At 46.6% G+C, this 72089-nt stretch overlaps 1 protein-coding gene across 3 annotated transcripts; it reads left to right on the forward strand.

Moving 5' to 3' along the window:
* Nucleotides 1–22944: 22944 nt before the first annotated feature.
* Nucleotides 22945–54819, forward strand: FAM219B (family with sequence similarity 219 member B). Of its 3 annotated transcripts, none has more exons than XM_075345596.1 (6): nucleotides 22945–23077; nucleotides 25346–25433; nucleotides 39236–39320; nucleotides 39402–39479; nucleotides 50526–50574; nucleotides 53805–54819. In XM_075345596.1, exons 1-6 carry the CDS (start codon nucleotides 23015–23017, stop codon nucleotides 53958–53960), a joined length of 519 nt encoding a protein of 172 aa, XP_075201711.1. In that variant the 5' UTR covers nucleotides 22945–23014; the 3' UTR covers nucleotides 53961–54819. The 3 variants fall into 3 exon arrangements, with proteins under 3 accessions (XP_075201711.1, XP_075201710.1, XP_075201713.1); XM_075345595.1 differs by having other exon boundaries at nucleotides 22946–23077; nucleotides 53802–54819; XM_075345598.1 differs by having other exon boundaries at nucleotides 22970–23077; nucleotides 39240–39320; nucleotides 53802–54819.
* The last annotated feature ends 17270 nt before the right edge of the window (nucleotides 54820–72089 follow it).

Below are 72089 nucleotides of genomic sequence, written 5' to 3' on the forward strand. Positions count from 1 at the left end.
TCTGGGAATCGGTCACGCCGGCCGCTGGGACTGCGGCGCGGCTGGCACTTGTGGTGCGCCGGGGACTTCAGCGCGGCCCGCGCTTTTACGGCGGCCGCGCTGATAACTCGAGTCCCCGGCTTTTGCGGCCTGCTTCCGTTCGTTCCCGCCCCCAGACCTGCCAGTCAGGAGAGGGGCGGGACGCTGGCCAGTGCATCAGCGCCGAGGGCTGGAGTCGTTTTTACATACTCCAGCCCTCACAATCGGCACAGAGGGGACACTGTTTCCCGCACTTTTGTTTGGGAACTCCCACGGACCGCCCCTCTCCACAGACGCCGGCAGCCATTCCTGCTGACACGCTGAGCTGCAGAGGGGAGCCGGGGAGACCCAGACAAGGGAGGTCTCAGTCACGCCCAAAAAGGACAGCCGGAGGAACCGTTGCCAAGGTGGCGTCCTCCTGACTTGCGGTCTCCGATTCCCACATCCGCGGTCGGTGGGAGGCTTTCCCACTTTGGCGACATCTGGCTGTCACACGTCAAAGACCGTTGGGTGAGGGATATTCTGTCTCAAGGGTACAGGATAGAGTTCAGTTCTCGTCCGCCAACTCGTTTCTTCAGAACTTCTCCACCACCAGACCGAGCCGATGCTCTGTTGCAGGCGGTGGCCGCTCTAAAGGCGGAAGGAGTGGTGACCTCCGTCCCTCTTCAGGAACAAGGTCACGGTTTTTACTCCAATCTGTTTGTGGTCCCAAAAAAGGACGGATCGTATCGGCCCGTCCTGGATCTAAAGTTGCTCAACAGACACGTAAAAGTCAGGAGGTTCCGGATGGAATCCCTACGCTCCGTCATAGCCTCAATGTCTCAAGGAGATTTTCTAGCATCAATAGATATCAAAGATGCGTATCTCCACGTGCCGATCGCACCAGAGCATCAGCGTTTCCTACGCTTCGTCATACACGACGAACACCTGCAGTTCGTAGCGTTACCTTTCGGTCTGGCAACAGCCCCCCGGGTCTTCACCAAAGTCATGGCAGCAGTAGTAGCTGTTCTGCACTCGCAGGGTCACTCGGTCATCCCGTATCTAGACGACCTGCTTATAAAGGCACCCTCTCAAGAGGCATGCCAACACAGTCTGAAGGTGGCACTAGACACTCTCCAGAGTTTCGGGTGGATTATCAACTTTCCAAAGTCTCATCTAACCCCGACCCAATCTCTGACTTATCTTGGCATGGAGTTTCATACTCTCTCAGCGATAGTGAAGCTTCCACTGGACAAGCAGTGCTCGCTACGGACTGGAGTGCAATCTCTCCTTCAGAGCCAGTCGCACTCACTGAGGCGCCTCATGCATTTCCTAGGAAAGATGGTAGCAGCAATGGAGGCAGTCCCGTTCGCGCAGTTTCATCTGCGCCCTCTACAATGGGACATTCTACGCCAATGGGACGGGAAATCGACGTCCCTCGACAGGACTGTCTCCCTCTCTCAGACTGCCAAGGACTCTCTGAGTTGGTGGCTTCTCCCCACCTCATTGTCACAGGGAAAGTCGTTCCTTCCCCCGTCCTGGGCAGTGGTCACGACGGATGCGAGCCTATCAGGGTGGGGAGCGGTGTATCTCCACCACAGGGCTCAGGGGATGTGGACTCTGGAAGAGTCCACCTTGCAGATCAATGTTCTGGAAATCAGAGCAATCTATCTTGCCCTGCGAGCCTTCCAACAATGGCTGGAAGGCAAGCAGATTCGGATTCAGTCGGACAATTCCACGGCGGTGGCGTACATCAACCACCAAGGGGGAACACGCAGTCGCCAAGCTTTTCAAGAAGTCCAACGGATTTTGACGTGGGTGGAAAGCAGAGCGTCCACCATATCCGCAGTTCACATCCCAGGCGTGGAAAACTGGGAAGCAGACTTTCTCAGTCGCCAGGGCATGGACGCAGGAGAATGGTCCCTTCACCCGGACGTGTTTCAGCAGATCTGTTGCCGCTGGGGGACGCCGGACGTCGATCTGATGGCGTCACGGCACAACAACAAGGTCCCAGTTTTCATGGCACGGTCTCACGATCACCGAGCACTGGCGGCAGACGCCTTGGTTCAGGATTGGTCGCAATTCCGACTCCCCTATGTGTTCCCACCTTTAGCATTGTTACCCAGAGTTCTCCGGAAAATCAGGTCCGACTGCCATCGAGCCATACTCGTCGCTCCAGATTGGCCAAGAAGGTCGTGGTACCCGGATCTGTGGCATCTCACGGTAGGCCAACCGTGGACACTACCAGACCGTCCAGATTTGCTGTCTCAAGGGCCGTTTTTCCATCTGAATTCTGCGGCCCTGAACCTGACTGTGTGGCCATTGAGTCCTGGGTCCTAGCGGCCTCAGGTTTATCTCATGAAGTTGTTGCCACAATGAGACAGGCTAGAAAACCATCCTCAGCTAAGATCTATCACAGAACGTGGAAGATATTCTTAGCGTGGTGCTTGGCTCAAGGGTTTTCTCCCTGGCCATTTGCTTTGCCAATTTTTCTTTCCTTCCTGCAGTCTGGGTTGGAAAAAGGTTTGTCGCTTAGCTCTCTTAAGGGTCAAGTCTCCGCGCTATCCGTATTCTTTCAGAAGCGCTTGGCACGGCTTTCTAAAGTACGCACGTTTCTCCAAGGAGTTTGTCATATCGTTCCTCCTTACAGACGGCCATTGGAACCCTGGGATCTGAACAAGGTTCTCATTGCTCTCCAGAAGCCGCCTTTCGAGCCTTTGAAAGAGGTTCCCCTTTCTCGGCTTTCACAAAAGGTAGTTTTTCTTGTGGCGGTCACGTCTCTTCGAAGAGTGTCCGAGCTAGCGGCGTTATCTTGCAAATCTCCCTTCCTGGTGTTTCACCAAGACAAGGTAGTACTGCGTCCAATTCCAGAGTTTTCTCCCAAGGTGGTTTCTTCCTTTCATCTCAATCAGGATATCACTTTGCCATCTTTGTGTCCGCATCCAGTTCACCAATTTGAAAAGGGTTTACATCTGTTGGACCTGGTGAGAGCACTCAGGATTTACATTTCTCGCACGGCGGCTCTACGCTGTTCTGATGCGCTCTTTGTCCTAGTCGCTGGTCAGCATAAGGGATCGCAAGCTTCCAAATCCACCCTGGCGCGGTGGATCAAGGAACCAATTCTTCACACATACCGTTCTGCTGGGCTTCCGATTCCATCTGGACTGAAGGCCCATTCTACCAGAGCCGTGGGTGCGTCCTGGGCATTGCGGCATCAGGCTACGGCTCAGCAAGTGTGCCAGGCGGCTACCTGGTCGAGTCTGCACACGTTTACCAAACACTATCAAGTGCATACCTACGCTTCGGCAGATGCCAGCCTAGGTAGACAGGTCCTTCAGGCGGCGGTGGCCCACCTGTAGGAAGAGGCTGTCTGACAGCCCGTTCATGTGGTATCTTTTTACCCACCCAGGGACTGCTTTTGGACGTCCCACTGTCTGGGTCTCCCAATTAGGAGCGAAAAAGAAGAAGGGAATTTTGTTTACTTACCGTAAATTCCTTTTCTTCTAGCTCCAATTGGGAGACCCAGCACCCGCCCTATTTGTTCTTAGGGTTTCGTTTTTCGGGTGCACATGTTGTTCATGTTGTTTCTTAAGTTCTCCGATCTTGTTATCGGATTGAATTTGTTTTTGAAACTGTTATTGGCTTTCCTCCTTCTTGCTTTGGTACTAAAACTGAGGAATCTGTACTCCTACGGGAGGGTGTATAGCCAGAAGGGGAGGGGCCTTACACTTTTAAGTGTAGTTCTTTGTGCGGCCTCCAGAGGCAGTAGCTATACACCCACTGTCTGGGTCTCCCAATTGGAGCTAGAAGAAAAGGAATTTACGGTAAGTAAACAAAATTCCCTTCTTTATCGGTGGATTTTCCTGAGGAAGAAGAGGGGATATCTCTTCAAAATGCGTAGAATAAACCATCACCATTGCTTTTATTTGGAGTCATTCTTTGTACAGCAGCTCGGAGTACACCACAATTATCCTGGTTTTTGTACAGCAATGAATTAGACCTGAATTGGACCAGAAGGTAACTGCATACATAGTCAATGAAAACAATATTTGTTTCTCTTCACTTTCACCCCATAATACATCCTTTTTTTTTACTGCCCCCTCTAATCCAGAAACCCAGTAAAGAACTGTTAATCTCTCTTTACATCCTCCCCACCCATCTCATTTTCTCCTTGGCTCTATTTTCTCCATTGTCACCTCATGGCCTCTCCTGTTCCCACCTACTAACACTTCTCTACTTCTCCTTACTGCTGAAGACATCTCTCCAAATCCTGCACCCCCACACATCCCTGCAGTCATTTCTAAACCCCATCCATGATCTACCACAATCTTTCGCAAATTTTCTAACCTTACATAGTGTGTCCACCCATATCCTGTCCACCGCCATTAACTTGAGAACGGCGGCAGCTATAGGCATAAAAGTGGTGTCTAGGTATAGAAAAGTAGCCAAGTGCTACGCCATGAAACCACCACGTTCAGTTTTCGAGATAAAAATGCTAACTCCGTTGTTTTCCACCAGGTGGTGCTATAGGTGGTTTCATTTGCGTAGCGCATGGATACTTTACTATACCTAGACACCACTTCTATGCCTATAGCTGCCACCGTTCTCAAGTTAATGGCAGTGGACACTGTATATTCACCCGGCTCCCCCAGTCCCTCTAACAGAGCCCTATTGAACGCCTGCTCGGTCTGCAGCAAACTTTCATACATCCATGACCTCTTCATCACCAACAAACTCTCCTTCCTCACCATCACTGAAACCTGGCTCACCCCCCACCCCCCCCCCCCGACACAGCCTCTCCTGCTGCACTTATGGTGGCTTCAATCTGTCTCACACCTGTCCCAGTAACAAGTACGGTGGAGGAGTTGGTTTGCTCCTGTCTGACAAATGCTCCTTTACCTTGATTCCACTGCCACCCTCCGTTACTCGCCCCTCTTTTGAGGTGCACTCCGTCAACATCTACCCCCCTCCAATTGGCTGTCATTTACCGCCCTCCAGGGCCAGCCACCACCTTTTTTTTGACCATTTCACCACCTGGCTACTAAATTTCCTTTCCACAAACATCCCCACTATCATCATGGGCGATTTTAACATCTCCATTGACACTTCCCACTCGTCTTTCTTTAAATTTTTAACACTCACTTCCTCTTTTGGCCTGACTTAATGGTCCTCTGCAGCTACTCTCAAAGATGGCCACACACTGGACCTCATCTTCACCCACCTCTGCTCCTATTTCTAACCTCTCAAACACACTTCTCCCACTGTCTGACCACAATCTATTCACATTCTCTTCCCTTTCTCCTCCAAGTACACAACCCCCCCCTCCACATACTTTCACACCCTCGCAGAAATCTCAAACACCTTGACTTACTTTCACTGAGTCCCTTTTTCCCCCTCACACAGACATTGCTTCCTTATACAATACAGATGCTACTGCCACTTTATATAACGCCACAATTTATGCAGCTCTTGAATCGGCCGCCCCCCCTCACGCATACCAAAACTCGCACAATCAACAGGCACACGAGCCAGACTAAAAAACTGAGATGAGCTTCTAGAATTGCTAAGCGGAGAAAAAAGAGGTCTCACTCTACTGAACACTTCATTGCATACAAACAATCCCTCACCAATTTCGAGTCCACACTCACTGCTGGAAAACAAAACTACATCTCATCTCTCCTATCCTCCCTGTCTAACAACCCTAAACAGTTATTCAACACTTTCAACTCTCTCCTCCGTCCCGCAGCGCCACCTCCCTCTCCTCTCATCTCAGCTGAAGACTTTGCCTCTTTCTTCAAGCAGAAAATTGATCACATCAAAGCAAGCTTTGGCCCACAATCCCCACAGCCCCTCCTCATAACTACCCAGCCTTCTAACTCCAAATCCGGCTTCTCCACCATGACAGAAGATCATCTCTCTTCTCTACTCTCAAGATCACATCTCACAACCTGCCTGCTTGATCCACACCCATCCCACCTCATTCCCAATCTCACCAGAGTCTTCATCCCAACCTATCACTAACAACTGATGTATTCCCTTCATGCTTTAAATATGCCTCTACATCACAACCATCCTCAAAAAGCCCTCCCTTGACCCAGCTTCTGTGTCTAGCTATTACTCATATCACTTCTGCCCTATGCCTCAAAACTACTGGAACAGCATGTCCATCTTGAACTGTCCTTCCACCTCTCCTCCTGCTCACTCTTTGACCTGTTACAATTTGGCTTTCGACCGCATCAATCCACTGAAACTGCCCTAACTAAAGTCAACAATGACCTACTAACCGCCAAAGCCAAGCGACACTAGTCTGTCCTCCTCCTCCTGGACCTGTCCTCTGCCTTTGACATAGTGAACCGTTCCCTCCTACTACAGATTCTCTCATCTCTGGGCATCACAGTCTTGGCCCTATCTTGGATCTCTTTATACCTAACAGACAAGACAGTCAGCATTTCCCACTCTCACACCACTTACTCATCTCATCCCCTATCTGTTGGTGTTCCTCGAGGTTCTGTTCTTGGACCCCTCATCTTTTCCATCTACACCTTCAACCTGGGACAGCTCATAGTCCCATGGCTTTCAGTATCACCTCTACGCTGATGATACGCAGATCTACCACTCTGGACCTGACAACTCCTCCCTACTAACAAAAATCCAACAATGTCTCTTTGCTATTTCATCCTTCTTCTCTCCGCAATTTCTAAAGCTTCACATTGACAAAACTCAAATTGTCTCTTCAGGGAGGAAGGAGACGAACTCTAGTGCCACCTATTGGAAGTAGTGATCCTAAAAGTCAAAAATGGCTGTTTAACAAGCCTTTTCATATGACCTAGGATTTATGCCAGATCAGAACCTCAATTTGCAGGCACGGTGTTTTGGGATGATTGTACCTCGTCAGTACAAAGTATGAGGTCTGATCTGGCTTTGAGAAGCTATAGTGGGGTCTAAGGGGAGACCTTTTCTCCTTGCAGAGACTGCCCAACCAATCTGACCCCAATATAGCTTCTCATAAAGCCAGATCAGACCTCATACTTTGCACTGATGAGGGATAATCATCTCGAAATACTGTGTTTGCAAATTGAGGTTCTGATCTGGCATAAATCCTAGGTCATATGAAAAGGCTTGTCAAAGAGCCACTTTTGACTTTTAGGATTGCTACTTCCAATAGATGGCACTAGAGTTGGTCTCCTTCCTCCCTGAAGAGACCATTTGAATATGTCCCAGAGGAACATTGCAGCTATAAGACTCCTTACCATTGACAGCCACATGGACAAAACTGAATTCATTGTCTTTCCTCCTCCTCACTCAACCCCTCCAAGAAGTTTATCCATCAAATTTGATGGCTGCTCACTCCCCAATCTTGCAAGCTCATTGCCTCGGAGTAATCCTTGACTCTGCACTATCCTTCAAGCCTTGCTATGGTAAGCAAAACAATGGAGGAAGCAGAGGACGTTCTTACAAAAGATCTTAGTGTAATGGGAAAGTACTTCCGACAATGGAGAATAAAACCTAACCCATCAAAAACGGAAGTTTGTTGCTTTCATTTACACAATGCAAGTGCCAAGACTGAACTTAAAGTACAATTTGAAGGCCAATCTGTTAAACACAATTTCAATCCTAAGTACTTAGGTGTAACCCTTGATAGAAGTCTAACTTTTAAATCCCCTCTGGATAAATTGGCACAGAAACTGAAAGCACGTAATAATATTATTCAGAAACTTTGTGGATCCTCATGGGGCTCGGCAACATCTGTTTTGAGAACATCTACTCTTGCCCTGGTGTACTCTGCTGCAGAATACTGTGCTCCAGCATGGTTAAATAGCTGTCATGTAAACTTAATTGACACTCAGCTGAACAACTCTTTGCGTATAATATCTGGTGCTATTAGACCTACACCTTTTCACTGGTTACCTGTGCTGGGTCATATCGCACCTGCAAATCTAAGAAGACAAAAGCTCCTACTTAAAGAGTACACTAAAGTAGTGAATAATGAAAAACTTCCAATACACCAAAATATCAGAGATGTTACAATACAACGATTGAAATCAAGACATCCACCCATCCGAACTGCCATCACCTTGCATGAACAAAACTTCGATTTAGAGGAGAAATGGCGAGAACTTTGGATCAATGTAGTAGAAGGTGATCCCCAAATGTTCCCTAATTTACAAAACCCTCCACCAGGCTTCAATCTACCAAGGAAAACATGGGTTACTCTAAATCGTATCAGAACAAACTTTGGCATCTGTGCAGATTTTATGTATAAGTGGGGAAAATATGACTCTCCGACCTGTGACTGTGGAGCAGATCGTCAAACTATCCAGCACATTGTTGAGGAGTGCCCCCTGAGATCCTACCATGGTGACAAGAAGGATTTCTATATTGTAAATGATAACGCAATTGCATATATAGAAAATCTTGATATTCAAATTTGATTTTTATCCTTTTGATATTTTTCAATCACTGTCTATTGTCTGGTGTTTATTTTTATATGATGGTAAGATATACGTTCATACGATTAAATAAATATCCTTCAAGCCACACATCCATGCTCTCTTTACTTCCTGCCGACTACAACTCAAAAATATCTCAGATTCATGCATTCCTTAACCAAGAATTAGCAAAAACACTAGTGCATGCCCTCATTATCTCCCGTCTTGACTACTGCAACCTCCTGCTCTCTGGCCTCCCTTCTAACACTCTTGCACCTTTCCAATCTATCCTAAACTCTGCAGCCCGACTAATCCACCTCTCTCTCCTCGCTATTCCCCGGCCTCGCCACTCTGTCAATCCCTTCACTGGCTTCCCATCTCCCAAAGACTCCAGTTCAAAACACTAACCATGACATACAAAGCCATCCGCAACCTGTCTCCTCCATACATCTGTGACCTAGTCTCTCGGTACCTACTCACACGCAACCTCAGATCTTCACAAGATCTCCTTATCCATTCCTCTCTTATCTCCTCTTCCCACAATTGCATACAAGATTTCTCCCATGCCTCCCCCATACTCTGAAACGCTCTACCCCAGCATATCTGACTCTTAGCTACCATTGAAAGCTTCAAAAGGAACATGAAGACCCACCTCTTCCGACAAGCCTACAATAACCCTCTGACCAGCACACCACTGCGCAACCAGCTCCACCTTCACCTACTGTATCCTCACCCATTCCCTGTAGACTGTGAGCCCTCGCGGGCAGGGTCCTCTCTCCTCCTGTACCCGTCTGTGACTTGTATTGTTCATGATTATTGTACTTGATTTTATGTATTCCCTTTTCACTTGTAAAGCGCCATGGAATAAATGGAGCTATAATAATTAGGCCTAAGACACACGGCGAGAAAAACGGTGCGAGTGGAGTGCGATAAAAGATCGCATTCCACTCCGACCAATATTAGCCTGTGTGTCGCACATGAGCAATTATTTTCTCAGCCCTAATCGGACCGAGAAAACAATTGCAGCATGCTGCGACTGTAATGCGATCATTGTTTTTTCTCTCGCAGCCATGCAAGTCTATGGGGTGAAAGAAAAATTGTACTGCACTCGTGGTACACCGGTGTACCGCGAGTGCAGGGTGAGAATGGCAATAGCCGGCTACGGAGGAGAGAGGGTGATAAATCCCTCCCTCCCCTCCGCAGAGCCGGCCCGCCCCCCGCAGCTGAGGTCCGCTCACATGAACGGACCTCAGTTGTAGGGACACTAGCATGACACTCGGCTCTGCTGTACTGCCAGCGTGAGCCGAGTGTCATGCGAGGGGATCGCAGTAATCCCTGTGTGACGCCAGCCTTATGGGGTGGATGGGATACTGCTAGTTCGCTGCTGTGACCTATTGGACGAATAGCTGACTTTAGCTTTGGGCAAGTTAGTGTTCTATTGTTTCATCTATTGAAACCTTTATTGTCGACCGAGCAAAAATGGTAATTACTGTGGTCATGTTGTTCATACCACATCATAGGAATAGCAAAGCAAAAAGATGGCTTCTTGCCTTTATAACACAAGTGGTGAACTTCTTTGCATCTTGCATGCCTTATGTGAAGCCCAGGCCTTGTCTTGATCCCCAAGCTGCAATTTTAAGTATGTAAAAAAACTTTGTTTCTTTGTTGCGTTTAAACAGTGCATTAATCACAAATAAAACAAAAACAGTTTGGAGAAATAACACAGCCTAATTGCAGCATTTTGCAAGAGTAAAGTTTTAACCCTTTGTACTGTACTGTCACGCGCAAGTGCACATCTACCGTAGTTATGGAGTTACTGTTTGGGACACATCAGGGCTTGTTCAGTTTGGTTGTCTCCCGCACTCCCACCACAACTTCGCCCACACCACAACGTCAAATTTGTGACTGTGTTTAGTGAGCGGTGGCTGTAACTGCTCCCGGCCCTGACTGACACACCGCTCCAGAATGGCCGCCATAAAAAGACATCAGCAGTCGTTAAAGGGTTTGCTGGCCTGGACCACATGTCTCGTGTGGCCAATATGTGGACTTTTTGCCTGCCCTGCTACCCTAGATTTGACAGTTCTCTCCCTATACATACAGACGTGTCAGTCCAGGGGAGTGGAGGTGGGGAGCCTCAGGGGACTTCTCGGCCTAGTCATCTAAGATGTAGTTGTAAACTTGGACATAGTCTCTGGGTGGCTTTTCAATGTACATTTTCTCCGAAACACCACTGGAATGATGGTGCAAATCATTTTGCAAGAGTTGGTCCATCAGCCATTTGTCTGCTGTCCATGACTTTTTTTTTTTTTTAATGTGTGTCACACTACAAGGATGACATTGTACGAGATTGTCTATTCAAAAGAGCCGCAGATGCCACCAGAAGACTGTTCTCAAGACTACTGTCCTGCAGCCAAAGATTACTGAAGTTGCAAACGGACCGGGTGCTGCAAATCTATTCACACTAAAGCGGGCTTTACACGCTACGATATATCTAACGAGATGTCGGCGGGGTCACGTCGTAAGTGACGCAGATCTGGCATCGTTAGTGATATCGTAGCGTGTGACAGCTACGTGCGACGGTGAACGAGCAGAAATACTCACCTTCTCGTTCATCGTTGACACGTCGCTCATTTTCTAAAAATCGAACGTCCGGTTGTTCATTGTTCCCGAGGCAGCACACATCGCTCCGTGTGACACCCCGGGAACGATGAACTGCAGCTTACCTTCGTGCCGCCAGCAATGCTGAAGGAAGGAGGTGGGCGGGATGTTTACGTCCCGCTCATCTCCGCTCCTCCACTTCTATTGGCTGGCCGCTGTGTGACGTTGCTGTGACGCCGAACGTCCCTCCCACTCCAGGAAGTGGATGTTCGCCGCCCACAGTGAGGTCGTTTGGATGGTAAGTACATGTGATGTGGGGGGTCACAGCAACAAATTGCCTGTGCCGCACAAACGATGGGGGCGGGTGCGATCGCAAATGCGATCGCACGAGAAATCGACACATGTAAAGCAGCCTTTAGACTAGGTTCACATTTCCGTTGTTTTGCATCAGTCACATGCGTTGCTTGACTCTTGTGACTGATGCGTTGTACAACGGATGACAAGAATAAGAATTCATCATCGGACTCCATTGTAAAACGTAGGAGAGATAACGATCAGCTGATTGTTCACAATAGCCGGCCGCCGGCTTTTGAGAGCGAACAGATGATCTCCCGGCGGCCGGCTAATGAGAGCGATCAGCTGATCGCTCTCATTAGCCGGCCTCCGGGTGATCAGCTGATCGCTCACAGCAGCCGGCCGCCGGGTGATCAGCTGATTGCTCACAGAAGGCAGCTGCCGGACGATCAGCTGATCGGCCGCCAAGAGAGAGCATGTGCAGCGAAATCCTAAGGATTCCGCAGCTCAAAAAACGTTACACTCTGCGTTCTTGCCACCTGACGGTCAGTCGTTCTACGACTGATCAGTCGGGCGGAGGATGCAACGCAAGAGCATCAGCCGCTCATATGTCTATGGGAAACAACGGAATCCGCCAAACGGATTGCGTTGTTTATCAGAGCGGCGGATTGTGACTGATGCAAAACAATGGAAATGTGAACCTAGCCTTACTCTTAAGCTGGTGTCACACTAAACGACAGCGACAACGACGTCGCTGTTACGTCACCATTTTCGGTGACGTAACAGCGACCTTGTAAGTCGCTGTTATGATCGCTGCTTAGCTGTCAAACACAGCAGAAGCAGCGATCATAAGGTCGCTGTGCTACATGTTCAGAGAGCAGGGAGCCGCGCTTAGCGCTGGCTCCTTGCTCTCCTGCAGCACACATCGGGTTAATTAACCCGATGTGTGCTGCAGCTACATGTCACAGTTCAGAGAGCAGGGAGCCGCGCTTAGCGCTGGCTCCTTGCTCTCCTGCAGCACACATCGGGTTAATTAACCCGATGTGTGCTGCAGCTACATGTCACAGTGCAGAGAGCAGGGAGCCGCGCGCACTGCTTAGCGCTGGCTCCTTGCTCTCCTTGCTACAGTATACATCGGGTTAATTACCCGATGCATACTGCAGCCACATGTCACAGTGCAGGAGCCGGCGCTGGCAGCAAGAGCGGAGGCTGGTAACCAGCGTAAACATCGGGTAACCAGGGAAAGGTCTTCCCTTGGTTACCCGATGTTTACGCTGGTTACAGCTTACCGCAGCTGCCAGTGCCGGCTCCTGATCGCTTCATTTCGTCGCTCTCTCGCTGTCACACACAGCGATGTGTGTGTCACAGCGGGAGAGTGACGACCAAAAAATGAAGCTGGACATTCAGCAACGACCGGCGACCTCACAGCAGGGGCCAGGTCGTTGCTGGATGTCACACACAGCGACAGCGACGGGACGTCGCTGCAACGTCACAGAAAATGGTGACGTAGCAGCGACGTCGTTGTCGTCGTCGTTATGTGTGACACCAGCTTAATAGCTATAACTGGCCATTCAATTAACAGTCTGAAAAGTCTGACAACCACATCATTTCAGGAGAAAGCATGAGTTCAATGTCACATTATCTCGGTCTTAAAATAACTGGTTATGACTGCAAATAATAATTGCTTGGAAGCAATAATAGGATGACAAAGTTAATCTCAGCCAGTCGTGGTCAAACTAACCTTTCCGCTGGAAAATCCCACGGGTCTGTATGAAATGAGCATTCAAACTTAGCACATACACAAATGTCCACTGATTAGATAAGCCATGTTAGCTTGTAATGGAGAATACAAAGATATTTCCCGCAACAAGACCTGAAAGATTTACACTTCAGAGGGAATGAATCACCTAGGTTGGATTTTGATCATTAAAACCAGAAACGTTTTTGGTTTTTTTTGTTTGTTTTTTTTTAACCCAAGGTTATGTTCACGCAGGGCTTTTTTTGGTAATTTTTATTTTCCTCACGAAAACCTGATCTTGTGGCAGGAAATCTCCTTTGAGTCATCTGCATTTTTGGTGCGTTTTTCATGCATTTTTTCTGCAAATTTGGTGCGGATTTGCTGCTTTTCTTTCTACAAAATGGGTTGTATCAATGAAAAAACGCAGCAAAGAATTGACATGCTCATTCTTTAAAAACCTGACCACAAACGCAGGTATTTGACAAAACAGTCAGAAAAAAAACCGTGTGTGTGTGTGTGATTTCAGAAATATCATAGACTTTGCAGGGACTGTAAGGCTATGTGCCCACGCTGCGGATTTGCCGTGGATTTTGCCGCGGATTTGCCGCGGATTTGCCGCGGATTTCCCGAAAATCTGCAGCAGCGGCACTTCCAAGCCATTTCAATGGCATTTTGGAAATGCTGTGTCCATGCTGCGGATTTTTCTGCTGCGGATTTGCCGCGGATTTTGATGCGGAAAAATCTGCAGCATGTCAATTGTTTGTTGCGGATTTTGGTGCGGATTTGGGTATAGAATGGGGGAAAAAAAAAAAAAAAATCTGCATCAAAATCCGCGGCAAATCCGCGGGTGCGGATTTGCCGCGAAAGTCGCGGATTTTCATGCAGAAAAATCCGCAGGTACATTCTACCGTGGACACATAGCCTAAAAAGCAGCTTTTTATTAGCATGGATTTGCATAAATCCATGGCAAAATCTGCAGCTAAAAACACGCAGCAAAAACTTACCAAAAATGCCCTGTGTGAACATACCCTTACATGTTTATATTTTCCAATGTAGATTTTTTTTTTGTATATGACTACGGGGATAGAACTTTAAACATACGCTTTACAGGAACCACATGGACCACAGACAATAGTCTGGAGATACTGACTTGGGAGGATTTTTTAGCCATTTTCTGTGAGATCCATATAGAGCTCACTAGGCAGGAAGAAGAGGAGGTGAGCTGTGACATTATCTATTGTGAATGCTGGAGCCTGTGTTATTTATTGGTGTTATTTCATAATCCTGCCTTATCACATAACCTCTGAAATATAATCTCTGCAGAGGGAAGTATCTGCTTAATCATAGACTTATTAGCCAACATGAAGATTGCAGGATTATTTTTTTTTGTATCTGTAAAATAAGTTTAAAAAAAATGTTTAACAACCTATCAAAGGGACTCTGTCAGGACATTTTTATTGTGTAATCTGAAGACTGAATGTTAAGGCTGTGTGCACACGCTGAGTTTTTTGTTGCAGATTTGGTTATATATATATAGTTTTATATATACTGTATATCTGTCCATTCCTTGAATTTTTATAAGTTCTATATTTCTTTTTTTTCACGTTATTATATTTAAGAAATAAACTATTTTGTATTGGCACAATACTCCGTTATCCTCCTGTTTCTAAATGTGACATGACAGAAGCTTCATACTGTAACAAGGCCCTAAAATCCTAGTTCTCCTGGCTTTTTAGGTACCTTCCATATATTTGTCCTCCTTTGTGGGGAAAAGGAAACATTTCTGTAATAGGCCTCCTGGACCAGTACTTAGGGTAAATAATCACATTACAACAAAGCAAATACTCCCTGTGTAACCATCAGATTGACAGAAGCAGCACGATAACACCTTCCCATCATTGGACGCACTGTTATGTCCATTGTATGCTTCCTAAGTATGATTCTGGCATCTGCCAGTTGCTATGTGCACAAATACCACTGGGGATCAAATACATTAAGAATGTGATTCAGATCAGTGTTTACAAGCTCCATTGGAAAGAGCTTGTAGGTACTGTGCATGATTGGTAAACACCATAAAAAAGGGCACATAGGTGCTACAGGACTGGAGAATGCCTGACATGGTACCGATATTTAAGAAAGGTAAGAGAGTGGATCCAGGCAACTACGGTCTGGTAAGTCTGACATCAGTTGTATGCAAAGTTTGAGGGCGTACAATAGATGGTCTGCAGATATATATTGCAGATAATAATGCTACAATTGATAACCAGTATGGAGTCATGAAAGATAAGTCATGTCTTAGGCCATGTGCGCACTTTGCGTCGAGGTAGTTGCAGTTCTAAACGCATCCTCTGGCAGAAATTGTCTTTGTCAAATTTGGTTTTGACCACTAAAACGCTATAAATACGCTTGCGTTTTTACCGCGTGTTGGCCGCGTTTTTACCGCGTTTTACATGCTTTTTCCTTGCTTAAAGTCAGATGCGGTTTGAAGACAAATACACTGCTAAATAAAGTTTAAACATACAAACACTGAAAAAAAAAAAAGGAAAAAAAAGATAACAAATATCATGATTAAAATCATACACAAAATAGCTAATTTTATTAAAATTATAACTGTGTTCTAATATTTATGTATAAAATAACGTTAAATTATGGATTTTCATTAATTTAATTGTCGGACTTTGTGTGTGTGTGTGTGTGTGTGTAAAGGGACAATTCATGCCCTTTATATAAAGTCAAAAACGCATGCGTTTATTTTGTCAAAAAAGCATGTTTTCTGCATCAAAAAAGCAAGTAAAACCCTAGGATTTTGTTATAGGATGCGTTTTGAACGTTCTCATTGACTCTAATGTTAGCAAAACGCTGCCAAAAGGGAAAAAAATAATTGACATGTTGCTTCTTTAAATGCAGAGACTTTGACAAATTTTCTGCAACTGAAACGCTGCGTTTTTAACAGCATTGTGCGCACAAGAAATCCCTATTTCCCATAGACTTTGCTTGAAAATCAAAACGCATGCATTTTGGCATTAAAACGCTGCAGTTCAAAACGCTGCGGAAACGCATGAAAAAACGCAAAGTGCACACACAGCCTAAAGGCCACTTTACACACAGAGATAAATCTTTGGCAGATCTGTGGTTGCAGTGAAATCATGGACATATTGTTCCATTTGTACACAGCCACAAACCTGGCACTGATTGTCCACAATTTCACTGCAACCACAGATCTGCCGCAGATTTATCTCTATGTGACAGGGCCTTTAGGCCTGTTTCACACGTCAGTGATTCTGGGACGTATGTGCTAGTTTTTCTACGTACCAGAATCACTGACAAACGCAGACCCATTATAATCAATGGGTCTGCGCAAACATCAGTGATTTTTCACTGACCGTGTCTCCGTGCGGCGTACACGCGTGTCCGTGATTGCCGCATGGAGACATGTCTGTTTTTTTCTGGCATCACTAATGTCCCAGGGACCACACTATGGTGTGATCCGTGAAACACGTACCAGAAAAACACGTACATTGAAAATAAAAACCATTTTCAACTCCCCTTCCCCAGTGACGCTGTGTTTGGCAGCTGCTCTCTGCTGCTTCTGAGCCAGCTCATTACCGGTATGCATATTCATGTATGCAGCCAGAGCCGACTCGGAAGTAGCTGCAGAGATCAGACAGCGGTAGCCGGATCCTGCACCCTGGGACTCTTCAGCACCACGGACAGCAGGGGCAGGGACAGGTGAGTATAAGTCCATGTGCAATCACGGGGTATGGATCACGTATCATAGATTTTACATGGACAACCCATGTGTGACGTGAATCATGGTACATGGAGGGACATATGCGTTTTAACACGTCAGTGAAAACGTCTGTGTTTTTCACCGATGTGTGAAACAGGCCTAACCAACATGTTGGGGTTCTATGAGGAGGTAAGTGGAAATATGGATGTTGTTAATGAAGCTGGTGTAATTTATCTGTATTAGTAATGCGAGCAATGGGAACCACAAGGATCTAGGTCAAGCCCAATTTTTAATCTCTTTATTAATGACCTTGTGAATGGAATTGAGAGTAAATTGTCAGTTTATGCTGATGACACTAAATGATGTCAGATAATAGAAACTGATCTTGACAGTACAATATTACAGAACAATCTGGATAAGATGTCAGAATGGGCAGATATTTGGCAAATGAGATTTAATGTTGATAAATGTAAAGTAATGCACCTAGGACGGAGTAATCCTATAGCTGCGTATACATTAAATGGAAGTAAGCTCGGGACTACAGAACAGGAGAAAGACATGGGGAATCTGGTTACAAATAAGCTGAGCAGCAGCACTCAATGTCAAGCAGCAGCTGCTAAAGCAAACAAGATTTTAGGGTGTATAAAAACAGAGATTGGATCCCGTGATCCCAACGTATTGTTACCCCTCTATAAATCACTTGTAAGGCCACATCTGGAATATGGGAACCAGTTTTGGGCTCCACATTTTAAAAAGGACATTCAGAAGTTAGGGTATGTGCGCACGTTGCTTTTTACCTGCTTTTTACCTGCTTTTTACCTGCTTTTTTGCTGCTTTTTCTTCTGTGCTGTTTAATGCCAAAATGGATGTGTTCTTCTATTCAAGCAAAGTCTATGGGAATTTGGGTTTCTTGTTCACACTATGTTGTTCAAAATGCTGCCGTTTTGTGGCAGAACTTTGGTCAAAAACTCAGCTTTGCAGTTCAAAACCCAAATGGCAAAAACAATTGACATGTTGCTTCTTTGAAAAGCTGAGTTTTTGACCAAAGTTCTGCCACAAAAAGGCAGCATTTTGAACAACATAGTGTGAACAAGAAACTCAAATTCCCATAGACTTTGCTTGAATAGAAGAACACATCCATTTTGGCATTAAACAGCGCAGAAGAAAAAGCAGCAAAAAAGCAGGTAAAAAGCAGGTAAAAAGCAACGTGCGCACATACCCTTAGAGTCAGTTCAAAGGCGGGCAACTAGACTATTACAAGGAATGGAAGGCCTCCCATATGATGACAGGTTGGAAAAGTTAGATATGTTTAGCTTAGAAAAAAGACGTCTCAGAGGAGATCTCATTAATATGTATAAATACATGTGTGGTCAATATAAAGGACTAGCACGTGATATTTTAATAATTTCATTTATGTAGCGCTAACATATTACACAGCACTTTACAATTAGCAAAGGACATGTACAGACCATAAAGACATTACCAAGTAACACATAGTTCAACAGATACAGGAGGATTAAGGTGCTGCTTGCACGCTTTCTATCTATAAATTTCCTTCTAGAGACAAAGGACCAGGGGACATTCAATATGTGTGGAGGAAAGAGGAATCTGCCAGCTAAATAGGAAGGGTTCTTTAGGCTGGAAACACATCTCTGCGAGTAAAATCGGTCTGAGTTGGCTGAAAAAAACTCGGCTGATTTTAGTTCATGTTAGGTCAGAGTGCAACGCAACTGCACTGCGATCGTGAGATTTTTCTCATGATTGCAGTGCGTGTGTGATCCTTTTTTTTCTCAGCCGCTGTCATCTGCCATTCAGCTCTGCTACATGGCCGTTGACAGCAGCCACAGACAGCCATGTAGCAGAGCTGAATGGCAGATGACAGCAGACACAGACGGAGCCGCACGATCAGAATGAACTCAGGTGAACTTCACCCCACTTCATTGTCATGCCGCGGCTCTGTCTGTGTCGCGTCCTGATTAGCGGTCACCGGTGAAAGACTCACCGGTGACCGCTAATCCCCTGAGTGACTGAATTGAGCAGCGCGATAAGCGCTACCGTCACTCAGGTTACCCGCGGCCAGCTGGATCCTCCCCCCGTGACTGCAACTCACCTGTGACTTCATCGCTGTCACTCGGGCGACTTGCTATCACTGTTGGAGGATCCAGCGGTGGCCACGAGTAACCTGACTGACATCAGCTGATCGCGCTTCTCACCTCAGTTGCTGCGTGGAGCTGACAGGAGCGGCGGTGTCTTCTGCAGCTCCTGTCACCTTCATGTAGCAGAGCTGGAAGCGACGCGGGACCTCCGTGGATTACGTCGGACAAGGATGGGTTTTTTGCGTACTTAATAAAGTGGTGAACGAGGGTCTTTGTTATTGTTTATTATTTCAAATAAAGGATTTTTTAACTGTGTGTGTTTATTAACTTTAATTTACAGGTTAATCATTGGAGGTGTCTCATAGACGCCTGTAATGATTAATCTAGGATTTAGTGGCAGCTATGGGCTGCCATTAACTCCTTATTACCCCGAATGACAACGCACTAGGGCAAATCGGGAAGAGCCGGGTACTGTCCCAGAACAGCCACATCTAATAGAAGCGGCCATTCTGGGCGGCTGCTGATTGATATTGTTAGGCTGGGGGGCTCCCCATAACGTGGAGCTCCCCATCCTGAGAATACCAGCCTTCAGCCGTATGGCTTTATCTGGCTGGTATTAAAATTGGGGGGGCCGCACGCCGTTTTTCTTAATTATTTATTTATTTATTTTAATGCACAGCATAGACACGCCCACCGGCTGCTGTGATTGGTTGCAGTGAGACAGCTGTCACTCAGCGTGGGGGCGTGTCTAACTGCAACCTATCATAGGCGCCTGTGGGCGGGTAAAGCAGGGAATACGAGATTGAATAATGAGCGGCCGGCTTTTTCAAAAGAGAAGCCGCCAGAGCAGTGTGAACGCCGTGCAGCGCCGCGCTGGTGATCGGTGAGTATGAGAGAGGGGGGGGAGGGATAGACCGACATGGACAGAGAGTGAGGGACAGAGATAGTGACCGACCAACAGACTGACCGACAGAGAGAGAATAGAGACCGAGAGGGAGAGACCGACTAACAGAGAATATTGATTGACAGACATTGTGAGACATCGCTCGTTTCCAGTGTTTTAGGAAACATGTGAGAAATGTATTTAGAAAATCAGATGTCACTAGGATGGTGTGAGTGCCGTCCCGTGACATCCATTTATTTACACGCTCCCATAGACTTGCATTGGAGAGACTCGCAATAGAAACTCGCAAAAAAGCAGCATGCTGCGATTTTTTTCTCAGTCCGATTTGGACTGAGAAAAAAAATCGCAAATGCGAGCTGAATCATTCACTAACATGTGTCCGATTCCAATGCGAGATTTTCTCGCATTGCTCTACTGCGAGAAACTCGCAAGTGAGAAGCAGCCCTTACAGTTAGAGCAGTCAGACTGTGGAATGCCCTACCACAAGAGGTAGTAATGGCCGATACTATAGAAACAATTATAAAAGGGCTGGATGATTTCCTCAGTACACAACACTGTGGGTTACAGTCTAGCGATTGAGAATGTATTCTGGTTGGGAAAGGTTGGACTTGCTGGACCTGCGTCTTTTTTCACCTTTTATAACTGTATAAAAATAATAAAATCCCACATCTGAAACAGTTTTGCAATTTAAAGGAATATTCCCATCTCCGAGATCCTATAGTAGGTGTAATAATTAGAATATTAGAAAATCCCTCCAATAAGAAATATAGTATAGTTCTCCTGATATTGCCATGTCTTCTACCTCATGTGCAGAGCATTACAGCTTAGGTCTCTATGGTTATGCTCATGAGCAACTAACTAGGGGCAGAGTCACACTGGCGTATGACTTGCACAAGTTAAGGCAAGAAAATCTAGCATTGCACTCGGCCCCATGTAACACAATGCTGCAGCTCACTTCTGCAAGTTTTTCCTCAGCCCTAATTGGACTAAGGAAAAAAACTTGCAGCATGCTGAGATTGTCTGCGAGTCTCAGATCACTCGCACCCATTCAAGCGTATGGGTGCGAGAGAAACATCGGACTGCACTAATGTCATCCGAGTGCAGTGATATACACACAGGCTGACAATGGAGGAGATGGAGAGATCACACTCTTTCTCCTCCGCAGCTGTGATCCCATAGCAGGATCGGAGCACAGTAATGACACTCGGCTCATGCTCGCAGCAGAGCCTGAGCTGAGGGTCATTAGCATATTGCCTCCGTTGCTCTCATATCACATGCCATACACTAATGTGACTCTGCCCTGTCACTATAAGGCTATGTGCGCACTGGGAAATGGAATTTTCTTGAGAAAATTCCGCATGCTCTCAAAGATTACCGCACCCGCGGTAAAAAACCGGGGGAAACCGCACCCGAAAACCGCATGCGGTTTGCCGCGGTTTTACCGCGGTATTATTCGCAGTATTCCCGCGGTTTTGCCGCGTGCGGGTTGGGATGTGCTTTATTGCATTCAATGCAATAAAGCACATTGAAAAAAAAAAAAAAAAGTCATTTAATTCTGAGATAGTAGATAGATAGATAGATAAAGAGACAGAAGAATAGATAGAGGGATAGATAGATAGATAGATAGATAGATAGATAGATAGATAGAGGACAGATCGCTGCATTTCCCACGGTCGGCAGTGAGTTCACATTACCGGCCGTGGGAAATGACCGGTAATTACCTCTGCTGTCTGCTGCATTCAGCCTGTGTCTGTGACAGTCGCGGCTGGATGTCAGCAGTGCAGGACGCCGGAGCCGGGGCTGTGGATTATGTCGGAGCTGTGGATTACGCCGGAGTTTTGGTGCGGGAGGGGTTAATAAAATGGTGAACGAGGCTTGTTGGTTTTATTTAAAATAAAGGATTTTTCTGTATGTGTGTTTTATTCACTTTACTTACGGGTTGATCATGTCAGCTGTCACATAGACGCTGCCATGATCAAGCCTGGGGTTAATGGCGGTGATCCACCACCATTAACCCCTTGTTATATTACCCTAACCGCCACTGCTATTAACCCTGCCCCTCTCCCTCCCCAGCCTGAGAATACCGGGCCGCCGCTGTGTGCTTACCTCGGCTGGAAGGTAAATATGCAGCGGAGCCCACGTGTTTTGTTTTCTATATTTCCGTTTTCTTTCTATGTGTGTTCTATGTGTCTGTGTTCTATGTCTGTGATGTCTATGTGTGTGATCTGTGTGTGTTTACTCTCTGCACGGCTTCCTCTTCCTGTAATGACATCACTTCCCTGCAAACCGCAAACAGGCGATGCACATTACCGGAGGTAAACCGCGAAATACCGCAGGGAATAACGCAGGAAAACGCAGTGAACCGCACAGAATTTGCTTCCTGCGTTATTCCCTGCGGGATTTCATGATTAACATTGGAGTCAATGGAGTGAAATCCCGGAGCGATGTGCGGAAAAGAATTGACATGCACTTGTTTTTGCTGCGGGATTCCCGCAGCAAAACATGCAGCTGTCAAATTCCGCCCAGTGCACACAGGATTTTTTTTCTCCATAGGATTTGCTGGTGATTCACTGCAGAGATGTTATGAACATTTTCTGCAGCGAAACATGCAGCAAATCCGCGGCAAAATCCGGTAAGTGCGCACATAGCCTAAAAGTGGACTGCAATGCCCTGCACATGAGGTAAGAGACATGGCTAAATCAGGAGAACTATACTACATTTCTAACTGGAGGTAGTTGCGAATATTAATATGCACACTACATATTGGGATAGGCTCTTTTAAGTAAAAAAAAAAAAACAAAAAAAAAAAACCTAAGACCAAAAACCAAATAGGTTCCCTTTAACTAATAAAAAAACCCCTGTCTCTTCCTACAGCTACCACTAGAGGGGGCTAGCAGTATAGAGATTTGTGCTGCTCTCATTGGCCACTGTTTATTTCCCTGCACTGTTCAGATGGTTATCGCCCAGCAGCATATCCGCCCCTAACGGCCAAAAGAATTTGGGCTAAATATCGCTGCAGAATCGAGGAGTCTGGTACAGATCACGTGCTCAGGCCAGGCGTCCAATGAAGAGCCCCAACGTCACGCGACTCTTTGCCCGTCTCCTAAATGTCTACTACTGTCACCTTGAGAAGGCGTGGCTCTAAGTCATGTGATGAGAACAGCATGTTCCTACTGGTCAGACTCGTTCAGTCGTTTACATGGGTGGCAGCCGGCCTGAGAGAGTCGGATGGAGCCTGGTGATCGGAGTGACACCGGACAGCGCTCCTCCTCCGCCGGGGACAGTGCCCAGGTAACGCCGGGAGTGGGGCTGGGGTCGCCGTGTACGGTGCTTGGGGGTGGTCGCGTGTCTGAGGCGGTGCACCGGGAGTGGTCATGTTTCTGAGCCGGTACTGCCCCATGTCGGAGTCCTCCGCAGCTGCTGCCTCCTTATTCCTGCCCCGTTTCCTGCTGCCCCTGTGGCCGCCATCTCCCCAGCAGTTGTAGTGATCTTCGCTTTTTCTTTCTCTTTGAAAGTTTTCTCAGCAGATCTGGAAATTGTGCGATGTCATTGGGGGTTATAGCTGATCTAGTAACCCCCTCCCCACTATAGTGCCTCACTGACCCCCATCTGCCCCTCTCTACCCTGTGGTGGCCGTTCTGGGGTCCGCTGCCTGCCCATGCCCTCGACCTCCGCCGATGTGCCTACATGACCCATCCCTGGAGCTTCACCGATGGGGTCCGGAAGAATGGGGGGTTTCTAATCTGCACTTGTGAATTTTATAATTATAAGTCCAAATTCGCAGCCGTCAGATCTGAGGATTCGGGCATTTTTCCTTTAAAGGGAATCTGTCATGTGATTTTGCCGTACAATACTAATGTTGTCTATAAATATGGCTTAAGAAGACCTTTCAGTATCAGTAAGTGTTATTGCTGTAGCTTCTCCTGTTATCTTGATGAACACACTTGAGAATTCAGTGTGACATAGTAGCTAGTCAGGTGAATGTAAAAACAATTTACATATTCACTGCCCCCCCCCCCCCCATCTCTCCATGCATTCACTATCACTACTGAGAGGTGGGAGGGAGTATGGGGGGCTGCACTGCCAATTCATTTCAGATTTACTATCACTGATGCCAGCACTGAGAGGGGGGAGGGGGAGCAGGGTATATGCAGTTTACATATTCTTGACTATTTGAATGCTCTGGCGCCTACAACAAAATAACAGGAGCAGGTACAGCAATAACAGTTACTGATCTAAAGGCCACGTCACACCAGTAACACAGTAACATCGCTGCTGAGGCACAACTTGCTAGCGATGTTGCTGTGTGTGACATCCAGCAACAACCTGGCCCCTGCTGTGAGGTCGTTGGTTGTTGCTGAATGTCCTGGGCCATTTTTTAGTTGTTGCTGTCCTGCTGTGAAGCACAGATCGCTGTGTGTGACAGCGACAGAGCAACAACTGAATGTGCAGGCAGCAGGAGCCGGCTTCTGCGGACGCTGGTAACCAATGTAAATATCGGGTAACCAAGAGGCCCTTTCCTTGGTTACCCGATATTTAGCTTTCTTACCAGCGTCCGCCGCTCTCACACTGTCAGTGTCGGCTCCCTGCATACGTAGCTGCTGGTAATTAACCCGATGTGTACTCTGGCTAGGAGTGCAGGGAGCCAGCGCTAAGCGGTGTGCGCTGGTAACCAAGGTAAATATCGGGTTGATTACATGATATTTACCTTAGTTACCAAGTGCAGCATCGCTTCCACGCGTCGCTGCTGGCTGGGGGGCTGGTCGCTGGTGAGATCTGCCAGTTTGACAGCTCACCAGCAACTCATGTAGCGACGCTCCAGCGATCCCTGCCAGGTCAGGTTGCTGGTGGGATCGCTGGAGCGTCGATAAGTGTGACGGTACCTTTAAAAGGTCTGCTTAAGCCCCTTTTAAAGATAACATTAGTATTGTATCACCTGACAGATTTCCTGACAGATCATTGTCTATAATCTGTCCATTCATTGCATATGATGTGTTTCTGCCCCAGATTCCATGAGTTTTCCCAACACATCAGAGTCCTTCCAATCTTAAGCCGGTTTCACACATCCAGCATTTCGCTGCTTTGCCGGATCCGTCACACTCCAGTACAGTGCAATACAGTGCAATGGCAGCGCGACAAGCTCCGGTCACATGCTCCAGCCACATGACAGCATGTAACCAGAGGTTGCCGTGATGCCATTGCACTGTATTGCACTGTACTGGAGTGTGACGGATCCGGCAAAGCAGTGAAATGCTGGATGTGTGAAACCGGCCTTAGATAGATGTATTTTCATCTCTGCATATTATCTCAAGGGGAGATACTTTATCCCAGTCATGCAGACCCTCAGACTGATTACCCTCCCTAGGGGTCCTGCAGTGACCACTGAAGAATAAAGCCACCACATGCAATATGTACTGGGGACTTTCATGGCTGTCAGGTTTGTAGACCAGCTCTTAACAATAATATAATCTTCTAGAGTTCTCTCTGTCACATTATTCTGCTAATGAGATTAATTGAAGTAATTACTATTCATAGTGATTGTTATAATCCTCTTGACAGGGATGGATAATGGAGTCCAAGGGGCCTGGGGTGGAGAAAAAAGGCCCATATCTGATGAGCAAGGGTCCGACAATCCAGGCCAAGCTCCGTAAGTATTTACAGTTTTCTCAGATATCCGTCTTATGCTTATCCTCTAGGATCTCTGATTATGGATGAAATCAAGTAATATATCTGAAATTATATCTACACAAACGTATTCCAGCCCTCCTGGATGGCAGAGAGGGGGCTCTCCTATCAGCTGAATTGATGCCAAAGATAATAAATTTTATATATATATATATATATATATATTATAATTTATACAGTGTTTAAAATCTGGGTGTGTGCATATCTTCCCCCAAGATTCAGCAGAAACCGCTCCCTTCTTGTTCGATGAAGATATTGTACAATATTTTTTCCCGCTTTTTCTTCATTTTAGTTACAAAATGATTTTTTAAAGGAATGTGTCTCTAGAAGTTGATCTATTGTTTCATCAGGTTTTTGTGTTACTTGTTAATTTTAAAGAAATGTTGGCAATGGTTTTTTTTTCTTCTTCATATTTTTACTAGAAACACAATTTGTAATCTTGAAATTTTCTCTCTGGCCTCTGGGGCTTTTTAAAGCCAGCCATATGTATTAGATGGCCGTCTGCTGGATGATGCTTCAGCCATAGTTTGGCCGACAGCCATTTCTATCAAGTCTCCCATATACTGGAGCGCTCTCTTTGCCCAGCACAGCGCTCATGTGCTCTCCAGGAGAAAGTCTTATCTATGGGAGAACCATGCAATCGACATCTCTCCCAACCATCACTTGGTTGGCGCCTCCATACACATTAGATCAGGGGTGGGCAATTAATTTTCCCATGGGGCCGCATGAGAAATTGGGATTGGTTTAGAGGGCCGGACTAATATAATTACCGCAGTTCTACCCAATATACTACATCACTACACCCCCTCCATATACTACACCTGTAATAAACTACATCACTACACCCCCCTATACTACACCTGTATTATACTACACTCCCTCCATATACCTGTAATATACTACACCCCCATATACACCTGTATTATACTACACCACTATATAATACACCTCCGATATACTACATCATTACACCCCTATATACTACACCTGTAATATATACTACATCACTACACCCCCCTATACTACACCTGTATTATACTACACCCCCTCCATATACAACACCTGTAATAAACTACATCACTACACCCCCCTATACTACACCTGTAATATACTACACCCCTACAACCCAATATACTCCTGTATTATACTACATCACGATATAATACACTTGTAATATACTACATCACTACACCCTTATATATTACACCTGTAATATACTACATCACTATACCCCTATATATTACACCTGTAATATACTACACCCCCATATAATACACCTGTGATATACTACATCACTATACCCCCATATGCTACACCACTATATACAATACCCCCATATACTATACCCCTATATACTACACCTGTAATAAAACTACATCACTACACCCCATGTACTACACCACTATATACACAACACCATATACTACACCTGTAAAACTACACCACTACAGCCCCAGTATTAGTCACCAGTCCCCCCCATTGTCCCTCCTCAGCTTATTAGTCACTACTTACCTCTCCCTTGTTATCGTCCCCGTGCTCAGGCAGCTCTGTACAGGCCCCCCGCTGAGCTGCTCCTTCTGTTGTACGGGCCCTGGCTGTGCCGATGCTCTTCTCCGAGGGGCCCCCGCCGCTGCTTCTCTTCAGGCCCCCGCTGTGCTGCTCCTTCTCCTGCCGGGCGGGAACTTTTGAAATGACACACGCAGCGCAGCACTGACAACGTCAGAGCATGCGCGTATGTCACAGAGAAAGTGCCGGCAGTGAACAGAGGAGGGACTCCTGAGTTCTGCTGCCTGCACTGACTGTGCGGAGCTGCAGGATCTCTCCCTGCTCGGCACGCTGCAGCCCGGCTCCACTGCATCGGCTGAAGATGGGCGGGCCGGTCACAGAGAGTAAGCGGGCCGGATGTGGCACGCGGGCCGCCCCTTGCCCAGGTCTGCATTAGATTGTTGGTATAGACGGTGCCGCCGTCATTAGTCTAATGTGTATGGGGCTTCTAGACTCCTGCTTTCTGTCTTAGGCCTCAGTTCCACTTGCATTTTGCAGGGACAAGTGCAATCTGATAAAACATCAAATTGCACTCGCACCAGTGTGAAAAATGAATCGCAGTGTGCTGCGTTTGGCAACAAGTCTCGGCTTACACGCATACGTACATGTCTATGGGAGCATGTGAAACATCGCACTGCAGTGCAATGTACACAAAGACAGACAGCGGAGGAGAGGGAGAAAGTGCTCCCCACTCTCACCCCCTCTTCTCCTCAGCTGTGATCACAAGATTGGATCACAGTTGATTGACCCTCGACTGACGCCCGCAGCAGAGGGTCATTAGCATATCTCTTCCGATGCTCACATCTGAAGCTACAGTGCCTACAAGTAGTATTCAACCCCCTGCAGATTTAGCAGGTTTACACATTCGGAATTAACTTGGCATTGTGACATTTGGACTGTAGATCAGCCTGGAAGTGTGAAATGCACTGCAGCAAAAAAGAATGTTATTTATTTATTTATTTATTTATTTTTTTAAATTGTGAAAAGTTTATTCAGAGTGTCATTTATTATTCAACCCCTCAATCCACCAGAATTCTGTTTGGTTCCCCTAAAGTATTAAGAAGTATTTCAGGCACAAAGAACAATGAGCTTCACATGTTTGGATTAATTATCTCTTTTTCCAGCCTTTTCTGACTAATTAAGACCCTCCCCAAACTTGTGAACAGCACTCATACTTGGTCAACATGGGAAAGACAAAGGAGCATTCCAAGGCCATCAGAGACAAGATCGTGGAGGGTCACAAGGCTGGCAAGGGGTACAAAACCCTTTCCAAGGAGTTGGGCCTACCTGTCTCCACTGTTGGGAGCATCATCCGGAAGTGGAAGGCTTATGGAACTACTGTTAGCCTTCCACGGCCTGGACAGCCTTTGAAAGTTTCCTCCCGTGCCGAGGCCAGGCTTGTCCGAAGAGTCAAGGCTAACCCAAGGACAACAAGGAAGGAGCTCCGGGAAGATCTCATGGCAGTGGGGACATTGGTTTCAGTCAATACCATAAGTAACGTACTCCACCGCAATGGTCTCTGTTCCAGACGAGCCCATAAGGTACCTTTTACTTTCAAAGCGTCATGTCAAGGCTCATCTACAGTTTGCTCATGATCACTTGGAGGACTCTGAGACAGACTGGTTCAAGGTTCTCTGGTCTGATGAGACCAAGATCGAGATCTTTGGTGCCAACCACACACGTGACGTTTGGAGACTGGATGGCACTGCATACGACCCCAAGAATACCATCCCTACAGTCAAGCATGGTGGTGGCAGCATCATGCTGTGGGGCTGTTCCTCAGCCAAGGGGCCTGGCCATCTGGTCTGCATCCATGGGAAGATGGATAGCACGGCCTACCTGGAGATTTTGGCTAAGAACCTCCGCTCCTCCATCAAGGATCTTAAGATGGGTCGTCATTTCATCTTCCAACAAGACAACGACCCAAAGCACACAGCCAAGAAAACCAAGGCCTGGTTCAAGAGGGAAAAAATCAAGTTGTTGCAGTGGCCTAGTCAGTCTCCTGACCTTAACCCAATTGAAAACTTGTGGAAGGAGCTCAAGATTAAAGTCCACATGAGACACCCAAAGAACCTAGATAACTTTGAGAAGATCTGCATGGAGGAGTGGGCCAAGATAACTCCAGAGACCTGTGCCGGCCTGATCAGGTCTTATAAAAGACGATTATTAGCTGTAATTGCAAACAAGGGTTATTCCACAAAATGTTAAACCTAGGGGTTGAATAATAATTGACCCACACTTTTATGTTGAAAATTTATTACAATTTTAATTGAGCAACATAACTTGTTGGTTTGTAAGATTTATGCATCTGTTAATAAATCCTGCTCTTGTTTGAAGTTTGCAGGCTCTAACTTATTTGCATCTTATCAAACCTGCTAAATCTGCAGGGGGTTGAATACTACTTGTAGGCACTGTATGTGCAAGTGGAACTGAACCCATAGGCCCTGTGCCCTCCTGAAAGATTACCGCACCTGCAGCAAAAAAAACGCCGCAAACTGCACCCAAAAACTGCATGCGGTTTTGGTGTGGTTTTGCTGCGTTTTTTCCGCGGGTTGGTACCTGTGTTTTTATGCCTTCAATGCAATAAAGCAGGTTGAAAAAAAAAAAAGTGTTGTCATTTCCTTCTTCATACATAGATAGATAATGGATAGATAGATAGATACAGTAGGTAGATACCATAGGTAGGTAGGTAGGTAGATACCATAGGTAGGTAGATACATGATAGATACCATAGATAGCTGGAGGATAGATAGCCTTGTTCACAGAAGGAGGCTGCATTGAGTACTATGTCTCAGACGTCGCTGGATCAGTATGCAAGCGTCGTGGGACATCGTGTGGATTACGCCGGAGCTGGGTATTTGGGGATTTTAATAATGTGGTGAAAGGGGGGGATTTTTTTTGTGTTTTATTTCAAATAAAGGATTTTTCGGTGTCTGTTTATTTACTTTCACTTACAGATTAGTGACAGCGTGTCATAGACGCTGCCATTTCTAATCTTGGACTTAGTGGCAGCTATGGGCTGCTGCCATTAACTCCTTATTACCCCAATTGCCACCGCATCACGGCAATCAGGAAGAGCCAGTAACACGCTGGGATTGTCGCAAATGGATGCGACACTCTCGGGGCGGCGGCGGGCTGATATTCTGGGCTGCGGGGGGGGGGGGGGGCGCATTAACCATGGCCCTCACCCTCCCCAGCCTGAGAATACCAGGCCCCTGCTGTGTGCTTACCTTGGTTGGACGGTAAAAATATGGCAGAGCCCACGTTTTTTTTTTTTGTTTTTTTTTTTTTTGTTTTCTATTCTTAAAATGTACGTTTCTGATTTCTATGTGCATTATGTGTGTGTGTGTGTTTACTCTGCTCAATTTCCTTTTCCTCTCCTAGTGACATCACTTCCTTGCAAAACGCAGGGCAGTGATGATCACTATGTCCCGAAAAATGCGAAATACCGCATACTGTAAAATGAGTTTTTTTTTTTATGTGGCTCAGTAACATACTATGGTGATGGAAATGAGCTCTGGAACGATGTAAACCACAGCACTTATTGTCATTTCTAAGGGCCCTTTCACACATCAGTTTTTTGCCATCAGTCACAATCAGTTTTCTCGACGGATCTGTCGCAGATTGTGGCTAAACTGATGCGATCCATTTTTTGACGAATCCAACTAGCCGGGGGCTAAATAATAAATTAGAGCATGCTCCGTTAAAAAAAATGGAATCCGTCCCCGGATAGGCTTCGATTCTACCAAACGACGGACGGCGACGGATCCATCGCTGTCCGTTTTTTTTTTCGACGTACACAAAGTTACTTTGGCCGTTGTCTCCGTCTGACGGACAAACATGAGGCCATACGTCGCTAATACAAGTCGATGAGAAAGAAGGGAATTTTGTTTACTTACCGTAAATTCCTTTTCTTCTAGCTCCTATTGGGAGACCCAGACAATTAGGGTGTATAGCTTCTGCCTCCGGAGGCCACACAAAGTATTACACTTTAAAAAGTGTAACCCCTCCCCTCTGCCTATACACCCTCCCGTGCATCACGGGCTCCTCAGTTTTGGTGCAAAAGCAGGAAGGAGGAAACTTATAAATTGGTCTAAGGTAAATTCAATCCGAAGGATGTTCGGAGAACTGAAAACCATGAACCAAAAGAACAATTCAACATGAACAACATGTGTACACAAAGGAACAACCAGCCCGAAGGGCACAGGGGCGGGTGCTGGGTCTCCCAATAGGAGCTAGAAGAAAAGGAATTTACGGTAAGTAAACAAAATTTCCTTCTTCTTTGTCGCTCCATTGGGAGACCCAGACAATTGGGACGTCCAAAAGCAGTCCCTGGGTGGGTAAAAGAATACCTCAATAACAAGAGCCGAAACGGCCCCCTCTTACAGGTGGGCAACCACCGCCTGAAGGACTCGCCTACCTAGACTGGCGTCTGCCGAAGCATAGGTATGCACCTGATAGTGTTTCGTGAAAGTGTGCAGACTAGACCAGGTAGCTGCCTGACACACCTGCTGAGCCGTAGCCCGGTGCCGCAATGCCCAGGACGCACCCACGGCTCTGGTAGAATGGGCTTTCAGCCCTGAAGGAAGCGGAAGCCCAGAAGAACGGTAGGCTTCAAGAATCGGTTCCTTGATCCACCGAGTCAAGGTTGACTTGGAAGCCTGCGAACCCTTACGCTGGCCAGCGACAAGGACAAAGAGCGCATCTGAACGGCGCAGGGGCGCCGTGCAAGACACGTAGAACCGGAGTGCCCTCACTAGATCTAATGAGTGCAAATCCTTTTCACATTGGTGAATTGGATTAGGGCAAAATGAAGGTAAGGAGATATCCTGATTGAGATGAAAAGGAGATACCACCTTAGGGAGAAATTCCGGGACAGGACGCAGAACCACCTTATCCTGGTGAAAAACCAGGAAGGGGGCTTTGCATGACAGCGCTGCAAGCTCCGACACTCTTCGGAGTGAGGTAACTGCCACTAGAAATGCCACCTTCTGCGAAAGACGTGAAAAAGAAACATCCCGCAGCGGCTCGAAAGGTGGTTTCTGAAGAGCCGTTAGCACCCTGTTAAGGTCCCAGGGTTCCAGCGGACGCTTGTAAGGTGGGACTATGTGGCAAACTCCCTGCAGGAACGTGCGGACCTGCGGAAGCCTGGCCAGGCGCTTTTGAAAAAATACGGAGAGCGCCGATACTTGTCCCTTGAGAGAGCCGAGTGACAAACCCTTGTCCATTCCGGATTGAAGGAATGAAAGAAAAGTGGGTAAGGCAAACGGCCAGGGAGTAAACCCATTATCAGAGCACCAGGATAAGAAGATCCGCCAAGATCTGTAATAGATCTTGGCGGACGTTGGTTTCCTGGCCTGTCTCATAGTGGCAATGACATCCTGAGATAATCCTGAAGACGCTAGGAGCCAGGACTCAATGGCCACACAGTCAGGTTGAGGGCCACAGAATTCAGATGGAAATGGCCCTTGCGACAGCAAGTCTGGGCGGTCTGGAAGCGCCCACGGTTGACCCACCGTGAGATGCCACAGATCCGGGTACCACGATCGCCTCGGCCAATCTGGAGCGACGAGAATGGCGCGACGACAGTCGGACCTGATCTTGCGTAACACTCTGGGCAGCATCGCCAGAGGAGGAAATACATAAGGCAGTCGAAACTGCGACCAATCCTGAACTAATGCGTCCGCCGCTAGAGCTCTGTGATCTTGGGAACGGGCCATGAATGCCGGGACTTTCTTGTTGTGTCGTGACGCCATGAGATCGACGTCCGGCGTTCCCCAGCGGCGACAGATCTCTCGAAACACGTCTGGGTGAAGAGACCATTCCCCCGCGTCCATGCCCTGACGACTGAGAAAATCTGCTTCCCAGTTTTCTACGCCCGGGATGTAAACTGCGGAGATCGTGGAGGCTGTGGCTTCCACCCACTGCAGAATCCGCCTGACTTCCTGGAAGGCCTGACGACTGCGCGTGCCGCCCTGGTGGTTGATGTATGCGACGGCAGTGGCGTTGTCCGACTGTATACGGATCTGTCTGCCCTCCAGCCACCGATGGAAAGCCAATAGGGCTAGATACACTGCCCTTATCTCCAGAACATTGATCTGAAGGGAAGACTCTACCGGAGTCCAGGTTCCCTGAGCCCTGTGGTGGAGGAAAACCGCTCCCCACCCTGACAGGCTCGCGTCCATGGTGACCAGAGCCCAGGTTGGGGGTAGGAAGGATTTTCCTTGCGATAGAGAATTGGGAAGGAGCCACCACTGAAGAGACGTCTTGGTTGCAAGGGACAGAAAGACGTTCCTGTCGAGGGAAGTCGACCTCCTGTCCCATTTGCGGAGAATGTCCCATTGGAGTGGCCGCAGATGGAATTGCGCGAACGGCACTGCCTCCATCGCTGCCACCATCTTCCCCAGGAAGTGCATGATGCGCCTCAATGGGTGTGACTGACCCCGAAGAAGATAATGCACCCCTGCTTGCAGAGAAAGCTGTTTGTCCAGCGGTAGCTTGACTACCGCTGACTGTGTATGAAACTCCATCCCGAGGTAAGTCAGTGATTGGGTCGGTGTCAACTTGGATTTTGGGAAGTTGATTATCCACCCGAACTGCTGGAGAGTCGCCAGAGCGACGGTAAGGCTGTGTTGACACGCCACCCGAGAAGGTGCCCTGACTAGGAGATCGTCTAAGTAGGGAATCACCGAGTGGCCCTGAGAGTGTAGGACCGCCACAACGGATGCCATGACTTTGGTGAACACCCGTGGGGCTGTCGCCAGGCCGAAAGGCAATGCCACGAACTGGAGGTGTTCGTCCCCGATGGCGAAACGCAAGAAGCGTTGATGTTCGGGTGCGATCGGCACATGGAGATAAGCATCTTTGATGTCGATCGATGCTAGGAAGTCTCCTTGTGACATCGAGGCGATGACAGAGCGGAGAGATTCCATCCGAAACCGTCTGGTGCTCACATGTCTGTTGAGTAGTTTGAGGTCCAGAACGGGACGGAATGATCCGTCCTTCTTTGGCACCACGAACAAGTTGGAGTAAAAGCCGCAACAATGTTCCTGAAGGGGAACAGGGATCACGACTCCTTCTGTCTTCAGAGCGTCCACTGCCTGAAAAAGTGCGTCGGCCCGAGCGGGGGGCGGAGAGGTTCTGAAGAAACGAGTCGGAGGACGAGAGCTGAACTCTATCCTGTAACCGTGAGACAGAATGTCTCTCACCCATCGGTCTTGAACATGTGGCCACCAGGCGTCGCAAAAGCGGGAGAGCCTGCCACTGACCAAGGATGCGGTTCGGGGATGCCGAGAGTCATGAGGAGGCCGCCTTGGAGGCAGTGCCTCCGGCGGCCTTTTGGGGCGTGACTTAGACCGCCACGCATAGGAGTTCCTCTGGCCTTTCTCCGGCCTGCTGGACGAAGAGGATTGGGACTTGGCGGAGGGACGAAAGGACCGAAACCTCGATTGAATTTTCCGTTGCTGAGGTCTCTTAGGTTTGGACTGGGGTAAGGAGGAGTCCTTTCCCTTGGATTCCTTAATAATCTCATCCAATCGTACGCCAAACAATCGGTCGCCAGAAAACGGCAAACCGGTTAAGAACCTCTTGGAGGCAGAGTCTGCCTTCCATTCGCGCAGCCACATGGCCCTGCGGACTGCCACAGAATTAGCGGATGCCACCGCTGTACGGCTAGCAGAGTCTAGGACTGCGTTCATGGCGTAGGAAGAAAAAGCTGACGCTTGAGAAGTCAGAGACGCAACCTGCGGAGCAGAATTACGTGTTACTGCATTAATCTCAGCCAGACAAGCTGAGATAGCTTGGAGTGCCCACACGGCTGCAAAGGCCGGGGCAAAAGACGCGCCCGTGGCTTCATAGATGGATTTCACCAGGATCTCTATCTGCCTGTCAGTGGCATCTTTTAGCGATGAGCCATCTGCCACCGATACCACAGATCTAGCCACCAATCTAGAGACTGGAGGATTCAGTAAGGCGCTTAGTAATGCGCTTGTCCGGAACCGCTCTGGGCTTCTGGACAGCATCTCTGAAGTTAGAGTGATCGAAAAACGCACTCCGTGTACGTTTGGGGAACCGAAACTGGTGTTTCTCCTGCTGAGAAGCCGACTCCTCTACAGGTGGAGGCGGGGGAGACAGATCTAACACCTGGTTGATGGACGAGATAAGATCATTTACTAAGGCGTCCCCTTCAGGTGTATCAAGATTGAGGGCAACGTCAGGTTCAGAGCCCTGAGCTGCGACGTCCGCCTCGTCCTCCAGAGAGTCCTCAAGCTGGGAACCCGAGCAGCGTGAAGAAGTCGGGGAAGCTTCCCAGCGAGCCCGCTTAGCCGGTCTGGGACTGTGGTCCGGGCAGGAGTCCTCCGCGTGGGACCTAGGGCCCAACCTGGGAGCGCGCTGCGGCGCGGACCGAGAGGGGCCTGGAGGCGACGATCCAACAGGGACCGGGGCCTGTGTAAGGACCGGTCTGGACTGCAAAGCTTCTAGCAGCTTGGCAGACCATTTGTCCATAGACTGAGCCATGGATTGTGAAAGTGACTCGGAGAGTTTCTCAGCAAAAGCAGCAAACTCTGTCCCTGCCGCCTGGACAGGGGGAGCAGGGGGGTCTACCTGAGCCGAGGGGCCCACTAGTGACCGAGGCTCCGGCTGAGCAAGCGAAACAGGGGCCGAGCATTGCTCACAGTGAGGGTAGGTGGAACCCGCAGGTAACATAGCCCCACAAGAGTACAGGTCGCAAAAAAACCCTGTGCCTTAGCACCTTTGCTCCTTGTGGACGACATGCTGTTGTCTCCTAGGAGAGTGATCACTGAGGATATATGGGAAAGGGTATACAGCCCGACTAATATATATATATCTATTCCGGCACCCTATGGGGGACCAGCACCGGGTGACCGGTGTGGCTTACCGACCGCTAATAAGCGGAGTGTGTGTCCTCCAGATTCCCTGCCTTAGGTCTCCCAGAGCTGCAGAGCTCTTCCCTGATAATCCTCCACCGGCAGAATGCCAAAAACATGGCTGCCAGAGCTTTCAGGGGAGGAGTGGAGCCGTGGGCGGTGCTAGAAAAAGTGCGGGAATCTGGGGTCCCCACAGTGATCAGTGAGGGGGGAGGAAACATACAGGATGCTCCGGCCCTCACATCCGACGTCAGGTCGGCAGTCCCGCCCTTACCCCTGACAGGCAGGCCCGGGGGCGGGATTTTTGCTACTAGGCCGCGATGAAGCCGGGGACTAAGTTTAAGACCGCGGCCGACAAGCAGGTGCGGTCGTCGCGGAAGTCCGCCGGTCTTCACAAATCAGCAGCTGCTGCAGCGTCCGGGAAGAAGGCGCTCCATGCACAGTCCCCATGGGGACACAGAGTACCTTAGAGATGCAGGGCCCGGTCCCTGAGGATGAATAGACTCCTGTCCGGCAGATTCCCACAGGGGCTGCGGAGGGAGCCCGGTCCCAGTGAATGGATGACCGGTCAGGATCCCACTTCTCCCAGAGCCACTAAGGGATGGTGAAGGAAAACGGCATGAGGCTCCGGCCTTTGTACCCGCAATGGGTACCTCAACCTTAACAGCACCGCCGACATAGTGGGGTGAGAAGGGAACATGCCGGGGGCCCCGTGGGGGTCCTCTTTTCTTCCAACCGATATAACTAATTTGAGAATGCATGAGTGGATGTGTGCCTCCTTCCACACAAAGCATAAAACTGAGGAGCCCGTGATGCACGGGAGGGTGTATAGGCAGAGGGGAGGGGTTACACTTTTTAAAGTGTAATACTTTGTGTGGCCTCCGGAGGCAGAAGCTATACACCCTAATTGTCTGGGTCTCCCAATGGAGCGACAAAGAAAAAACGGATCCAGCTGCATCAGTCGTGGGATCTTCTTTTTTTTTTTTTTTTTTTTCCCAAAATTCAACGGATTGTGACTGATGGCAAAAAACTGATGTGTGAAAGTGGCCTTACCCGTACATCTCCACCCCCTGTCCCTTGGATTGGCAGGTTTGACTTTACAGAAGCCGAAGGAGGGTGGAAATAGAAGAGGAATCAAGCAGTTGACAAGGTGCTCTTAAAAGGACCTTTCAACAGTTTAAGCCATGTTAAATTGGCCACATTATGGAGTAGTAGCTGGAGAGCTGAATAAGACGTTTTTTATTTATTAATTTCTCTTCTCTGTTGCAGTGATGTTAGCAAAATTTAGAATCTAAACTTTTGTAACAAAGACCAAGGGTATGTTATTGGAGATTAATCTCAGTAGGTGTTTTTTTCCCTGCATGACGTTGACCAATCATACAGGGGACATTATGCAGGGTGAAAAAAAACTTGCTCCAAGAGAATGTCAGACCTGGCTTTTATCTGTGTGAGATCTAATGACACACATCTCTGCTCTCCTCAGTGATATCACTGCCAGCATCTACTGTGGTGACAAGCAGGACAGGAGCGTATAGCAGCGCTGTGTGTAATTACAAAACACCACCTGCATCTGCAGCTTTCATCCTACGGCACTGTCTGCTCTATTCTCCCTCCACACTGACAGTGCCTTTGGATAAAGGCTGCAGAAGTGTTTGTAATAACACCGCTCTGCTGTGCTGCCCTCTCTTTCCCTGCTTGCTATCATAGTAGTTGCCAGCAGTGAGATCAGTGAGCAGAGCAGGGCTGTGTGTCATTACATGTCTCACATGGAGAGAGTCGGGTACGACATTCTCAGGGTCATGTTATATTCTCTTCTCCTGCATAATACCTCTGCCTAATGATTTTGTCAACGTCATCGAGGGTAAAAAAAAAAATAAAACCCTTGTAAACAAATTTCTAACGTCCCTTTGGTTAAAAGGGAAATTAGAATCTAAACTTTACTAGTTAATGTCTATAAAAAAAATGATGAGAGAAAAAAAAATGAAAAACTATTTCTAAGAGGTTGCCAGATAACAACATACTCATACTGGTGAAAGGTCCTCTGTTCATGTATGGCTGTGCCAAGGGGGTACTAAGCATCTCTACTTGGTCTGAACCTTCAGACTGTGCTGATGACTGGTTCCAGCCTTCGTACCACCGAGGTGAAGAACAATGCTGGTCTCCATTCCTAGTTTTCATACAATGCATTATTTGTGAGTTTGATATATAGAATCTCCTTAGATACAAATGTTTAAAGGGAACATGTCACCACTTTTTTGGTCTATAAGCTGCGGCCACCAACACAGAGCTCTTGTATACAGTATTCTAACATGCTGTATATAAGAGCCCAGGCCGGGGGTATAAACTAAAAAACACTTTATAATACTTACCTAACGGTCGCTCGGTTGGCCAGATGGGCGTCTCCGTTCTCTGGTGCCGGCGTGCCTCTTTCGGCCACCTTCGTCCTCCTTCTCTAGCCGCGTTGCATGACGCGTCTGACGTCATCCACACTCGCCGGCATTCAGGTCCTGAGCAGGGCAGATCAAAGTATTGTAGTGGGCCTGCGCAGGAGCGGCGAGTGTGTATGACGTAGCCTCATCATGCACCCAGGCTTCAGAAAGAGGACGAAGGTGGCCGAAAGAGCCAATACCGGAGACCGGTGACGCATATCTGGCCAACCGAGCGACCATTAGGTAAGTATTATAAAGTGTTTGTTCTCACAGTGGACTGGGCTCTTATATACAGCATGTTAGAGTGCTGTATATAAGAGCCTAGGTGGTGGTGGCCACAGCTTATAGCCAAGAAAGTGGTGACAGGTTCCCTTTAAAAACTTTAGAGCAATATTTATACCATATAAAGTGATGATACATTATAAAGAGCTGGCTGAGATCTCTAGTCTGAAGCAGAGGCCTCTCCCCACACTGCACCCTGGGCATAACGAGCATTCCTCAGGGGACATAAATGACACTTGTAGGACACCGCAGAATACAGATTCCCATAGAGTGTCATAGTTACACAACCATATGTCGGGCAATACATGAACTCTCAGGTATATAAACCTTGCGTATTCAATAACGCACACTTCCTAGAAACTAATTAGAACACCCATAATTTTATTTTTTATATGCTATGGGTTGTGCTGCTTGTCGTCCATCCCTGACTACGTCAGACAGGTTGTAGGAACTGGTCTTTCTGGGATCAGTCTGACAGCCGTAGGATTGTAGCTCTTAGTAAACAGAGGGCTTGAGTTAAAGGAGAGGATGTTAGATTTTCGGATTGATTCGGCATTGCTGGAAATACTTGCTGAAGCCCTCTTGTTTGCTGGACATATCACTGAGTTTTCTCCTTCCAGAAAGGCAGCGAGACTTGGCACGGGCAGCTCTCAGGAAAAAAGGAATGCTTGCAGGGACAGGGAAATTGAAGGCTGCACCTAAAAGGTAGGGCCTGCTGAACAATGGCTATTACATAGAGCTGTCAGTCATGTGTGTCCGTGTGATTATACCTTTTCTATATTGCAGGTCAGTAAAGTTTAACAAGGGATATGCAGCCCTCAGCCAGGCGTCTGATGAAACACTAGTATCCTTGGATTCTGACAGGTAATCTGACTTTTAGTATATTGATTGCTAACCTTACTTTGCTATGTTTTAACCCCTTCACGACCAATGACTTACATGTATGTCATCGGCTGTCGTAACCCTACCTTTGATGTGGGCTCACATGCTGAGCACTTGATGGTGGATTTCATCAGCCGTCAAGTGCCTCTAGCAGTCACTGGTATATCAGAGATCGGCTGTTAACTAGTTAAATGCCGCTGTCAATCTGACCACAGCATTTAACACACACTGACAGGAAGCATGTCACTAATACTGCCCATTGGCGCCTCCGTCGCATGATTGTGGGGAGCTGATGGGTTGTCATGACAGCTGGGAGTCAGCTAATGACCCTTGAACCTGTTGTCATGATCCTCCTTAGAACGCCAGCAGTGAGACTGTGTTCATAGGAGATTGAGATTTTTTTTTTTTTTTTTGCTATACAGGGTTGTGCTGGTGCCTGTGCTATACAGAGTGGTGTGATCAGACGATCTCTGCTTCAAGTCCCCTAAGGGTACTATTAAATACTGTAAAAAAAATAATAAATGTTCAAATCACCCACATTTAGCACAGTGAAAAATAAAACAATTTATAAAAAAAAAATGCATATATTAGGTGTTATTTTCACATGTTAATTTGATAGGTAAATGGTGTAATGTGAAAAAAAAACACATCGTATCTACCCCAAAATTATATCAGTAAAAACGTCAGTTCAAGGCACAAAAAAATAATCCCTCACACAGCCCAAGATCCTGAAGAATGAAAACTTTATGGGTCTTCGAAAATGGCGACAAAAGAAAAATGTATTACTTTTTTCTTTCTTTGTTTCATAAGTCATTGTAAAATTGCCCTTTTTTTTTTTTTCCTTGCAATTTCATTTGACTTGATACACACACACACACACACACACACACACACACACACACACACACACCTTTCATTTTCCAGTACAATTTTAGGACCGAATGAATGGTGTCAGTCAAAAGTACAACTCGTCCCACCAAAAGACAAGCCCTTCTACAGCTATATTGGTGAAAAGAAAAAAAAAAAGTTATCGCTCTTGGAAGAGAAATTAAAAATGTAAAATTGTTCTGTGATGAATGGGTTATTCCAGCACCTATTCACTGTATAACTGAATGCTGGTGAATTTGTGTGAGTCCCAACACAAAGGTGTTCACTGGAGATTTAGAAAAAGTAGTTCAGCTCACCCTTCCTAAAGTCCAGCTCAGGATCGGTGTTGGTGCACGGAGCTGCCCTGGCCTCAGGCAGAACACAGACAAGGAAACTAGAGTATGATCTCCAGCACTTCAAAGAAGGTTAAAAATATTTATTGAGGTTCTATTAAAAAAGATCCATCGATCATGAAAACAGTGAGGGGGGACACTGTCCCCCCTCACTGTTTTCATGATCGATGGATCTTTTTTTAATAGAACCTCAATAAATATTTTTAACCTTCATTGAAGTGCTGGAGATCATACTCTAGTTTCCTTCACTGGAGATTTGTCTTACATGAGTCTCCCCTCACTGTAGGCTACTTTCACACTTGCGTTCAGCGGAGTCCGTCACTATGGAGAATAGCGCTGTCCGTTAACGCACTGCACTAGTCTCCATAGACTTGTATGGACAACGCACTGAAACGCAAGTGTCAGCGTTGCATCCGCTGGACGACGCAGCGTCGTTATTTTGACGCTGCGTCAGGCGGAAGAAACGTAGCATGTAACTTTTTTTTGAGCAGCGCAATCCGTAGGATTTCACTGTGCGTGTTTTTTTTTTTTTTTTTTGTATTATTTAATTACAAACTTTATTTTGTCTCCCAGTGGCCGAACGTTCAGCTGAGCGCCCGCCCACCGGCATGTGAGAGCGCTCAGCTGAGCGACCGGCCGCCGGCATGCCCGCCGGCATGTGAGAGCGCTCAGCTGAGCGCCCGCCCTCCGGCATGTGAGAGCGCTCAGCTGAGCGCCCGCCCGCCGGCTATTGGGAACGATCAGCTGATCGTTCACAATAGTCTGCTGCCGGTAAAGTGTAAAGAAGAAAAAAAAAAAAAGCTTTCAGTTGTTTTGTACGATCCGTTGTATCCGTCCCACAACGCAATACTACAGAAGCCGTCCAACACAAGTGTGAAAGTAGCCGAAGACTGTGTTGTAGTTATTGAATGGTGAAGCAGGTCGCACATGCGCCCTGCTGCATCATTTACTTTTTGTCATTGCTAAAGATAGCTGAGTGCAGGGCTCTGTCCTTTGGTATCTTCATTGTCAAATATTTGACTGGAGGCAGGTGCATGTATGACATGCTGCTCCATTCATCTCCTCCTGGCCATTGTCATTCAGCTCAACTCTTCATCAATCTGTAAATATAATGTAATCTTCTTATCTTATCTCAATTGTACAAGTTACAGTCTGCAGACACAAAGGTAGAGTCAGGATACATTTAGCAGAAGTTATAGTTCCATAGATCAGCAGGACCCTATAGAGCCTCAGAAGCAGGGGGTCCGCAAAATGTATCCTATTTGGCAGCATGACACAAAAGTGGGCAAATGCTAAATCGCTGCAGGGGGCAAAGGGGTCTGCTTGGCATCATCCAGGAATCAGCCTGGTGGGGATTCATTGACAGAACATAAGGAGCTATGCAGACTTCACGTCGTCACCCTTTGCATTCCTAAATTGTTATAATTCACATTCCTCGTGATGATTTATTATTTAAAAACCAAAGACTGACAATAAACGTAATTACAGATGACAATTCACATAGAAATCCTTTAAAACCATTTGATAGAAATGGTAGAAAAAAATCCTGTGACTTGGATTTTCTAAATCCAATATTTGAAGGTATAGAAAATGCAGCAGGTAACGAGGAAAACTCCCTTTTACCATAATTGCAGAATAATAGCTGAGACACTGAAATCTGATTTAGTTCAGTCACAAATTATTGAAACAGCCAAAGTAATAGATGTGAATAGAGCCCAAAACGTGACTAATGTTTGCATTACTGCCCATTACTTAGCGCGTTATGTTTTGGAATAGTAGATCCCACCATGAGAAATCAATGCGTCACCTGCCAAGTATAAAGAAGGATTTCAATTAGTTTTCAGATCTGCGCTGTATACGGAAAATCATGTGTAGTATATCATGACTTTTGGAAAACTATGCTATGACTGCACAGTGTGAATACCCCCATACATGCTGAGAATGTTACAGTGGAACCTTGGTTAACGAGAACAATCTGTTCTGGGAGTGTTACTCATTCATCAAAGCAAGATTTCCCATAGGAAATCATTGCAATGCAGACAATTTGTTCCACAACTTGTTAAATGTCCCATCCTGGTCCCCTATTGTGCCATTCCACACACGCAAATACACACACGCATATTATGCTCACTTTACCTTCCGTTCCATCGTCGGCCTCATGGTTCTTGTAGTTCGCTGGTACAAGATGTGTATCGGGTAACTATCGCGACGAGGGAGGAACTTCCACTGCCAGAGCGCTGACGTCATAAGCAGGAGCCGCTTGCCTCTGATTGGCCAGCGTGCTGCCTTGGAGTAGCGGCTGACAGCGGTAGTTCCTCCATCGACGCGATGGTTACCCGTTGCACATCCTGTAGCGGCAAACTACAAGAATCGGGAGGCCGGCGATGGAACGGAAGGTAACGTGAGCATATGTGCGTGTTTGTTCGGAATGCAAGAGTGGGTTAGAGCGCATTGAAAGTACGGAACCGGAAGTGTGTGCGGTGAGTATTTTGCCCGTACGGCAAAGCTGGCTCGTAAACTGAGTTACAAATTTACAGCAAGCTTTGCTCGTATAGCGAAATACTCGCAAACGGGTTATTCGTTAAGCAAGGTTCCACTGTACTAGATATTACAAGGAATTGATACAACAGCAGTAAAGTATCACAAAGGTCGTTTACACTTCAACTGTATTATTAAATGGTGGAATTTCTCTTTTAATCTAGTCCTGAGCAATGGATTTATAACTTGTATATATCTCTTTGGCATCTCTAAGATATTGTTTTCAGAGCAGGGGCTCCTTGTAATGCTGTTAATGATTGATGTAGACAAACATTGCAGGGTGGGGTGTAAGTTGGGGGAAGTAAAAAAGTGTTTCAGTTTATGTATCGCAGCTATAATTTTATTACAGCAGCACTTGTGTTATGTGTCACTAGAAGATTACCTAATTAACCCCTTAAACTGACTTTTTTTTTATCCCATTCGCATAGCAATATGAGGGCTTGTTGGGGTTTTTTTGTGTTTTGAGAGACAACATTTAGGCCATGTACACACAGTGCGTTATTGTTGCAATTTTATCAGAAATCTGCATGTCTATCTTTATGCCAGCAAAATCAATTCAATGTGTGTGTGTGTGTGTGTACCATATTGCACTATATAGTAAAAAACCACGTTTTATAATAGATAATATACACAATATATTTTGTATATTTATGTACATGCATATATACCCAGATATACAGTATGTGTGTATACGTATGTACATGTTGGATTTCTGTTGGACATAGTACAAAATAAAATATATGTATGTGTATATGTGTGTATATATATATATATATATATATATATATGTATGTGTGTGTGTGTATATATATATATATATATAATATATATATATAATATATATATATATATATATATATATATATATATATATATATATATATATATATATATATATATATATATATATATATATATATATATACATATACATATATACAGTGGAACCTCGCTTAACGAGTAACCCACTTAACGAGAATTTCGCTTAACAAGCAAAGCTTTCTGTAAATTTGTAACTCTGTTTACGAGAAAGCTTTGCTGTACGAGCGAAATCCTCACCTCACACACTTCCGGTTTCTGTACATCCACCACGCTCTGACCCGCTCTTACAGTCCACACACACAAGCACGCACAAAACACGCACACACATACAGTATTATGCTCACCTTACCTTCCGTTCCACCGCCGGCCTGGAGTGGCAAACTACAGGACCCAGGAGGCCGGCGATGGAACGGAAGGTAAGGTGAGCATAATGTGTAGCTTCCGTTTCTTCGCTGGCCTCCTGGGTCCTGTAGTTCGCCGCTCCAGGGTGTGTATCCGTAACCAACGCGACGAGGCAGGAACTTCGGCTGTCACCGCTACTCAAATGCAGCGTGCTGGCCAATCGGAGGCTAGCGGGTCCTGCCTTTGACGTCAGCGCTCTGGCAGCGGAAGTTTCGCCCTCGTCGCGATGGTTACCCGATACACAGCCCGTACCGGCGAACAGCAAGTCCCAGGAGACCGGCGATGGAACGGAAGGTAAGGTGAGCATAATGTGTGCGTATTTCTGTGTGTTTGTGCATGTGTGGAATGGCACAATAGGGGACCAGGACGGGACACTTAACAAGTTGTGGAACAAATTGTCTGCATTGCAATGATTTCCTGAGGGAAATCTTGCTTTGCTGAACGAGTAACTTGGTTAACAAGCACACTCTCTCGTTAACCAAGGTTCGAGTGTGTGTGTGTTTGTGTGTGTGTTTGTGTTTTTTTTTTTTTTCTTTACTATATACTGCACATCTTGGCTCTTCTATATACTGCAATATGGATCTCCTATGGAGGTCAACCTGTGACAAAGATTGCAGTGACGTGCGTGTTCAGCAAGTCCCTGGTTGTCATGATAATTAAACAGTTCCCGGACTTTTTGTCGAGGGGAGTCAATAGGAGCTAGAACGTGCAGTCAGTGACATCATTTTAATGTCGCTATCAGTTTGCAGTGATTTGGAGTAAGTTCTGGCTGCTGCAGTTACAGGCACACGCTGGATATGTAACTCAGGTGACTTCTGCCTCATGTAAAGCAGGCTCAGCTCGTGAGTCAGCTCCATACATTCCTTATGACTAAAACATACATCATAGGTAGTTATATTATGTTGGGCAGGCTAACTAGAGCATTACTGGAGAAAATAGTTATATCCTCCCTGCAGCCACTCAGTCATTAGGGCGGTGCAAGGAGCAGTCACCGATCACTAGACAATGAGCGTGCTGTAATCAGGACATGACATGTGGATTGACAGCTTAGGGCTCAGTCACATGACCGTTCCGTTTGTCCCGCTCAGTTGCTGTTTTTTTGCGGACCCACAGACAGGACCATCTTTTCAATGTCTTTTGTGTAGGATCGGATGGCACACGGAAGCACTTCGGGTATCTGATAAACGCCGTGACATCAGTAACCCCAGGGCTTGATGCCAGGTAACATTACACATCTGGTATCAACCCCATATATTACTCCGTTTACCACCGCACCAGGGCATCGGGATGAGTTGGGACAAAGCGCCAGGATTGGCACATCTAATGGATGTGCCACTTCTGGGGCAGCTGTGGCCTGCTATTCTTAGGCTGGGGAGGGTCCAAGAACCGCGGCCTCCCTAGTCTGAGAATACCAGACCACAGCTGTCCGCTTTACCTTGGCTGGTGATCCAATTTGGGGGGGGGACCCCACGTTTTTTGTTTTACATTATTTATTTAAATTTAAAAGAACAGCTTGATGTGCTCTCTGTTATGGATTACCAGCCAAGGTGAAGCTGCCAGATTTGGTCTGCAGGCTGCAGCCGTCTGCTTTACCCGAGCTGGCTACAAAAAAAAAAATAGGGGGACCCCACGTCATTTTTTTTTGCTAAATACAAGGCTAAGCACCCTTTAGTGCCACATGAAAGGCACTAAAGTGTGCAAGATTACAAAATGCTGGAGAGTGGGACATTATATGTCTCTCATCTATCCCTCGGTCTATCTATATCTAGCTATCCATCTACCGTATTTATCTATGTAGCTGCTTCCGTGTTTTGCAGTCCGCAAAAAAACGGAAGGCACACAGATGACATATGGATGACACACGGCCCGTGAACGGATGTCACACGGATGCATTCGTGAAAAAACAGACCGTGTTTTGCGAACTGCAAAAACGGAACGGTCATGTGAATGAGCCCTTAGTCTGCACACACATGCTGCACAGCAGGCTGTCAATCAATTTACTGCGGAGTGATTACACCGCTCATTATATAGTGGACAGTGACTGTAATAACCCTTGCACCATCCCATTGACTGGAAACAACCAGCGAGGCAGGTGGGCACTGTATAAATGCTATTTATCTGCAGATTACCTCTGTATATCCCAGTACATAGCAATTCTGGAGGTGACAGGTTCTCTTTTGTTGGGCACAAGAACATTATCTGAAGTAGCCTGACTCGGACCCTATCTTTTGTTTTAAAAAAAACAAAACTATTAGTAACTGGATGATGATTAAGTCATTTCACCAGATGAGCAAATATTTTGCTTGTCTTTGGGTGATTGACAGCCCATTTAGACCAGCCGAAAAAATTACTGTTCTTATGAACATTTTGTTTCTGATAATTGTCCAGTTTAAATGCACATAAAGGCTGTAAAAATAAAGTCTGTGTATGTACATTTAGTACATTGGATAATGCCCTCTAATAGTGTGGAGCTGAGGCTGCACCATCCCCTCAAAATGCCGGCAGCAACCAGAGCTTAATCAATCGCTGACATTTACCCATTTAAATGCTGCTGCCAATGAATAACCCCAGCTAGCATTTTTGGCCACCGCACCTATTTAAAAAAAATGCAGTAAAAAGTTATGAAAATATTAACTTGACATACAAAAAAAACTAGCCAACTCAAACGCACAGCTCAATCTATGGAAAAATAAAAAAAAAAACCTTATTGGGCTAAGAAAATGGTGACTGAAACAAATTCTTTTTTTTTTGTTTTTGTTTTTGTTTTTACAAGCTTTCCAGTTTTCTTATCACATATAAATTTAAAAGATAAAAAAATTAAAAATAAAAAAAAATGTAGGTTTGGTATCACTATAATTGTACTGACCTGGACAGTTTATACTGCTTGGTCATTTTTAATGCAAAATAAGCGTAATAAACAAAGCCAGAATTGGGGGTGTTCTTTCACCATTTCACTACATTTTTCTTTTCTTCTTCATTTTTCAGTACATTATAAGGTATGATGGGACTTGTCATTCAAAACTATAACTTTCAAAATGGGGCCCGCACACCTTTTTACTATAAAATGAATATGCATGTGCACAAATACGCTGTGGCCAATAACCATGCACGATGTGTCAGTATACTACTGAATGAATACATGCGGAAAAACCATCTAAGGCCTTGTGCGCACTAGGCGTTTTTGCCGCGTTTTTAGCGGCGTTTTTTTACCGCGTTTTTGTGCTGAAAACGCAGTGACATTGCTTCCCCAGCAATGTCAATGGGTTTTCAGAAGTGCTGTCCTCACACAGCGTTTTTTTTTTAGCTGCGTTTTTGTGGTGACCACAAAAACGCAGCATGTCAATTATTTCTGCGTTTTCCACTGCGTTTTTCACTCATTGAATTCAATGAGATGTTAAAAACACAATGAATAACGCATATAGCCGCGTTTCTATGACTAAAAACGCAGCTATAAACGCAAGGGGTGGGTACTACAGTGACGTGTACAGGAAGAGGATTCCTTCTGTTGGTAAACACAGAAGCATGAATCCTCCCGGTACCGTCACCGCTGCGTCCACCTCCCGTCCTGTGCATGTCAGCTCCGTGCGGCGCCATGTCTGGGCGGGAGGTGGAGGCAGCGGCGAAAAACAAAGTGAACAGTAGAAAAAAAAAATGTCATATACTCACCTGTCCGCAGGGTCCCGGTGCCATGCCCGCTCCCAGCCCCTGTCTCGGTACCGCCGCTCTGGCTGTGTGCAGTCTCCCCGGGGCAGGACCTTGCTTGCAGGACCTGGCTGTGGATCACCTGATGCAGTCACCTGACGCATCAGCTGATCGTAGTCTCGCCGGCTTTTTCGCGCCCGGCCGGCTATCAGCTGATCCTGCCGTCAGGGGACTTCATCAGCTGATTACCGGCAGCTCCTGCAGCGATCGTATAGGATCAGACTCCTGTCCAATCGATCGCTCCAGGAGCTGCCGGTAATCAGCACAGCACATAAGTGAGTATGTATTTTTTTTTTTTTTTTTCTACTGATGCATCAGCTGATTGTATAATCGGCTTTTATACAATCAGCTGATGTGTGATGTGATTCAGGCACTTGATCCTGACACATCATCTAATCGCTCTGCCTTCCTGCAAACCGATCAGATGATATTGGATCCGGATTGGACGGCGCGGGACCCTGACCCAGGATTACTGCGGAGGGGGGTTTATTTCAATAAAGATGGAGTCACTAATTGTGTTGTGTTTTATTTCTAATAAAAATATTTTTCTCTGTGTTGTGTTTTTTTTTTTTATCATTACTAGAAATTCATGGTGGCCATGTCTAATATTGGCGTGACACCATGAATTTCGGGCTTAGGGCTAGCTGATAATATACAGCTGGCCCTAACTCCATTATTACCTAGCTAGCCACCCGTCACCAGGGCAGCTAGAAGAGTTGGATACAGCGCCAGAAGATGGCGCTTCTATGAAAGCGCCATTTTCTGGGGTGGCTGCGGACTGCAATTCGCAGTGGGGGTGCCCAGAAAGCATGGGTACCCTGCAATGTGGATTCCAATCCCCAGCTGCCTAGTTGTACCCGGCTGGACTCAAAAATTAGGCGAAGCCCACGTCATTTTTTTTTTTTAATTATTTCATGAAATAATTAAAAAAAAAGGGCTTCTCTATATTTTTGGTTCCCAGCCGGGTACAAATAGGCAGCTGGGGGTTGGGGGCAGCCTGTACCTGCCTGCTGTACCCAGCTAGCATACAAAAATATGGCGAAGCCCATGTCATTTTTTTTTCTTTTTGGGCAAAAAACTGCATACAGTCCTGGATGGAGGATGCTGAGCCTTGTAGTTCTGCAGCTGCTGTCTGCTCTCCTGCATACACTAGTGAATGGAGGATGCTGAGACTTGTAGTTCTGCAGCTGCTGTCTGCTCTCCTCCATACACTAGTGAATGGAGGATGCTGAGACTTGTAGTTCTGCAGCTGCTGTCTGCTCTCCTGCATACACTAGTGAATGGAGGATGCTGAGACTTGTAGTTCTGCAGCTGCTGTCTGCTCTCCTGCTTACACTAGTGAATGGAGGATGCTGAGACTTGTAGTTCTGCAGCTGCTGTCTGCTCTCCTGCTTACACTAGTGAATGGAGGATGCTGAGACGTGTAGTTCTGCAGCTGCTGTCTGCTCTCCTGCATACACTAGTTCTGCAGCTGTCTGCTCTCCTGCATACAATGAACATTTTGAAGAAGGAAATGACATCAGACCTTTTTTTTTTTTTTTTTTTTTTATCAACAATCTTTAATGGCATTGTGCACTGATTAAAAACGCAGTGAGCAAAAACGCAGCAAAAAAACGCACCAAATCGCGGCAAAAACGCATGCGTTTTTGCCGCGTTTTTTTTAGCCGCGGGTGCGTTTTTTAGACAAAAACGCACATAAAAACGCAGCGTGAAAAAAACGCCTAGTGCGCACATACCCTAACCACACCAAAGTGACCTATTTGGATGGTCACTAATTCTAGCAAGTCTCCTCCTGGGCTGTCTACCCCGAAAAACGTTTCATTACAAGCAAGGCCTGGTTTTCTCCCGTCTGCAGTTCATTTGCGCTCTTTTTGGGCACTCGGAGAGCGGAGTCACTAGAGTTGGCGACCATCCATAGGAGGTCATCTTATCGTGGCTGGATGGCTTTTACTCTGATCAAAATATAGCTGATTTTTCTGTATGTAGGGATAGTGATATTTATCTATGCATTTATCATACGGAGCGGCAGCACACTGAATCTGAAGATTACAACCAAACCCTAATATAGGTAATTTGATGAAAAAAAAATGGGAAAAACAAAGTAAAAAATTGTTAGCAGTGGAAAAGATTCATGTTGGTTCACAATTTGCTGCTGGGAATAAGCTGCTGAGTGCTGTCTATAGTTCTGCCATACATCCAGGGTTGTGACTTTTAACAGTTTATGGTCTATTTACTTTGCGCAAGAACTAAATCAAATTCTTCCCAATTTTTCTTTTCCCCTCTACGCCCTATTGGCGGTGACTCCGGCTTCCTGCCCTCATTTCCTCTCGGCTTCCTGTTACAGTGATGTAGAATTGGAATCTAGATGTTCCTCTGGATATTCTTCAGCAGAGGCAAGTATATATTTAAAGATCTCCTCTTGTTATTATTATATTATGATTATAAGGCCTCATTCAGACGTCCAGTTTCCCGTATGTGTATGTATTCTTCTTGTGTATCACAGAACATATATCCTTTATAGTCTATGATGCCATTCACGTGACCATGTTGTGTTTTTTTGGGGGTTTTTTATGCAGATTGTCTGCACATTAAAAATATAAAAAATATCATTTTTTTTTCTTATTATCCTAGCCATAGAATAATCTTGCCCATTCAAATGAAAGGGGTCTGTGAAGAGAATGGACAGCAAGATATCTGAGTGCTGTTTCTTTGTTTTTCTTTCCACAACCCCCCCATTATAGGATAGGAAAATCTTAAAAATGTAAAAAAAAACAAAACAACCCACTGGAGAGAGAGAGATAGATATAATTCATTGGACTACTAAGCATAGTTTACTACACCAGTTAATATATATATATAAAAAAAAAAAAAAAACAGTGTATACAGGCCCAAAATGAGCTATATGGATGTGTGTGCTGTATTTTCTGAGCGCTCTTTCTGATATAGGCCAAATGGTGATTACCGTATTTTTCGGACCATAAGACGCACTTCTTTCCCCCAAATGTTGGGGGTGCGTCTTATGGTCTGACTATAGGTCTGCGGCCGGGAATGAGGGTGCTGCGGTGGAGCGGGTCATCGAGGGCAGGAGCAGGCTGTAGCAGCCTGCTGTGACCACTTGGGCCCGCTCATTACATATGCACGGCCATCCTCCCGCCCATTTCTCAGCGCAGAAGCCGGCGCTGACAGGTGGGCGGGAGGACGAGCGGGGACGCGCGCATAGTAAAGAGCCGGCCCGCATGATCATCCCTGGCAAATGGCAATTACAGCCTGGAGTGATCATGTGCGGCTGTATTCACTGCTCCCCTCGCGTCATCATCAGCGCGGGGTGCAGTGAATCAGTACACTCACCTATCCCCGTGTGTGGAACCGTCCCCCTGCAGCACGCGATGTCTTCCTGTCTGTGCCGGTCAGCTGATCTGTGCTGATCAGCTGATCGGCACAGACAGGAAGACATCGCATGCTGCAGGGGAACTTCTCCACACACACACAGGTCAGTGGCGCCGAGATGAAGATGATCGGTGCTGCATGGAGTGAGGAAAAGGTGAGTATAAACGTTTATTTTTTTTTCTCTGTGCTATAGGATACAGGCCATATACCAGGATGGTATATGAGCACGATGGGGGCATATAGCAGGATGGATGCGGGGTATATGAACAGGATGCGGGGTATATGAACAGGATGCGGGGTATATGAACAGGATGCGGGGTATATGAACAGGATGCGGGGTATATGAACAGGATGGGGGGTATATGAACAGGATGGGGGGTATATGAACAGGATGGGGGGTATATGAACAGAATGGGGGGTATATGAACAGAATGGGGGGTATATGAACAGAATGGGGGGTATATGAACAGGATGAGGGGTATATGAACAGGATGGGGGGTATATGAACAGGATGGGGGGTATATGAACAGGATGGGGGGTATATGAGCAGGATGGATGGGGGGTATATCAATAGGATGGGGGTATATGAGCAGGATGGGGGTATATGAGCAGGATGGGGGAATATGAGCAGGATGGGGGAATATGAGCAGAATGGGGGAATATGAACAGGATGGGGGAATATGAGCAGGATGGGGGAATATGAGCAGGATGGGGGTATATGAGCAGGATGGGGGTTTATAGCAGGATCATATACAAGGCAGGAGGATCATTACCAGGGTGGGGTACCTGAGTAGAGAATTTGGGGACATTACCCCCATAACCGTGTCAGCAGCAGATCCTCGCCCAATAACAGTGTGTCATGACCACATTTTTTTGCTTAAAGTTTTATTTTCCTCCTCTAAAACCAGGGTGCGTCTTAGAGTCCGGTGCGTCTTATAGTCCGAAAAATACGGTAATTATGAAATGCAGTCAGACTGTGTCTGCAGTGTGCAGGATGCTGTTCAGCCATCAATGCCATGGAAGCATTGAGAATATCCTGGGGCTTCCATCACCTGCCGTTAAAATGAATAACTTTTTTTTATAGTGTATCACAAAAGTGAGTACACCCCTCACATTTTTGTAAATATTGCACTCAACTTCTTTGGTCAACCATATCAAGGCCTGTTCTGAGTGGAACCTGTCTTGTTAAACTGCTGTATGGTCTTGGCCACTGTGCTGCAGCTTTAGTTTCAGGGTGTTAGCAATCTTCTTATAGCCTACGCCATCTTAATATAGAGCAACAATTCTTGTTTTAGATTTTCAGAATTCTTTGCCATGAGGAGCCATGTTGAACTTCCAGTGACCAGTAGGAGAGAGTGTGAGAGTGATAACACCAAATGTAACACACCTGAGACCTTTTACAATTTCACCATTTCCACTTAGGGGTGTACTTTCTTTGTTGCCAGCAGTTTAGACATTAATGTCTGTGTGCTGTTATCTAGAGGGCACACCAAATTTATACTATTAGGCCCACCGTGATTCCGGTACGTATGACGTCCATTTTCATACGTACCAGAGACACGGACATATGCAGACACATTAAACTCAATGGGTCTGCGCACACATACGTGTTTTCTCATGGAAGTGTGTCCGTGTGGAACACAGGCTTATCAATGTGCTCCACACGGCGACATGTTTGTTTTTTTCCGGCAGCACTGATGTCACGCGGACCATACACTGATGTGATCCGTGTGACAAGTACCAGAGAAAACATTAGTCTTCGATATAAAATGATTTTCTATACTCACCTGTTCCCAGCACTGCTGTCACTTGCTTATGAGCCCTCTCTTATGCTCATGAATAGTCACGGCACTGCGGATCCAGAAGCAGCAATGCTGGGGACAGGTGAGTAAAAAGTTCCTGCTCTCCGTGTGCTATCACGGATAGCACATGGAGAACATGTGCGCCAAAATCACGACACGGATGGCCATACGCACCTTCAACATAGTCCGTGCAAAATGTCAGTGTTTTCAATGGAAGTGTGAAAGAGGCCTTATACAAGTTGCACACTGACTACATTGTATCAAAGTCTCATATCTTCCGTTTTGTGCCTTTTTGAAAAGCGAATAAAATATTTAGAAAAATGTGATGGGTGCACTCACTTTTGTGATATACTGTAGATGTAATCATGAACTGTCTTTTGCAGAAAGGAAATATATTCAGATGATGATTTGGTTCACATTTCTTTCTATAGCAGGTTTCACAAGACCTCAACCGGCAGCTTCTCCAAGATGGCTATCACTTAGACGAGATTCCAGATGATGAAGATCTAGACTTAATTCCTCCCAAGCCTGTCCGTTCTTTCTCCTGTCCGTGCTGTTTGGGGGAATCTTGGTCGTGCTGCATCCAGTGATCAAACATGGGAAATATATGTATTGTTCCTACTATCATCCACTCGCTGCGTCCTTGGCTTCTCTGAACTCAGGAGGTGACTGATCAGATGGTAAACTGAGCTGGCTTGTATGGATAGATAGTTTACATGTGGCATGAGAATTATGGACTCTCATGATACACAGTATGGCTCTACGAGATGCCGGCTTTGCTACATATATTTGAGAACACTATACATGGACAGATGCTGCATCTAGAAGTGATAACTACCTGCCCTGACAATCATGTCCAAAGACATAAGCTATGGTGCTTTTAATGTAGCTTGGTGGGCCACCAGAAGAAGCCCACTAAAAGTGATTCCAAAGACCCTATATCATCATGGATGAACTTCAGTCTCATGAGTGTCAAGGTTTTACTTAGGCTGCACCCAAACAAATTAATCCAACTATGTACTGTAAGACTCCCATTTGTTCTAACTGTTACTTAACAAAACTGGTCATTACAACTAAATTACTGAATATAGAGTGTATGGGAACAGGGACACATGAAGTGGTATTGGAGGTTACGATGGGTCTAGCCAGCTCTTTCTGAGGTTCCTGCTGTTACAAGGTTGGGAAACGTCTATATCACATTATATGGAGTAAGTGCAACTAGGGGGAACATACGTGTTTACAAGATGGAAAGTGAACCTCCTATAAAACAATATGGGATTTTTATTCAAGACTTGAATAGGTTAAATTTTTGAGGGGTTAGCAATAGTGCTCAGCATAACATGCAATTACTAATGTGTAAAGGCACAGTTCTCAAAGCTCTCGTACTTATATTCAGCTAAATATTTTCAGAGTTTGTATCTTTATTAAACACTATTTCTGTTTTATGAATTCCGATTTCATTACTGAAGAGATTTCACCCTGTATAAATGCATTCCTCAACATTAAAATTGCAACAAGAAGGAAAAGTTGCGTAATTTTAGAAATCAAAAGGATCAATAGACAGGTTAATGTTATGCCAATGATGAAAAAAATGGAAACAATTTTCAATACATATTGATTTATTCAGTATCGAGTATGAGTGGCATGCACAGAACTACATGCACTTATACTCCTTTCTATGTTATCATTGATGTCATTAATGGTTGACTGAGGAATATTCTGCTACTATGGATGCACTTGGTCTCTCAAATCATCAAGATCAGCTGCTGGCAGTTCCCAGATGTGCTCAATGGGAGACAAGTGTAGAGACTTTGCCGTCCACACAAGCGGCTCAAAGTAGCAGAGGAGACGTGGCCTGGTAGTGTGGGGTTAGAAAACAAATACTGGGAACTTTGGTAAAATCGCCATATCAATGGTTCCACAACCAAATCTATGTAATAGTGGGTTGTTAGTGTACCCTGTAATGAACACTAGTGGGGTCTACTGACTGTACATTATGCCAAACCACACCATAATCGTGAAGGTTTTTTCCTTGTCCTCATGACACCGCTATCAAGATGGCAATGGAGGTCTATCCTCTCGAGTGAGGAGTCCTGCTTTTAGTTTGGTTGCAATGATAGTCCGAGATAGAGCTGGAGACCAGATGAACAATACCATAAAGAAGCATTCACAAGTAGTGATGAGCGAACCCGCAGATGTTTGGGTCTGGCCGGACTTTAATTAAAGAAAAAAAGGTGTTACCAGAGTTCAAAGCCTGCAGGTGTTCAACACCAGTGAACTCTGCTAAACTCAGTGACATCACAGCTCTCAGCTGTGGGTCAGTCAGTCTCTGCCTGGAGTCGCAGCAGAGCAGTCATGTTCTACCCTACTGCAACGCCAGTATGTGGCAGAGTTGGGATCGTCCTGGGACGTTGTTTGAATTTATGTTGGACCTTGGTATGTTATGGTAATTAAAAAATAAAGGATTAAAATGTTGTTTTTCTTTTGACTTTTATAAGATTAGTGATAGGGGGGGTGGTCTCAGACTTCAACCCCTCACTAATTCTGGGCTTAGTGACAGCTGTGAGCTGTCATTATCCCGATTGCCACAGTACCAGGTCAAAGAGTCTGAATTGTTGCATGTAATGGATGTGACTATTCTGGGGTGGCTGCAGGCTGCTATTCGTAGCCTGGTGGGAGGTCCTAATAACCATGGGCCTCCCCAGGCTGAGAATACCAACCCCCAGCTGTTGGCTCTGTCTTGGCTGATATCAAAATGAGGGTCACCGCACGTTTTTTTTTTTATAATTATTTTAATAAATAAAGCCGAATGTGGTTCCTCTTTGATACACAGCCAAGATACGCCCATGGCTGGGGTCTACAGCCTGTAGCCATGGCTTGATCTGTGCTTTTATCTGTATACAGGGGGAAACTGTTTTTTTTTAATTTATTTTACACTGCAGTATCAGACCACAAACAGCGACTGATTGCAGCCAATCACGTGCTGTTAGAGGCGTGGTCTACTGGAAGCCAGAGTCGCCATTGGTTGAGGAAAGCAGTGAATATGTATGAGCATTGATGAAAGGACCTGGAAGTAGCGTTACCACCGAGGGGAGGGGAGGTAAGTATATTGCTCCTGCTTTAAATATTTTTTTTTTTTTATTTTTTTTTAATCATCTGGGTGGCTGGACCCGAATTGTAATACAGACTTCCCAGAGAAGTCTGAGTCTGGGTCCAGAACGTGACCATCTGCTGTTCGGTACGGATTCCGAACTTTACAGTTCGGGTTTGCTCATCACTATTCCCGAGGCAACACCAGTGTCACTCCCATTCGATACAAAAATAGTGTATCCAGAATCTTATTGTTTGGAATGCAAAGTTTATTTTTGTACAATGCAGTAACATGGACAGATAAAAGGAGTCTATGGGACATCTTATGAAACAGAATGAGTATAAGATGGCATTTTATGGAGATATTGCTTTAAAAGCATAGGGAATGCTCCTGTGTGCCTCATCTCTACATCTATACTTGTAATTACTTAGGATTTTACTCTTGATTTTTGAAAAATGCATGTATTTAAGAAAAATATTATATGGATCTAAAAACCATATATCACACCATGGTTCCTGCACTCCCGACTACCGAAGGGGGAAGTCTTCTGGTCATGAGGTGCAAGGTTTTCATTTACAGAAGAAGAAAATGTGGTTTAAAATGTGTTTCCTTTTTTAAAGCAACAGTAGAGTTAGAAAAATGTAGGAAAGTTTTTCTTCTGTTTTTTATTAATTTCAAAGTCTGCAAGATATTCTGCATGTTCTTAAAATAAACAGACTTGCAGACTATAGATTTGCTAATTTTTTTTTGCATTGTTTTGTTCTTTTGCGTTCTGGACAAGCTTAGACTATCTGGTCTCCAATCCTGCTGCAGTTATGGGGCCATGTAATTTAGTGTGCCTGTAATAAAGACAACTTTACAAAAGCTGTCGGCAGAGCAATTATTTGGCTGATAGCCATGTGTTTCTGTGTCCCCTATGGGAGGAGCAGAGTTAGGGGTACTTTGCACACTACGACATCGCAAGCCAATGCTTTCGATGCCGAGCGCGATAGTCCCTGCCCCCGTCGCACATGCAATATTGTGTTATAGCTGCCGTAGCGAACATTATCGCTACGGCAGCTTCACATGGACTTACCTGCCCTGCGAAGTTGCTCTGGCCGGCGACCCACCACCTTCCTAAGGGGGCGGGTCGTGCGACGTCACACGGCAGGCGGCCAATAGAAGCGGAGATGAGCGGGACGTAAAACATCCCGCCCACCACCTTCCTTCCGCATAGCCAGCCGCAGGACGCAGGTAGGAGATGTTGCGGTTTCACACACAGCGATGTGTGCTGCCGCAGGAACAACATCGTAACATCGGTCCTTCCGAAATTATGGAAATGACAGACGTTACACCGATGATACGATTTTGACGCTTTTGTGCTCATTAATCATATCAAAAACGATTTACACACTCAGATATCGACCGATGCCGGATGTGCATCACTTTCGATTTGACCCCACCGACATCGCAGCTGCGATGTCGTAGTGTGCAAAGTACCCCTTAGGCTATGGGCGCACGCTGCGTTTTCTTTTTTTGTTTTTTTTTTTTTACCACAAAGATGCAGCGTTTTTCTTTGTAGTGACTACTTTGAGCAGCGATTTTGGCTTTAAAAAAAAAAAAAAAACCCGCAGGAGTCCTCCACCTGTCAGACCTCTACTGAAGTGAGCAGTGGGATTAGCACGGACGTGACTCAGGTGATGCGTGGTGACACTGCACATCATCTGACTGAAAATTCCGCTGATCTCGCGCTCACTCCAGCCGCGGCCTGATATCCGGTCACAAGTGGAGGACTCCAATTGTCACCGCACATCACCTGACAGAAGTCACTTCAGCCGCGGCCTGATTTGCGGTAAAAGGTGGAGGAATTGTCAGGTAATGTGCAGTAATAGCTGGAGTTCTCCACCTGTTACCGCAAATGCGGCTGAGGTGCGTGTGACATCAGCGGTGACTTCAGTCAGGTGACGTGCGGTGACAGCTTGAGTCACCGCTGATCCCGCGTGGGTCACTTCACTTGCGACCTGACTCTCAGGCCTCCGACATGTGTTTGGTATGTTTTTGTACGTACCGGCGGCACGGAGACAGGTAGACCAATGCTACCCCATGGTAGCAGGCACACACACTTAAAACCACACGGAACGTGTGTCCGTGTTGTTTGTACGTGTGCGTTTTCCCAGACGGTCGACATGTCCGTTTTTCGCCGGCATCACGCAGGCACGGACCTGCTAAAGTCAATGGGTCTGTGCCTGCACAGACGGCAGACGTAGCATGTCCGTGTGCTACACGTACCGTCCGTGTGCGTTTTTTTAGTTAGCGATGTCAGTCAATCTATTTTTAATTTAGTTGTCAGTCAATTTACCTTCTTTTCTATGGTTGTCAGTCAATATCCCTTTCTTGGTCGGTCTGTATCTCCCCCTGTCCATTACTTACCGATCCCCAGCGCGGTGAAGAACAGCTGTGCAAAAGATACAGCGGCTTCAATTATTTTGAAAATGCTGGCCGCTCATTATTCAATCTACTATTCCCTGCTTCCCCCGCCCACGGCGCCTATGAGTGGTTGCATTCAGACACGCCCCCACGCTGAGTGACAGCTGTCTCACTGCAACCATTCACAGCATCCGGTGGGCGTGTCTATTGTGCAGTAAAATAATTAATTTAAAAAACTGGCGTGCAGTCCCGCCCCCGATCAGCGAAGAAGTCACAGGTGAGTTGGGGTGTCGGGTGGGTGACTCCAGCTACCCGCGGGTAACCTGAGTGGCTGCAGTGCAAATTTCGCTGCTAACTTCAGTTACTCGGGATTAGCGGACACCGGTGATTCCATCACAGATGTCCACTAATCAGGACGCCACACACAGACAGAGCCGTGGTATGACAATGAAGTCGGGTGAGGTTCACACGAGTTTATTCTTATCGCTCGTCTGTGTCGGCTGTCAGCGGGCATGTAGCAACGACATTTTACACCACACACATCAACACATACGGACACGTACAAGGACATTCCACACGGCAAGTATACGCCATCACATGGATGTCACATGTACCGGAGAATCACCCATAAAAAAACGCAACGTGAGACACGTACGTTTTTTTTATGCGGAAGTGTGTTTTAGGTCTCAGAGAGCGACAGTACTCTTTAGCCGCTCTCTGTGATTATCAGATGTAGCAGAGCTGGATGTGTCGTGGGACTTTGTGTGGCTTATGTCGGACCTGCAGGGGTGTTTTAGGGGTTAATAAAGTGGTGAAAAAGGGTTTTTTTGTTTTATTTCAAATAAAGGATTTTTTGGGTGATTGTGTTTATTTACTTTCACGTATAGCTTAGTGATGAGGGGGTGTCAGACGCCTGCCATCACTAAGCTAGGACTTAGTGGCAGCTATGGGCTGCTGCCATTAACTCCTTATTACTCCGATTGCCCTGATGCGGTGGAAATCGGGATGAGCCGGGAAAAGTCCCGGAACTGTCGCATCTAATAGATGCGGCAATTCTGGGCGGCTGCTGGCTGATATTTTTAGGCTTGGGGGGCTCCCAATAATATGGGTCTCCCCAGCCTGAGAATACCAGCCCCCAGCTGTGAGACTTTATCTTGGCTGGTTATCAAAATGGGGGGAGGGTGGACTGCATGTCGTTTATTTAATTTACTGTACGATATAGACCCGCCCACCGGCGTCTGATTGGCTGTAGTCAGACAACTGTCACGCAGCGTGGGGGCGGCTCTGCCTGCAACCAATCACAGCCACCAGTGAGCAGGCAAGGAGTGAATGTTAGGAGCCTAATGAGCAGCCGGCTCAGGAAGATGAAAGAGCTGCCGCGGCATCAGTGTGACAGCCGACTGGTGAGCGGTGAGTATGTAGCGCTTGCTCCTACCCCTTTGTGCCCGATTCTGGTCCCCATAGACTTTATATGGGGAGCAGTATCTGGCCAAATACCAGCCCTCCCACAACGCAGGGACAAAACGCAAAAAGAACTGACATGTTGCTTCTTTGTGGTCACCACAAAAATGAAGCTAAAAAAAAATGCAATGTGCGGACAGCAAAAATGAAGTCTCAGACTTTGCTGGGGAAGAAGATTCATGCAGTTTTTAGAACAAAAAAGCACCCAAAAAACGCGCAAAAACACAGCATGCGCATGTAGTTTAATTTTGTGTATGCAGACAAGTTCTGCACCCAAAAACGCATACTTTTTTGGTGATTTTTTTTTTCTCTCCTAATTCAAAGGCTGAAACGGTTTTTTAAAAAAAAAACGCACACGGACCAATCATTGACCTCCTGCTTTTTCCTACACCAAAAACCAAAGGAAAAAAGCAATGTGCGCACAGCATTTCTAACTTCTCAAACTTTGCTGGCATCAGGATAGACATACAAATTTGTGCAACAAACTGCAAGATAAGGCTGCTTTCACACTACGTTTTTTTAACATGCGTCATGAACTTTTTTTTTTGCTGCAAAAGCAGATCCTGCTTTTACAGCAAAAAACGCATGTATTATTTTGCAGGATCCTGTCACTTTGTTTATGGGTGGGGATTAGAGTCATGTGATCGGGAGTTAGGGGAACTGAACGTGAAAGACTGGGAGCTGGCTTCTGACAGCTGTGGAGTCTCTTAACAAAAGGAAAACATTGGGTAACTTGCTTGGATACCCGATATTTACATTGGTTACGAGCGTCTGCAGTTGCTAGGAGCCGGCTGCCTGCTCCCTGCACACCTAACCAAGATAAACATCGGGTAATAAAGACCGCGGTTACCTGATGTTTACCTTGGTTACGAGCGTCCTCAGCTCTCAGGCGGTGGAGAGAGGGACTGATCACCCGAGGCTGGTTTCTGGGCATGCTCAGTAGAGCAAGCAGGATCCTGTCTATCAGCATGCCAGCTTTCACATGCGTTTGCATGCTGTTTAGTCAGGATCCAGCAATTTGCAGTATTTGGACGCAGCTCAAAAACGCTACAAGTAGCGTTTTTGAAAAAAGTTAAAAAACTGCAAGTCGCTGGATCCTCACTATAACGCAGGTGCATGTTGACGCGAGTCCATTGCAAAATGCATTGAAATGATAACGCATTTGCACTGGATCCGTTTTTGCGTTAAAAAAAAACCGTTCATGACGGATGTTAAAAAAAACGTAGTGTGAAAGCAGCCTAAACGGCACCAAAAACTGCACCATTCGCACAGGGCCTTAGTGGTTTATCAACTTTTTGTATTAAAGGATCAGGTGTTAAATTCCAACTTCCCAATCTTTTTCTACCTCATCATGACAAGGAAGGGTGGAGAGGACCAAATACATGGTGGTCGTCCAGTTTGTCCGAAAACAGTGGTGAAGTCTACTTTCTTAACAAGTGTATATTGGCTTTAACTCTGCGCTGCCAAAATACAGTGTAAATAGGCAGAGAATTTTATATACATGAGTGGCTTTTCTGCAGCAAAGTTTGTAACTGAAAAATCTGTACAAAAATTGTTCAGATTCTGTTTCAGAAATGCTGTGTTTACCCTGTTGATTGTAAAGGTACAGTCATATGAAAAAATGTAGACACCCCTATTAATGTTAACCTTTTTTCTTTATAACAAATTGGGTTTTTGCAACAGCTATTTCAGTTTCATATATCTAATAACTGATGGACTGAGTAATATTTCTGGATTACTCTCTAGAGCGCTTCATCCACGAGCCGCAAATACGTAAATTCCCTTCTTAACTACTACAGACGGTAAAAAGGTTCATTGCACACAAAACATACACAAGGGTTTTAGTGATTATTACACATCTCTATACAGTATTAAAAGGACACTACAGTCCCTGACAGAAGTTCTGTCGCTTATCCATGTTATGTAAATAAAAGCTTATAACCTGACTTTAAATTCATCCATTGGTTTCATAAATTACTCTTTTGAAAGCTGAAACCCTCCCAAATTTGGTTTAGGTTATGATAATAAAGTTGCTGCAAAGCTGAAATATTGATCATTTAATGAACACAGAAAGGTCAGATTTTGTCAAGACAAAAGTTTTGTCTCCCACAGAAAGTAATGTGAAATTCAAACAAATTAACTTCTAATACAAATTGCATAACATTAGTGAATGAAGTTGTGGTGATATTAGAGCCCTATTTTGTGGGACTTCCATGAGCTTGAAGGACTGCATCCATGCGGTTCAACAATGATTCATACAATTTATTGATGAAGTCATCAGGAATAGCAAAGAATGCAGTCTTACATGCCTCCCAGAGTTCATCTAGATTCTTTGGTTTTGTCTTCAAGCTTCATCTTTCATCCTACCCCAAACATGCTCAATGAAGTTCATGTCTGGTGACTGGGCTGGCCAGTCCTTGAGCACCTTGATCTTCTTTGCCAGGAGGAACTTTGTTGTAGAGATGGATGTATGAGATGAAGCACCATCCTGCTGCAGAATTTGACCCCTTTTATGATTGGGAATGTAAGAGGTAGCTAATACTTCTTGATATTTTAGGCTATTGATATTGCCTTCCACCTTACAAATGTTTTTCACACCCCCATACTGAATGTAACCCCAGACCATGATCTTTCCACCACCAAACTTAACTGTTTTCTGGTGTATTTTGGATTCATACGGGCTCCAGTAGGTCTCCTGCAGTATTTGTGGCGGTTGTGGTGTAATTGAACTGAAGATGCATCAGAGAAATCCACCTTCTGCGACTTTTCCAGCGTCCATCTGTTTAGCAGGCTGTGGGACTTGGCAAATGCCACACTGTTTTTTAATTGCCTTTTGTTTAGTGCGGTTTTCTGGGCACTGATTTGACCATGGAGGCCATTTCGAGACAGAATCCTACAAACTGTTCCAGTTGACACAGGGACTTGATGTGACCAGGCCTTTTGGAGCTCTGCTGCAGTGGAAGAGGGTCTGGCTTTGGCTTATCTAACCAACAAACGTTCCTCCTGAGCAGTTGTCTTGTAGGGTCTGCCGGACCTGGGCTTGTCAAAAACATCTCCAGTCTCTTCAAATTTTTTTTAATTCTTTGTACTTGACGCTGAGACACATTCAAGGTGCCAGCTACAAGGCTTTGGTCGCAGGGTGGATTTTTGGCATGTTGTGAGAGATCAAGTTGCAGTTCAAGTGAAGGTCTGGAGTGCTGAGTTTCTTTTTATAACCGATCATTTAGTGCGCACAGGTGAGGATGTAAACTAGGATTGGGTGCATTATATGACAAGGCGACAAAATGTTTGTCTTGCCAAAATCTGACCTTTCTGTGTTCATTAAATGATCAATATTTCAGCTTTGCAGCAACTTTATTTTCATAATCTAAACCAAATTTGGGAGGGTTTCAGCTTTCAATAGAGTAATTTATGAAACGAATGGATGAATTTAAAATCACGTTCTAAGCATTTATTTACATAACATGGATAAGCGACAGAACTTCTGTCAGGGACTGTATAACACCCTACCCTTGCCCCAACTACAGGACAAAATTGAAAAGTATATCCAGCGATATAGGTTGTCATCTCTTGCAGGATATCCTACCTAATCTGGAGGAAGACTACAATGGAAGAGGTGGAGGGGGTGGTAAAAGATATGAAAATGGGGAAAAGCCCAGGCCCTGATGGCTTCACCACCCACGGGTTTTTTTTTTTTTGTTTTTTTTAAGAGGTTCTCTGACCTGTTGTGCCCAATCTTTCTACCAGTCTGTAATTACATCTCATTGCGTGGAGCGTTCCCCCCGCAGGCTCTTATGACGCATGTTTTAGTCATTCCTAAACCCGGGAAGGACTCTGTAGCAGCTATCGCCCGATTGCTCTAATTAATCTGGATATTAAAAGTATATGCTAAATTAATTGCGAACTGTCTATGCCCTTGTATCGCAAAAGTTATACATCTGGACCAGGTGGAGTTTGTCCCTGGAAGGGAGGCAAGGGAAAATACCATTAGAACAGTTTCCTTCCAGGATGGGGCCAAGAGGAGAGGGATTCCCATATGCATTCTGTCAATAGATGCTGAAAAAGCATTTGACAGGTGCACTGGGAGCTCATGCAGCAGAGGGTTGGGTGGCATGAAGGTATGCTCCTAAGGATATCAGCATTATGTGTGTCCATCAGCGCAGGTAAGTCAATGCCTCTTTGTCTGACCCGATCCTGATATGTAACGGTACACGGCAGGGATGCCAGTTATCCCAGTTACTATACATTCTGAGAATGAAATACATGGCGACTGCCATCAGAAGCTGGGAGGCAGAGAGCAAAAAGAAGGATTTTTGTGTACTCACCGTAAAATCTCTTTCTCTGAGTCTTCATTGGGGACACAGGAATATGGGTGTATGCTGCTGTGACTAGGAGGCTGACACTAAGTAGACATAAAAAAAGTTAGCTCCTCCCTAGCAGTGTACACCCTGAGCCGGAGGCGGATCTATGCCAGTTTAGTGTACAAGCAGTAGTAGGAGAAACCTGAACAACCATAACTAATCAAGGTAATAACAAGAAAACACACAGTATCTTATCTAAACCTAGAATATTATTAAATTATATATATATATATATATATATATATATATATATATATATATATATATATATATATATATATATATATATATATATATATATATATATATATATATATATATATATATATATATATATATATGCGCCGGGTACAGAACGTTTCTCCATAAAGAACCAGTAACATCCGGCAACTAAGAGCAACCCAATATCCAAACAGGGTGGGTGCTGTGTCCCCCAATTAAGACTCAGAGAAAGAGATTTTATGGTGAGTACACAAAAATCCTTCTTTCTCCATCGCTTTCATTGGGGGACACAGGACCATGGGATGTCCAAAAGCAGTCTCTGGGTGGGTACAGGAGTAATCATACAGATTCAAAACATATCGAAAACTCTAAGAATGCTCGGTGCAAAAGTATACCGACTTATCATAGGTGTTCGACAGCCGCTTGCTGTATCCTGGAAAAGGTATGAAAAGCTTGACTACGCGGCGGCTCTGTAGACTTGCTTGGCTGACGCCTGGCGTCTGATTGTCCTAGACGCCCCAATTGCACAGGTGGAAAGGCTTTTACACCCCTCGGAGAAAACCAGATTCTAATCCTGTAGGCCTCTGATATGGTCGGCCTGATCCAACTTGCAGTGGTAGCCTTGGACGCCGGCATGCCCCTCCTGGGTCCAGTAGACAGGGCGAATAGGCCGTCCAAGATGCAGAAGGGCGCGGATCTCGAAACGTAACTCCTCCGAGCTCGCACTAGATCCGGTGTAAGCCGTGACCTCTCCAAGGATTGAATGGAGGCTGGACCGAAGGATGGAGCCACCATCCCTCATTCAGATACTACATCCGGTAGGAAAAAAAAAAACCTGAGACGGGTGCCGAACAATTTCGTCTTGGTGAAAAAAAACAAGAGAAAGTGACCCGCATGAGAGGGCTGACAGAGCAGACCTTCCTCTGATTGAAGTGATTGCCCTCAACCAAGCCACCTTCCCGGATAGGCGTGAGATTGAGGATCGGACAGGGCTAATTGAAGAGACCCTAGAGCCAGCTGGAGGTCCCATGGCTCTAGCGAGGGAACGATCTAGCGGTGGAATGATCTAGCGGTGCCAGATGGACGACTCCTTGGATGAACGTCCTGACTTGCGGCCGAGATGCAAGATTTCTCTGGAAAAGACAGATAGAGCCGACACCTGCCCTTTGAAGGTTGCTGGCGAGAGACCCGCCTGTAAGCCTGACTGTAGGAAGGCCAGTAACACTGGGAGTGACCGATCCAGTTGAGATGAGTTGACGTTGACCTCACACTCTTGAAAGGAGGCCTTTCCGGTGCGGTAGTAGATGTTTGAAGACGGAGGCTTCTGCGTTCTGACCATGGTCTGTAACACCTGTGGGAAAGCGCCTGCCTGGGCTAGTAGCCATGGTTCCACAGCCATGCGGTCAAATTGAGAACGCCTGAATATTGATGGAAAAGAGGACTTTTGCGACAGGAAGTTCAGACGAACTGGAAGCCACCATGGGGTGTCTGATGAGCTGCGTGAGCTTTGCGAACAACGCTTGCCTGGGTCAATCCATGGCAATGAGAGTCACTGGGATGCCCTCTGCTCTGAGTTTCTTGAGGACTCTTGTGACTTGATTGTTGAATCGAAAAGCCATCAGGTCCACATTCGGAATATCTCATCTGAGGCAGATCCAATCAAAAGCCTCTCTGTTGAGGGATCATTCGTCTGCCGCCAGACCTTGCTGATATAGTCTGCTGCCCAATTCTCCACGGCGGGGAAAATGATTGCGGACAAAATCTGGAGTGGTGAGGCTATGCCTACTGTAAGCTCTTATTCACCTATGTCATCGCCATGACGCTCCTTGATCCACCCAGGTGATGTCCGACTGGATTCTGGATGGCGATACTTGTATGAAGGGCTGAAAAAAATCTGTAGGGCTCGGAGAAAAAACTCTGATCCCTAAAAAAAAAAATTGATAGGCAGACGGCTCTCCTGGGAGGACCACCGACCGTGAGCCGTGTGTTTCGGAACACCGCTCTCCAGTCAGAAGACTGATATCGGTGATGACTGCCTGCCAGTGTACTGGTATGAAAGGCATACCACTGGACCTATGAGGGCCGCTGGTCCACCATAAAAGCGAGCGGCAGGTTCCCGGAGTCAATTGGAGCCTGCGATTCAAGGTGAATAGAGAATTGTCCCATCTGTTCGGCCAAGTCAGCTGAAGGAGACGAAGGTGGAAGTGGCAAACGGAACCGCCTCTATTGCCGCCACCATCCGACTGAGGACACTCCGGCTTGGAGTGACGGAGGATCTGGAGGTCTCTTTGGAGGGACACGCGTCCTTGGATGGTATCGAACTCCATGCCTAGACAGGTAATCCTGCTGGCCGGGGTCAGAGAGGACTCTCTTCCGAATGATGAGCTAGCCGAGTTGGGACAGGATATCGATGGTGACCTGAACACTTAGGAGACAGTCGTCAAAAAGAACCCCTGATCAACCAGGCGTCCAGGTACGGAATCACCAAAAATGATCGTCTGCTATAGCGAGACGCATGAACCTCTGTGCTGTTGGCAAATTAGGTGCGACCTGTATGTCCGACGATAGACTTGCTGAAAACTCTATTATGTACCCTGCGACCAGCATCTCTCCAACCCAGGCGTCCGTGATCCAAGTCCGCCAGACGTGATTGAGATGAGACAGGCGCCCCCCCCTTCAACTGGTCTGCACCCGCGCGCAACGACCAAGAGTCATCTAGCGGGGTAGCGCTGTGATCCGGACGTCGTTTTTGATGGCTGGCGTGGCTGAGAAACGCCAGAAAGGGCATGTATTGAAGGACAGAAACTTCCTGTTCCTCGGCGGGGGCCTGGTTTTCTTGTGTGTGTGGAATCGAAGCTCCTGTGATCTCGTCGATAATCTGATCCAGCCAGTCCCCAAACAGACGACCTCCTGTAAAGGGGAGGGCTGTAAGTGATATCCTAGAAACCGCGTCCGCATCCCAGGCTCTGAGTCAGATCGCCCCCCAGATGGCCCCCGTGCTGCTAGCCGCTTGCACTGCGCAGTAGGCTGTGACAGAGATGCGAGGAGTATGTACTCACCCGCCAGAGCGATCTGTGTAGCCATGTTGAGAACTCCGGATTGCTCGATCCCGCGCGAAAACCGTTGTGGAGGTTAGCGGCCCTGGACATCATGGATGCTGCCAGCCAGATGGCGGCGAAGGCAGTAGGAGTACCGTGCCTGCCGTCTGAAGAAAAACTGAACGGGCAACTCTCTCTGTGTTTTGATCCGTGGCGTCTCGGAGCGATGCCCCGTGCGGGAGAGATAGTATTGGAAGATGACAGACGGAAAAAACAGAAAGGTGACCCTAGGCGAGCCTGCCCATTTCTTCCTGAGAGCCTCTGGGAAGGGGGAACGTAAATCAAACGACTTACCATTGTTGTATATCTTGACCGGTTGTCGTCTGTGCTTGTATAGAATTTCAGCAAATTCTGGATGGTCATCGAATTGCCTGTGTGCCCGCTTAACCTGTTTGAATGGGACATGCAAACACTGGGTAGCCACAGAGTTCGTCTGGAGCTTTAGCGTACGACTTACCGCTTTGACCGGACTATCCACCCTACGTCTGACATCAGTCCTCTGATCTGGAATCAGTATCGAGGCTGCATCAGACTCTTCTCCTGAAAAAAGGGGACGGCCGGTCTCGGAGACTAGGAGAGATCTCCGGGAGGGCTTGAGAGGAGGCCCAGCAGGTCCCCTTCTACGCTCCAGCAGTAGGGTCTGGATCAGACCGACTGTTGTCCAGAGCCAGCTGGACCGGGGGAGCGCCCTCCCTCCTGCGCTGTGGTGACCACGATCCCCTGCCTGGGCCCAGGGAAGAAGTGAACACTGGGGAGGCCTGGTGCTGCAGAGCGCTCCTGCGCTGCAGCTGTAATCCTCTCCCTGGGGCCTGTCTCGTAGGGGACGCTGGGAGGAATGGGGGCGTGCTGCAGGACTGAGATGGCTGTCTCCGGGCAGAAGAGGGGGGCGTGGCCGGAAAAAGGGCGCGCGCGCAAACAGGGGGGTGGAGCGCTCCGGCCCACGGTAGGCCCCAAGCCGGGGACTAAATTAGTGAGCGGCGGCCGCCAGGAGCGCAGCGCTGCGCACGAAGCAGATCTTACCTGCGTCCCTGCGCGTCGCTCAGATCCACGGGTCCCATCCTCGACTGCTGCGGCCCCCGGTGAGTGAAGTCTGCTCCTGGAAGGCACAGGGGGGGGGGGGGGCAGCTGGGGAGCTGTGAGAGACTGCAGAGCGCTCCTACGCTGCAGTAAACAGATCCGCTGCCTGGGCCCAGGGTAACAGGAAAGAACGCTGGGGGAGGCCTGGTGCTGTGAGCGCTCCTGCGCTGCCGAGCCTGCTGACATCTGTGCAGAGATTCCTCGCCGCCTCCACCAGAAACACCCCCTGGGACGGTACCATAGGGGGTCGACGGGGAGTGTGTGCCCTTAAAAAATATAAATTTCGGTCCCCAAGCAGCCCCTGGGGTGGTACCATGGTGCAGGAGGGGGATAGGGCCTGGCGTCTCGAGCCTCAGACAACCCTGGGGACGGTACCCCGTAGGGAAGGCGCAGGCGAGGGTTCTCTCTGATGCAGGGACTTTAACCCTGCAGAAGAGACAAAAAGCGTAGAATGATGAGAAGGCTGAGCGGTGCCGTATAGCACGAAAAAAACGGAAAAAAGCAATAGCCTAGGCTGAGGTTGGCCCACAGAGATATGGGCCCACTTCAGCCTCCTACGACACTAAGCAAAAAACTGGCATAGATCCGCCTCCGGCTCAGGGTGTACACTGCTAGGGAGGAGCTAACTTTTTTTTATATCTACTGACTGTCAGCCTCCTAGTCACAGCAGCATACACCCATGGTCCTGTGTCCCCAATGAAAGCGATAGAGAAACTGGTGGTGTTCGCTGACGATATTCATATATATATATATATATATATATATATAAAACAAACCCTGTTATTAGTTTCCCAAATATAATGTCAGAATTGTGTAACTTTAGCCACCTGAGCAACTTCAAAATTAATTCCCATAATTCGGAGATGCTGAGGGTGTCCCTCTCGCTGGACGAGGTGACACAGTTTCTGTCCTCCTTTCCATTTAGATGGCAGTCGGTATGTCTAAACGATTTGGGCATCAAACTGACAGGGGACCCGTGCCAGCTAAACGATACCAATTTCACAAGTATCCTGAAGACAGTTTGGGTGGACTTGGTGCGGTGGAATAGAGCGAAGCTGTCATGCTTTGGCAGGATTAATACCATTAAAATGGATATCCTGCCACGACTATTACACTTCTTTCAGGCATTACCTCTGCTGCTGCCGGCTTCGTTTTTCTTCCGTCTTAAGTCCGCTGTAACTAAATTTGTATGGGCACATGAGCATTCCCCGCTTGTCGTATTCTCTACTTAGCAGATCTAGGGAAATAGGTGTCACGGGTCTTCCAAACTTTCGCCTTTATCCCTATGCCTCGATGGGAACATGCATATTAGACCTGTTCCATGGCTGGTCAACGAAAAACTGGGTGGAAGCAGAATTTTCTCAGTGCACATCAAACCCCCTGGCACTTCTCTGGTACTCTGTGCGGCCAGCAAGGAACACAGTCCCCCTCATCACTAGAAATCTGCTGTACTTTCTTAGAAGGTGTAGAAAATCACATCATATATCTTCTGTCCTGGGACCCTTAATTAACAACCATATACGATAACCCATCGTTCCCAGCAGGTGCACACAGGCAGGTTCTCCTACACAAGGCAAGGGCGATCACCCGATTATATCTGATTTAATATTCCAAACAGGTATTAGACCTTTACAAGACTTTTTTTCCTAAGGGTAGAAGCCTCTGTGGACGCTCAGTTCCTTCATAGGTAAATAGGTAGTTTTATTAGATCCCTGCTACGAAAGAAGGGAATTTTGTTTACTTACCGTAAATTCCTTTTCTTCTAGCTCCAATTGGGAGACCCAGACAATTGGGTGTATAGCTTCTGCCTCCGGAGGCCACACAAAGTATTACACTTAAAAGTGTAAACCCCTCCCCTCTGCCTATACACCCCCCCGTGCATCACGGGCTCCTCAGTTTTGGTGCAAAAGCAGGAAGGAGGAAACTTATAAATTGGTCTAAGGTAAATTCAATCCGAAGGATGTTCGGAGAACTGAAAACCATGAACCAAGAACAATTCAACATGAACAACATGTGTACACAAAAGAACAACAGCCCGAAGGGAACAGGGGCGGGTGCTGGGTCTCCCAATTGGAGCTAGAAGAAAAGGAATTTACGGTAAGTAAACAAAATTCCCTTCTTTGTCGCTCCATTAGGAGACCCAGACAATTGGGACGTCCAAAAGCAGTCCCTGGGTGGGTAAAAGAATACCTCGGTAAAAGAGCCGTAAAACGGCCCCTTCCTACAGGTGGGCAACCGCCGCCTGAAGGACTCGCCTACCTAGGCTGGCATCTGCCGAAGCGTAGGTATGCACCTGATAGTGTTTTGAGAAAGTGTGCAGACTCGACCAGGTAGCCGCCTGACACACCTGCTGAGCCGTAGCCTGGTGCCGCAATGCCCAGGACGCACCCACGGCTCTGGTAGAATGGGCTTTCAGCCCTGAAGGAACCGGAAGCCCAGATGAACGGTAGGCTTCAAGAATCGGTTCCTTGATCCACCGAGCCAAGGTTGACTTGGAAGCCTGCGACCCTTTACGCTGGCCAGCGACAAGGACAAAGAGCGCATCGAAGCGGCGCAGGGGCGCCGTACGAGAAATGTAGAGTCTGAGTGCTCTCACAAGATCTAACAAGTGCAAATCCTTTTCACATTGGTGAACTGGATTAGGACAAAAAGAAGGTAAGGAGATATCCTGATTGAGATGAAAAGGGGATACCACCTTAGGGAGAAATTCCGGAACCGGACGCAGAACCACCTTATCCTGGTGAAACACCAGGAAGGGGGCTTTGCATGACAGTGCAGCTAGCTCAGACACTCTCCGAAGTGATGTGACTGCCACTAGGAAGACCACCTTCTGCGAAAGGCGTGAAAGAGAAACATCCCTCATTGGCTCGAAAGGTGGTTTCTGAAGAGCCGTTAGCACCTTGTTCAGATCCCAGGGTTCCAGCGGACGCTTGTAAGGGGGGACTATGTGGCAGACCCCCTGCAGGAACGTGCGTACCTGCGGAAGCCTGGCTAGACGCTTTT

Source organism: Anomaloglossus baeobatrachus, chromosome 4, assembly GCF_048569485.1.
Source record: "Anomaloglossus baeobatrachus isolate aAnoBae1 chromosome 4, aAnoBae1.hap1, whole genome shotgun sequence".
Classification (NCBI taxonomy): Eukaryota; Metazoa; Chordata; class Amphibia; order Anura; family Aromobatidae; genus Anomaloglossus; species Anomaloglossus baeobatrachus.

Coding starts and splice junctions, on each gene's coding strand:
- FAM219B (XM_075345595.1), top strand. CDS start 23,015: ATGGAGCCTGGTGATCGGAGTGACACCGGACAGCGCTCCTCCTCCGCC. Junction 39,321..39,401: donor TTGAAGGCTGCACCTAAAAG/GTAGGGCCTGCT, acceptor TCTATATTGCAG/GTCAGTAAAGTTTAACAAGG. Junction 39,480..50,525: donor GTATCCTTGGATTCTGACAG/GTAATCTGACTT, acceptor TTCCTGTTACAG/TGATGTAGAATTGGAATCTA.